The sequence below is a fragment of the Canis lupus genome, chromosome 13 (assembly GCF_011100685.1).
Source record: "Canis lupus familiaris isolate Mischka breed German Shepherd chromosome 13, alternate assembly UU_Cfam_GSD_1.0, whole genome shotgun sequence".
In the NCBI taxonomy this organism is placed as follows: domain Eukaryota; kingdom Metazoa; phylum Chordata; class Mammalia; order Carnivora; family Canidae; genus Canis; species Canis lupus.
Genome location: NC_049234.1, coordinates 28,108,000 through 28,180,088, shown reverse-complemented (window position 1 = coordinate 28,180,088; position 72,089 = coordinate 28,108,000). Strand labels below are relative to the sequence as shown.

The following is a 72,089-nucleotide window of genomic DNA, read 5'->3' as shown; positions in this document are numbered from 1 at the left end:
AGGGAACTATGGCAGCTTCTAGGACCTGAGATCAGCCCCAAGATGACAACCAGCAGGGAAGCAGGGACCTTATAAAAGAGACCCCAGAGAGTTCCCTCATCCCTTCCACCAGTGAGGACACAGGGGGAAGGGAGCCATCTGTGAACCAGGAAGTCATTCTCATCAGATACTGAATCTGCCATCACCTTATCTTAGTTTCCAGCCTCCAGAACTGTGAGAAATAAATTTCTGTTGTTCATCAGCCACTCAGTCTGTGGTATTTTGTTATAGAAGCCTGAACAAACTAAAATAAGCCCCAGACTTCAGAAAGGAATGTGATCCAGCTGACACCAATGTAGCCTTGAGAAATTCTGATCAGAAGACCCAGTTTCGCCTTTATGAGCAAGGAGCTCTCCATCATTAGAAGGATCCAAACAGATGGCAACTCCATGGTTGGCCTCCTTTATGGAACGGAGGTCTAACAGAGACAGTCCCTAAGGTCCTTTCCACCCCTAGGATGCTGAGACTCTTTGGTCTCTACCTTTGCTAGAGAGCCCAGCTGCTGTGCTCCCAAGAGCATCAGAGAAGGAGGATCTGTCTCAAGTCATTGCTCCATGATCCTGAACCTCAGCACTGAGATGCCAACATAAGCCCCACTTCTCTTTCTCGTGAGTCAATGTGGCTGATAGGACGTGGAGGTAAGTGTCATGGGCCAGACTTGAACAGACTGTTTTCCATGTGGTGGTATTTCACTGGGTTCCACATCCTCCTTGGAGAGTAAGGTAAGCAACTCCAAGCAGAGTGAGGGGAATCTTCTCCTGGCTTACCTGGAGGAGATAATAAGAGAACCAGCATGATGCTAAGCATATGGCAGAGGGTCATAGGAGAAGTATTTATCAGGCCTTAAAGCAAACCATATGCTGCATGTTCCTCTCGTACATCCTCACAGCAGACCTCTAGGGTAGTTGTCTTTCTCTTCTTTGGACTTGTTCAAACTCCCAGAGCTGGTGTCAAAATAGAGATTCAAATACTTACACACAGAGAGCTGCCTGGCCTGTCTTGCAACATGCCGAAGTGACCTTTTAAATTATGCCCTGGCTTGTTTCTGAAGTTAGATTCTGGATGTTAGAAAGAGGCCATGGAGGGAAGTGTTTGTCTGTGTTTCCCCAGCACCATCTCCCAGGATGAGACTCCAGGCCTTTAGACAGAGCTCACACAAGCACAAATGTAAATGGTGACCCTGTGGGATCATCCCTAATGTTAATGAGGGACACTCTGCTAGGCTAGGATCCCCTCCCATCTTCCTTTCTGGGGTTCATACTTCCATCTTAGCACATGTATATGCTCTGGTGAGAATCCTGTATCCCCAATTCAAAGATGTACAAATTCTTCCATACTGAAATGGAAATGTGTCTTAAAAGCCCTTGTATATTTAATACGGTGTTTCTTTTGTCCTCATAAACTAGAGTAACTAGATTAACAGTACATGTTAAGTCAGTAGCATCTTAGGACCAAGGAGATCCAAATATGCTGTTTCTTTCTTGGTCCACCTTCCAAGGTAAATGGAACCTTAGGGCAAAAATATATTCACTCTGTTATTCACAGTTCCTAGCACAGAACAGGTTCAAATGATTTGAGATGAATAAATAAATGTACAGATGAACAAAAATGTCTCTAAAGTAAGAAGGGAAATAAATTTTCCAATGGCCTGGTGCATAAGGCTTTCATAAATCTCTCTCTGTGTTTAATTTCACACCTCCTAAACATCCTTCTGATCATTGGTTCGGTCTCCAGAGATGACATTTCTCCAGGAGGAAGTGTTCCATGAACACTCATTGTGCCAATGCTCCAGTCATGGAGGACATTATGAATTTGGCATGTTGGTCCACCTGTCAGGCTCTTGACCATTGGAGGGTGTGGGGCAGGCCCTGCAACCGCTTCCACCTGGATGAACTAATAGAATCAAGGTCCCAGGCCTACAAAGGTGCTGCTCTGACCCTCGACAACCAACTATAATAGCTTTTGCCATTTCTCTGCCCTCCGCACCTCTCTGGCCTGGATGCATGCAATTAAAAATCAAAGAGTCTCATCCACATGCTAAGAAATCTCTGGACGTGAGAGTTCAGAAAAAAAAAACTACAGTGATGTCCCAAGATAACTGAAAAAAGTTAATTTCTGGCCCTCTCTCCCATCTATAAAATGAAGGTGTCTGGCTGCATCCTTTCAGACTAGTTAATCAAATATATCTGAAGATCTATTCTGTGGCAGGTGCTATGAAATGAGCTTCACAGGGCAATGATGAGGGAAGGAGTTCAAAGCCACCAAGATTTAGTCATTATGATTATGTGACATCTTTTGTATTCACTGCCTTGCAGTAACAATAATTACTTTAGAGAGATCTTTAGAATATACAATGCCCTTGGTTCAAAATTCAAAACAAACAATAATAATAATAAAATACATCAAAACAATTCACATGAAAAGATGCTCAACGTCACTAATCATCAGGAAAATGCAAATCGAAACTACCATGAGATATTACCTCATACCTGTTAGAATGACTGTCATCAAGAAGACAGGAGGAAGACTTGGCAAGGAGGTGGAGAAAAGGGACCCCTTGCTCACCATTGATGAGAATGTAAGTTGGTGCAACCACTATGGAAAACAGTATGACATTTCCTCAAAAAACAAAAACAGATCTATCGTATAATCCAGCAACTTCATTTCTGGATTTATACCCAAAGGAAACGAAAACAAGAGATTGAAAAGACATCTGACTCTCATGCTATTGCAGGATTATTCACAATAAACAAGATAGGAAAACCTGAATGTCTCTCAATGGATGAATGCCTAAAGAAGAACCTTGAAATTAGCCCCACGCTCCAAATGCATGACCACTCCTTGCAGATTTCAGGGACGCAACAGTATAAAAGTCTACTTGTTGGGGAAGGAAAGACAGGTGGATATTCTCTGCCTAGTGCCTCTTTTACTATTTCCCACCCCAGATCCCAGTCTATCTTTAAACTGTCCCTCCCGAGTGGTCTTCACAAAGAGGCAATGAGACAGGTTGAACATCTACTTCGTACCAGGTGTTGTACGTTTGTTGTCTGCAAAGAAGGTGTTGTCTACATTTTATTGCTGGCAATTGAAGCTCAGTCATTTTTAGCCACACAACCAGTAAACAAAGGGAAAACCATAAATTTGAACCCATGTCTGCTGGCCCTGCAGCCTGGGGCTCTTCCCCCCGGCCCGGCCCCCCCCCGCCCCCGACTCTGCAGTGGTTAAGAGCATGTGCTCTGGAGTCAGGGTGGCCTCAATTAGAAATCCTCACTTGGGAACTCTGTGACCTCGGGCAGGTCGTTAACCTCTCCAAGCCTCAGTGTTCTCCTCTACAAAATGAGGATATTAACAACACTGGCCACATAGACTTATTCCAGGGATTAGAAAAGAGAATATATCTAAAATATTTCCTGGAAACAGCTCAAATAATGTGAGCTGGTATTGCATAACAATGGCCCCCACTCCAACATTTAAGAAGGTCTGTAGCTATTTGGAGAGTCAGCTAGATTGAAACTGGGGTAGAACTTAGACGGGATCTAGTAAAATAAACCTCCCAATTTCAAAGGTCATATTTTTCCTTTAAATCCAATTATTTTGACATTTTTTCTTCAGTAAAATCTCAGAGGCAAGAGCATTCCTTCCTTTCTTGATATTTTCTTGTATCACGAAACATTTTTTAGTTTCCCCAGACCAGTCAGAGTGGGAAATTGTCACATTGCCTTTTCTTCTCAATTTCTGTCTGTGACCGCCTGCCTGGCTCATTAATGTCTGTTCCAGCCCAGGACTGGAAATAGCAGCCCTTAGTTAACAGCAGGAACCTAAAATATCACATTCCCTCGGTGAGATGATTTAGCCACTTTAGACCAGACCCTTCTTTGTCCTGATTTTCAAAAGCAATATTAAATGTAGGTTTTAGTCTTTATATGCTGATGAAATGTCCATATACAGATAAGGGAAGCATCACCCCTAGAACTCATTTTTTTTCTGTTCATGTATACAAATAATATGTATTAAGAGCACTGTATCAGTGTCGGGCATATGCAAGAATAAACAGGCCAGGGGCATGGTTTTTGCCTGCATAGACCTCTGGTCTAGCACAGAGATAGTAAATCAATATTTTTAAAAAATAATTACGCATTTGCAATTCTGCTAAGAGCTGAGAAAACACATTGAGGGGCTCTAAAAACATTGAACAGTTTGCTAAGGTAGTTTCTGAAAGATGATGCTCTCTCTTTCTTTCCTTGAGCTGAACTTAGAGAAGAGCCTGGTAGGCAGAGTAGCTTCAAGGGGAGATGCTGCCCCAGCAAAGTCACAAAGCAAAAGAAGTGGGAAGGAAGCCCCCTCAGGTCAACTATGTGAAGCGGGCACCATAAGCCCAGCTGGCTCAGCATCTGTCTCAGCTTCCTAAGGTCAGTTCTGGTAGTCCAGTGGCTGGAAATCTGAACACCACATTTCTCAGACTCCCTCGCAGCAAGGGTTCCAGGGGCGATTCGGGATCCCCCACACTCATACACCCAATGGTTTTGCTCATGCAGGATATAAGTCCTGAATGGAGTTAATGCGGGGAAAAGAGGAGGCAGTGGGGAAGTCATCGTTCTGCTGGGGCTGATCCAGAGGGGATGGCATAGCTCTGAGTCAATAGGGGCAGCAGTGTCTCACTGATCTCTAGCTCCAGACCAGTAGTAGTAGATCTAGGAAATGAGAGTTTGGAATCACGTGTTGAGAAAGAGACACTGATATCCCAAAGTAGCAGACATTGACTGTGCCCCATGCTATATCCCCTCAACCTAGCTGGTTTTAGCACAGCTCTGGTAGACAGTTCTGTGCCAGCTGTCCACATCCTATCTCCACCCCCCATGATGGCATGTCCCTGTTTCTCTGCCCATGGCTTTATCCAAAGTCATGGAAGGTTGCTCAGTCATAGAAGGCTGCTCAGCCCATAGAGATGCAACTGACCAGTTCTAAGGTGTTAACACCCTGGGGGTCCACCCGCAACCAACAGGAAACATGTGCCATGAGTAAATGCTCCAGCTGCTCACCTTAGGAGGGATCTTACCAAAGTTCCTTCTGCTTGCTTCCTTTTAGGATCCCCAGAGGAGTACCACCGTTGCCCACGGTGGTGACCCATCCACTAATGCACACTTTTGGCTTTCCCCTCTTTATTTTGTTCTCCCTGGTCCCTCATCCTAGTTTTCTGGAATAGCCTTCCAAGTAATCCACCAGTTTTATCTCAGATTCTGCTTTCCAGGAAGCCAAATTAAGACACCCAGCATGCAGAGCAAGCTGGATGTAGTTATTCCCTTTCCAGGTCACTTGTGCAGTATTTTTCTGAGGAGTCATTCTGGAGACCCAGCCCAGAGCCAGTTCCTCCAGCTCTACCAACAATTCTTTAAGCTGTAATTTCTTGCATCAAATCCTTTTCTAATCAAAGTCACTGAAGTGGTTTGTTGGATGTACTTGAACCCTGACTGCCACAGCATAGTTTCTATACCTGAAAGTCCCCCATCTGCCTGGTATTTGGGGAGGCAGAGTGGAGAGCTTCTAGTCAACTTTGCTTTGACACCAATGCCAAAGGAGCCCTTTCATCCTAGCAGATCAAGGACACTGCAGCTATGGCTTTATTCTTCCTCAGGTCAATATATTCTGCAATCATGCTAATTTGGAACTTTCTTTTGCCCAGATATCACACATTTGCTTGTTAAAACATCCCTTAATTCTCTCCTTTTGTCTTCTTTTTTTAAAAGATTTTATTTGTTTATTTATTTATTCATGAGAGACACCGAGAGAGAGAGGCAGAGACATAGGCTGAGGGAGAAGCAGGTTCCCTGTGGGAGCCCGATGAGGGATTCAATCCTAGGATCCCAGGATCATGACCTGAACCAAAGGCAGATGCTCAGTCACTGAACCATTCAGACGACCCCCCTCCTCTTGTCTTCTTTAGGAGCCAGGATAAGAACTTTGGACACGACTTACCAATAGAGTAATGTTTAAGACATGACTATACAATGGTTTGTTAATGTTTCATGAACACATCCAGTTTATGGCTTTCTCTAAGCAAACAAATGATTTCAGTGTTAAGACCAAATAATACCAGTGGTGAGGCATATGGCAAATGGGAGTGAGGCGAAGATTTCTTTTTGCAAGTTAAAATGTTGAAATACACAAAAATACAATGATTATTATAATAAGCACCCAGAATTAACAAATGATATCATGCTTACTTCCAGATTCAGTTACTTTTCTAAAAAAAGATACAAAAATATACAAATAAGTTGAAAGCCCTTATGTCACCCTCCTTATTCTAATTCTTTATCCTTCTTCCCCAAAAGCATCCACTATCATGAATTTCATGTGAAATCTTTCAGTCTATGTAGACATAATTTTGCTACAAGATCAATCCATAAATATATAGTTTGTTTTTCTAATTTATGTAAATAATACATTAATTCCTCTGTAATCTTATTTTACTCAACATTATTAAAATCTATCCATACAGATAATTCTATTTTATTCATTCTAACTGCTATGAATAATCTTATTCATTTCTCCACTCACCCATTAATGGACAAATAGATTGTTTCTAAGTTGACACCCTTAATAACTTTATTTCAACAACTCTTCTTATGTAACTTTCCTTGTAAACATATGTGAACCTTTCATTAAGGGATATACTTAGAAATGGTAATGCAAAGTATGTTCTCTAGGGTGTGCACCTATTCAATTTTTATAGATGTTATCAAACTGTTTTCTAAGGTGGTGGTTGCAATTTATAATCCCATCAGCAATATATGAAAGTTTTTGCTTCCTCCCACCTTTGGCAAAACTTTGTATTTTCTAAATTTTTAAAATTTTGCCAAGCTTATGAGTGTGAAATGGTGTCTTATTTTGTTTTTTAATTTGCATCTCTGTGATTTACTGGTAAGGGTGAACATCTTGTCTCATATTTATATGTGAATAGAAATTCTGGAATGCCTGTGCATCAGTTATGTGTTTGTTCCTATTGTGTTTATTATTGACTCAAAGAATGTGTGTGTATGTGTACACAAATGTAAACTTAAAATGGGGTAAAGATCTAAACGTGGGACCTAAAACAATAAAATTCCTAGAAGGAAACACAGGCAGTAATTTCTCTAACATCAGCCATAGCAACATTTTTCTAGATATGTTTCCTGAGGCAAGGGAAAAAACAGCAAAAGTAAACTACTGAGACTTCATTAAAATAAAAAGCTTTTGCACAGAGAAGGAACCATCAACAAAACAAAAAAGAAATCTACTGAATAGAAGAATATATTTGCAAATAATATATCTGATAAGGGAACAATATCCAAAATATATAAAGAACTCATACAACTCAACACCAAAAAAACAAACAAACAATACATTAAAAAATAAACAGAGGAGCTAAATAGACGTTTTTCCAAACCAGACATCCAGGTGGTGAACAGACATGAAAAGATGCTCAACATCATTAATCAGCAGGGAAATGCAAATCAAAACCACAATGAAATATCACTTTATACCTGTCAGAATGACTAAAATAAAAAAGATAAGAAATAAAATATGTTGGCTAGGATGTGGAGAAAAAGGAACTCTTATGCACTGTTGGTGGGAATGTAAGCTTGTATAGTCACTGTGGAAAACAGTAGGGAGCTTCCTCAAAATATTAAGAATAGAAATATCATATGATCCAACAATTCCACTCCTGGATATTTATCCAAAGAAAACATACACATTAATTCAAGAAGATACATGCACCCCTATGTTTATTGCAACATTGTTTATGATAACCAAGATATGGAAGCAACCTCAGTGTCCACCGGTAGATGAATGTATAAAGAAAATGTGGTGTGTGTATATGTACGTATGTGTATATATCCACATATATATGGATAAATAATATGTGGTGTATATATATGTCTACACACACACAGCAATATTATGCAGCCATAAAAAAGAATGAGATCCTGCCATTTGCAATGACATGGATGGACCTAGCAAGTATTACACTAAGAGAAACTAGTTAGATAGAGAAAGGCAAATACCATATGATTTCACTTACATGTGCTCTAAATGAATACATAAACTAACTACAAGCAGAATTAGACATTTAAATACAGAGAAAAAACTGATGGTTGCCAGAGGGACAGGAAGTGGGGAATGGGCAAAATGGTCGAAGGGGAGTAGAAGATACAGGCTTCCAGTTTTGGAAGGAATAAGTCATGGGGATAAAAGGTACAGCATAAGGACAATAGTCAATGATATTGGAATAGTGATACTGTATGGTGACAGGTGGCAGCTACACTTGTGAGCATAGCATAACATAAAGATGTTGAATCACTGTGTTGTACACCTGAAATTCATGTAACATTGTGTGTCAACCTTACTCAAATAAATTTTTTAATTCATCCACACACAAAAAAGAATGTGTGTGTATATGTGTACCCTGACCACCAAGTCTATAATATATGTTGCTTCTTCCAGTCTTAGCTTATATTTTAATTTTGTGTACACTGCCTTTCTCATTAAGAACTTTAACTTTTGACATAGTGAAGTATCTCAAAGTTTTCATTTATTCCAGATTTTTGTATCTTATTTAAGAAAATATTCTCTCTCTGGGACAGCCTTGCTGTTTACCAAAACTCATTCTGGGGCGCCTGGGTGGCTCAGTTGGTTAAGCTGCCTTCAGCTCAGATCATGATCCCAGGGTCCTGGGATCCAGCCCCACATTGGACTCCCTGCTCAGCAGGGTGCCTGCTACTCCCACTCCCTCTCCCTCTACTTGTGTTCTCTGGCTCTCTCTCTCTCTCTCTCTCTCTCTCTCTGTTAAATAAATAAATAAAATCTTAAGAAAAAAAAGAAAAGAAAAAAGAAATTTATATTTTCCTTGACAAATTTCCAGGTACCCCACCTCTGCCTTTGGCTACTGTGATGCCAGCAGAAGTGAGATGATGTCTCACTTTCAGGCCTGACCTCTAAAATTCCCATGCTCTTTTTATTTTGATTAATAAAGTAGATGCAGAAAAGCCAGAGAGGATCCCAAGGCCCTAGGGTATGATGGAGCCACTAGATAAAAAAATATCTGGGACCACTCACTGGAAGGCTGCCCAATGAACACCCAATTGAACGGTGGCAGGGGTAAGATACACTTGTTTTAGACCATTTGCATTAAACCATTAAATTTATTTGTAATCTCAATAGGCCCTAGCCTTCACTTACTAGACATCTACTGAATCTAAAACTTATTCTCCTATAACTTGCTTTTCAAGTTATAAAATTTTGCTTTTCTACAGTGAGAGTTTCAAGCCTTCTGGAATTTGTTTTCTTTAAATAGTGTGAAGAAGGAATCCATTTTTTCCTTCTGACAAGCTAATTCCATCAACTCTACATTTTAAACACTTATTAAATAGTCCTCTTCCCACTGTCATCTTCATCATATATCAAGTACTCAATTTTATGTGTAAATCTGTTTTTAGACTATTCATCCTGTTATGTCATTACAGTGTGTCTGAAAAATTACGAAACGTGAAATAAATTTATCTTTTTTTTTTTTTAAAGTAGACTCCATACTCAGCATGGAACCCAACACAGGGCTTGACTTCATGAGCCTAAGATGAAGACTTGAGTTGAGATCAAGAATCAGATGACTAACCTACCAAGATACCCAGGAACCCCCAAATAAACTTATTTTTAAATAACATATTCATTACATTCTTCAAATCATATGCTCAATTTATTTGTTATCAGCCTTCAGTTGATATCGGCTATTTTATATCTCTCTATATATAGCAACAAATCTAATTATCAATCTGAGAATAGTACAACAAATACACTATTTTCTGTTTGTTTCCAACATTTTTAGACACTGTACTATCTTTGTTTTCCAGAGAAATCCTTAATTTATTAAAGATAACAGAGTTTAGTCACATTTAATCTTACTTGAGATCTTTGCTTCAATCTGATTAGGTGTCTTTTACTGAAAAAAAAATTTTTGCTTATTAGTTTAGGATTAAAAACAAGAGAAACTAGAACATTCAACAGCCCAGAATGCAATAGATTAGCTTCATGACCAGAGGTTTGTTTTTATAGTTTTCCTTTAATTAAATCTAATTTTATTCATAGAGATTATAATTTCTGATTTCATATTTTTCTTCCCCAAAAAGCTATTTTATATTAATTCTTATCTAAAAATAAAAATTATTCGGGGGAATTTTATTAAAGCTGCTTTAGAGACATATATTAATATAATATTTCATTAGACAGTATTTTGTAACTTTCTCTTTTAAATATTTTGATATCATTTATTGATTTAATTCAAGTACCTTTATGCTATAATTATAAGTCTAAATTACATATTCCACTTTCTTTTATTTTTAAGATTTTTTATTTATTTATTTATGAGAGACATATTCCATTACATATTCCACTTTCTTTTATTTTTAAGATTTTTTATTTATTTATTTATGAGAGACACAGAGAAAAAGAGAGAGAGAGAGAGGCAGAGACACAGGCAGAGGGAGAAGCAGGCTCCATGAAGGGAGCCCGACATGGGACTCGATCCCAGGTCTCCAGGATCACACCCTGGGCTGAAGGCAGCGCTAAACTGCTGAGCCCCCCCTGGGCTGCCCCATATTCTACTTTCTATGCAGGTTTTAACTGGCTTTTTGCTAGGGTAGAGAAATACTATTAACTTTTGAATTTTAATCTAATTTATGTTGTTTCTTTGTGGTACCATCCAATTCATTTTTATAATTTGTCTGAAGACTTTGTTTCATTTTCTATGTAAGTGATCATATCATTGCAAATAAAATAAATCTGACTCTTTATCTCCAAAACTTAGATACCATTTCTGTTTTCTTACATTATTACATTGGTTTGACCTCCAGAAAAAATGCTGAATAGTTGATAATGGTGGATTTGTTGATTACCTCTCACATTTTTTCCAATTATTTGCTTTATATCATTTAAAGCTACATTACTGGGTGCATAAAAGTTCAGAGGTATTTCATTCCCTCAGATAATAAGCTTTTTATTATGACCTAGTAACCTCCTTTATCTCTATAATGAGAATTTTCATATCTGCAGGCTTCTCACATATAATTCTGGCTTTTAATTTATCTTCTTACTCTCATTGTGACTTCATTCTTTGTGGTTTATGACATCGTCTTTCTAGGGTTTTTTCTTTAATTGAGATATAGTTCACATATCCCTGACTTTTTAAATAAACACAATTCAACCTATAAATTTACTCTCAATGTATTAGTATGCTTCTCACATACTAATATGCAGCAATGTCTTAATGTTTTGTTCTAAAGTTATTTTTAATTCTTGTGTGGCTTATTTAAAGGCATATGTAATGAGGAATATTTTGGTTTTTTTAATCATTCTAAATGTGGGTTCATTCAAATTATATTTTATTTATAAATTTCTAATTTAATTGCATTTTGAACTGGAATCCAATCTCTAAGATGTCTTCAGATTTTGTCAAGACTTTCTTCATGCTTTAATATGTGGTCAGTGTTTTCTTAAGATTTTATTTATTTATGTATTTCAGAGAGAGAGAAAGAGAGAGCACAGAGGGTGAGTGAGAAGCACACTCCTCACTGAGCAGAGATCCCAACATGGGGCTCAATCCCAGGACCTGAGCCAAAGGCAGATACTTAACTGACTAAGCTACCCAGGAGCTCCAAAATGGTCAGTGTTTTCAAGTGTTCAATGTGTATTTGAAAAAAGTCTATATTCTCTATTTGTTAGATGTAGGAATATATATCATTTCAAACTTATTCTCAGTTTTCAAAATTTTCTATCTTCAACAAGTTGGTATCTCTGTGATCTATAATTTTCTAAAATAAATATATTTAAATCACCTCTGAATAGCATAGGTTTATCAATTCTTCTTATAACTGCATCTATTTTAGCTTTACATCTTTTGAGGTGGTATTGCAAGGTCAACATAACTTCATGTTTATTATATCTTCTTTGTAATTATTTCTGCTGTCTTATATATAGTATATCCACTAGCCATTGCTATTTAACTAACCAGTTAAAAACTCAATAGTTTAAAAGTGTAAATATTGGGGCAGCCCCGGTGACTCAGTGGTTTAGCGCCACCTGCAGCCCAGGGCCTGATCCTGGAGACGGGGGACCAAGTCCCATGTCGGGCTCCCTGCATGGAGCCTGCTTCTCCTTCTGCTTGTGTCTCTGCCTCTCTCTCTCTTTCTCTCTCTGTGTCTCTCATGAATAAATAAATAAAATCCTTAAAAAGTAAAATAAATAACAGTGTAAATATTTATTTTTGCTCACAAGTCTTTGGTTCAGTTGGGTAGTTGGCCTGGCAGGGCTCTGCTAATCTCAGTGGGGAATACTCATGCTTCTTGGTAGGATAGTGGATTGATAGGGAGATGGCTGCTCTAGGATGGCCTCCTCAGTCACATATCTGGTGTTGTATGGCTGTCAACAGTTGTGTGGATCTCTCATCACCCAGTAAGTTATCTCCAGCTTGTTCACATGGCACTCTCAGAGTTTCAGAATCACAAAGGCCACTTAAGACCTATGCTCAGGGGTGCTTTGGGGGCTTGGTCAGTTAAGCATCTGACTCCTGGTTTCCACTCAGGTCATGATCTCAGGGTCATGAGACTGAGCCCCACATAGGGATGGGCACACTGGGTATGGAGCCTGCTTAGGATTCTTTCTCTGCCTCTGCCCCTCCCCAGACTGCTGCTTATGTGCCTATGCACTGTCTCTTGCTAAAAAAAAAAAGAGAGAGAGAGAGATCTATGGTCAAAACTGGCCCAGTGTCATTTCCAGAACATTCTTTTGGTCAAAGAAAGTCACAAACTAGCTCAGATCCTCTTTAGGGGACAGCAAGATCACGTGTGAAGGGAAAACAAAGAATTTAGTACACCATTTATTTATTTTTGTTGAAATATAATTTATATACAATGTTATATTTGTTTCTGGTATATAACAGTGATGTGACAGTTATATACATTACAAAATATTGAGCACACTATTCAAATCAATCTGTCACATGCAATGTCTCTTCTTACCTCTAATAATCCTTAAATACTAACATACTTATTAATCTTGACCTAGTTATTTAATATTCCTTCATGTCTTCTCTGAAAAGTCCAAATTTATTGAGTATCTCTCTCCTACTTCCAGTAAGACAATAAATTTGACATGTGCTAAATCATTAGAACTGCCCTATTCCCTGGCTATATAAATCTATACAATGGAATATTACTCAGCCATAAAATCATGAAATCTTGACATTTGCAATGACGTGGATGGAGCTAGAGAGTACAATGCTAAGTGTAATAAGTCAGTCAGAGAGAGACTAATACCATATAATTTCACTCATATGTGGAATTTAAGAAACAAAACAAATGAACAAAGAAAAAAAGACAAAAAATAGACTCTTAAATATAAAGAACAAACTAGTCATTACCGGGGGGGGGGGTGGGGTTTGGGTGAAATAGGTGATGGAGATTAAGGAGGGTACTTGTGATGAGTGTAGGGTGTTGTATGGAAGAGTTAGAATATTATACACATGAAACTAATATAACACTGTGTGTTAACTACACTGAAATTAAAATGTTTAAAAAATTAGAAGAAAACCTGCCCCATTCTCATCTATCAAGTGGTTATTTCCAAAATTTTACTTCCATCATTTTAATACAAAAGGGTGTGTGTAGATTCTATTCTAAATGGTTAGTTACTTGCACATTTCACCAATTTCTTCATTCATGGCTGCTTCCTGAATCTTTTTCCTTCCATTTTCATTTTTCTTCTTGATGAATTTTATCATTTTGTATTCTTCTGCCAAATATGTATAACTTGTAATTTCTTCTACTTTTCATATGCCCGAAAATATCTTTAGTTTTGTTTTGCTCTTGAACACTTTGTTTGGTTTCCTGTATAATCCTAGGGTGACAGCTATTTTATCTATGTGCTTGGGGGAGGTGGAAGACAGAAAATCTATATACATTACTTCAAAGTCAGAATTTCAAATATATTATTCTTACAAAAAGGAAACTTTTAATAATGAATTGGTTTAAATGAGTAAGGCAAAAAAAAAAACTATATGATGCTACCGGAAAAATTTAAGTATGAGGAACACCTTTCTAAACAATCCTAAGTTTCCTTCTCCGTCACGCTCACACCAGCTAGCTGCCCCACAAGGCCTCTGTGGATAAGCGAATGTACTCTAAATTGCAAATCTGAAGAAAGCAAAGGTTCAGAATTTGTCTATTTCTACAGCCTTTTCCAGAATTTCCTGACATTTTGCAAAAATGCTACCTTTATCACTTTCAGTTTAGAGAAGCAATAAGTGCAGGATCCATTTTAAGTAGAAGAAACTGGAAATAGTTGGTCATTGAGGCATGAGAAAACATCTGAGATGTCTTCAAAATCCCTAAGAGAAGAATTCCCATTGAGAGGGGCAATTTAACCTTTGCTCCATCGATTTTGATTTTTAGAACTCCATTCCTCCTTTAACATCTGTTCCTCTATGGTTCAGATGCAACTCACAAGCTGCCCTCCTTAATGCTATCAAGTGAAGAAGTCAGTGAAAATTTGATACTACATCTCCCTTGACACAGCATGACACTAAGCTCGATACCCGCACATAAGCATTTCCTGTCAAATGTCCATATGCTCCCATGACCAGAGTGCATTTGTTTAGAGGAAAAGTCTAATTAATGCTCGGAAAATTGTACTGAGTCAATACTCAGTGGGCGATTGGTACTGCAGAGGGAACTGGCATCTCCACTCTCTTTGGGCTTGTTTTCCATTCATAAAGTCAGAAGAGCAAGAGAATTTATCTTCCAGCTTCCAGGTCTCAGGACTCCAGAAGAATGGTGATGGCCCTTCAAGCTTCATCAGCAATGGCAGAAGATTGGAAGGTATTTTTTTAAAATGAGAACATCCATTCTTGTTCAGTATAGAGGAAAATGAACACACTTCTATGTTGCTGAAAGAGTATAAATTTCCTTTCTAGAAAATAGTCTGGTAACATCTATTTAAGAATACACATGCTGGGGCACCTAGGTGGTGCAATTGGTTAAGCCTCCAACTCCTGGTTTCAGCTCAGGTTGTGATGATGTGTGTTGAGATTGAGCCCTGAGTCGGGCTCCATGCTCAATGGGGAGTCTGCTTGGGACTCTTTTTCCCCTCTCCCTCTGCCCCTCTCCCTCACTCTAAAATAAATAAACCTTCTAAAAAATAAAAGAATACACATGCTTTCTCTCTAGCATTTGCATTATTTTGAATGAATCTTGTGTATGAAGACAAATTTATATAGAGATATTTATCAGAGTTATTTGTAATGGCAAAGCAATGGCAACTTTAATACTCACCAATAGGGAATGGGTTGAAGATCCATGTTATGAAATATTACATAGCTCTTAAAGAGAAGCGAAGCGTCTGTGTTGAACTAGAGGAATTGTCCAGGATATGTTATTAAGTGGATAAAAAGTATTAAGTGGAAAAAAGCAAGTTACAGAGTATCTTGTAAAATATCAATCAATATTTCATTTAAAAAAAGAAAAATTGCATATACAATTATGTAAATTTACACATTAAAGGAGACACACACACATATATATATAAATCTGGAAGAATGCCCGCCCTACACACACACACACACACACACACACACACACACACAAACTGCTAACAATGGTTAGTCTGAGGGAAAGGGGATTATAGGAAAGAAAGGAACATTATTAAGTTTTTAAATATCTTTCTTGTTTTGTTTGACCTGTCAAAATAGTGTGGATTGTTTTTACAATGTAAAAATATAATAAAGCTATCATGCTTTGAGCACAAAGTATTCTGATCTTGTAATATCAATAGCTGAAATAACACCATCAAACTAGCATTCTTAAGTTGAGATCATCAATCTAACTGTTCACTAATTCACCTAAAGGGTGCTGGATGCAGTCAGTCTATATTTTGAGATGCCTGACTTACACCAGGCACTGTGCTGTTCTCTTTGGCCTGCAGCTGGGACCAAACAGAGATAGAATAGACACTGCCTTCACGGAACTTACAGCTACAAGGTGGAAGAGATAGCAAACCAACAAAGTATATAAACAAATTGTAGCAAGGACTGCAAAATGAAAATACAGGATACTTTGAAAAAGTCATAGGGTAGGTATGGGGCTACTCGGGCTGTGTGACCAAGGAAAGCCACTCTAAGGGGAGCACACATGCACTGAGACCCAAAGCTTGAAATTCTTGTTTGCCAAGAGTTTGCCAGGAGATAGGATGAGCATTCCTACCAACTCCACCATGGGAGACCAGATGTAAGAAGCACGTGCATCAGGAAGAGTTTGGTATGCAAGGAACTAGAAGAAAGCCAGAGTGTGGGGGGAGCCCCCAAGCAAGGGACGGTGGGATGAGATGAGGTCAGATAGAAGGGCTACATAAGTCATGGGATGGAGTTGGCTTTTGTTATGAAATGCACAGAAAAAGCTAATGCAGAGGACTGCCACCATAGGGTTTATAATATGAGGCAGACATTGTATCAATGTCAATCATGCCACCCCCAACTTTGAGGGTCCCAGTCAACTGGTGGAAACATTTAAATAAGTGGTGTGGTGTGATGCTATGACCAGGGTCTGCGGAAGCATAGAGGAGGGCATAACCAACTACCTCTGTCTGGGAGAATACAGGAAGGCTCCACCAAAGATATGATGTTTAATATGGGTCTTAAAGAACAATTAAGAATTCTCCAGGCAGGGCCCAAGATGGTGGGATGGGAGCCAAGCAGCACACTGCAGTCAGATGACGTAGTTTGCAAAGATATGGATGCTTAAGTAAGAAAAACTTTGAGGGGAAAAGATCTGCATTTCCATATAGCTCAAGAACCTGGCACAGAGGACCAGGGAAATGGGGATAGGGGCATAGGCAGGAAAATGGATTTTGAAGGCCTTCACATACAACCCTCCTTTTGGGAATTTATCCCCTAGGACATGTAATTTTTAAAACAGAAATGTGTAATGATCATTTTTAATAACCATAAGCTATATTTCAGTTCATCACTCTATGAACCTTCGATTGTGCCATAGATGTGATCATAATTTCTGAATTGAATTTGCTGTCATCTGGTAAAAGTATGTTTAACTCTATGAGGAACTGCCAAAAAAATTTTCAGAGTATTTGTACCATCTTTAACTCCCACCAGCAAAGTTTGAGAGTTCTATTGACTCCACTTCCTTGCCAACACTTGATATTGACATTCTTTCTAATTTTAGCCCTTCTGCTGGAACATGAAAGTATCTCATTATTATTGACATTGAGCATTTTTTCCATACACATTGCCCATTCAGCTGTTCAAGGCTCATACCCATTTTTAATTGGAAAGCTTGGGTATTTTTTTTTATTATTGATGCGCACAAGTCTTCATACATTCTGGACTCTTTTGCTTTACATCCAGCCTAATTCCAGGCAAAAGAACGGAAAGAAAAATGAAACTTGACAGAAAATGGAGAAGCAGAAGGAAATGAATATGTATAGACTAACTGGTACATGTCAGCCAATTTGCTGAGTAAACTACATTTGTTGTACAGCAGCCCTTGTACGTGAGGTGTCACTGATTTCACTGAATACATGAGGAAACTAGTTCTCAGAGGGGTTGAGAGATTGGTCAGGTAGGATGTGGCAAGATCCGTCAGACTAGAATCCATGTCTTGACCTTTTGGGTATAAAGAGGCTTCCTCTCCAGATGGACCTCAGCTCACTCAAAATCCTGGCGTCAGTCGATGGTGTTAACATAACCTCTTTGGGCCCCTCCCTAAAGAAAGCCATTTATTCTCAAATCCCAGCTTTAATTGGAGGATACTAATCTGCTAATGGCCCTTTCAACTGAAGCAAATGTCTAGCATCTTTCACCAAGGGACCATATCTGTCTGTACTGGCTTTTAAGGAGCTGCAAATCAATTCCTGCTATTCCATCTGCCTAATTCTCTGCCCTATAGCGGTGGTCTCCAGTGGATAAGCCAGCCCTGTGCATTGCCATTAGCAGTAATCGGTGTCTAATGATCACATCCAAGAAGGGAGTCACCCGATCTTATCCAACACAGAAGCCTCATGAGTGCTATGTGGGAGCTGGAAGGGAAAGACTCCAACCAGATGCCCCCTTGCCATCAGGATTAGACACTGAGATCCTTAGAGGAGAAAGGTGTCTCAGAGAATCTAATACAGCCCCTCATGTCACAGATGGGGAACTGATGATTAAGTCTTTCTCTTAAGACAGGAATCTGACATCATCCTCATGCTTAATGGTTTCTCACCAGCTTCAGAAAATAACCATAACAATAACAACAAAGAACATTGTATTTCATCTAATACAATCTGTCATCAGTTAGAAGTTGTGCCATTCCTGTTTACTCCTATAAAGAGAAACTATCTGCCACTTAAACAATGACGCAGAGTCCTGTGGGATGAAATGATCACACCAGCATCCCATTGCTTTGAAATGTTTTTCATCTATTTTGAGGAATTTGGAAATTTCTGTTGCCATCGGTTGCCATGCTTGGCGTTTGACAGGCTATCCTTTTGCGAACATTGTGGTAACAAAACATAACACAAAAGCAAGTGCCTCCTTCCTTAGGGCCTGTAAAAGATGCCTGGTTCTTGCTTTGCAATTAATAGAATTGTTATCCCAATGAATATTTACTTCACTAATTTGAAACCTACCTCCTGCTCCTCTGTTTGCATGCCTTTCTGCAGATAGAATGACTTCTCAATCTAATACCACATCATAGATATTCTTTATATACTTTGCATGGCAACTAAATTCAACACCCATCATATCAACAATGCACACTGTGCAGTTGAAGTCATGGCTATGCCCAAGTTCACACATGCAGAGGCAAAGATAATCCCTTCATGTCTGCTGCCTAATTGACCATGATTATAAAGTACCATTGGCTATAAGGCACATCCAAAGTTTAGAAAGGTTTTGCTACAGAAGAAGAAAAATGTGCATCTTGGAATCAGTGAAATATAGGACCAGCATTTATTGGGAACTTACTATATATACACCAGGCATTTTCCCAAGTCTTCTTCAAGTCTACTAATTTCATTTTCACTACCCAAGGTCACACAGCTAGTAAATCACAGAACTAGTTATCAAATAAGTTCTGGGAGGAGCCATCATGGTGAGTGTCTGGAAGAAAACAGTTTGTGAGCTGAGTCTTGGAAGGTGAGGGAAGGTGTCTGCTCGGTGCTTTTGGGATGCTGACAATTCTCTCACCAAGGGCATTTAGCATATTGCACTTTCCTCATCGCTTCACAGAGCTGGTAGCCAATCCCTATGTGCTGGTTAGGAGTCCTGATTAGATGGACCTTTGTGCTGGTGAGTCAGGATCCTCTAATAGCCAGTCATCAAATGGTGTGGATAGCACCACTGCCTTTCTGTCTCTCCTTCCTAATGAACATCCTTCATGTCCTCAGCACAGAGGCCCTACATATGGTGCAAAACTCAATAAATGACTATAAAAGAGAATTCCATTGAAATCTGCCACGGTCACGCCAGCAAGAAAGCACCGAATGGGTCTGCTCATCCAAGCTTGGGTATTGAGAGAACAATCTTGGCAAGATCTGTCCCATCTCCATTAGAGGGATTAGCATGAGGACAGGAGGAAAGGACAGGAAGAGCATGTCTGTCTATGAGAAACAATAGGTATCACGATGTCAGCCACAAAACAGAACCCAGGAGAGGAAAGGCCACGGCTCATTCAGTGAATGAGCCAGGAGGGCCTTTTAGCTTGATCTACCAATTTTAGGAGGGAGGAAAGTGTGGCCCAGGAGAGGTGGTCCCAGCCTAAGGCCTCTCTGCAGTTAAAGAAGTGCTGGGACCACTAGGTCCTCCTCCTTGTGGCATCCGCTCCACCTCTCAAACCAAGAAGGCTGGTTACTGAGCCCTTTCAAATTCAAAGGCAAGAATCACAGCAGGTGGATTCCTATAAGTAGATTAGGAATTATAAAAAGACCACTTTCTTCTTGGAAGACTTCTCCTTTGGCCAGGAGCTTGCTTGCTACATTTAGGAACAAGATGAATGAATCACCCTGAGTTAAAAATGACTTTGAGGGATGTGCACAAGGAAAGTGCTGATGGACCCTCTCTGGACATCTTCACCAGCCAACAATCTTAAAAATTCTGGCAGAAATCAATCATCCTTGCCATGAAGGGCAGGCGATGAATCTGAGCTAAAAAGGAGAGTGTTGGAACTGGAGGCAACACCAAATTCAAACAAAAAATGGCAGACAGCAGGAGCTAACCCCAAAGCACCTAGATTTCTAATCAATTAAAGAGAAAGAGTGGATGGATTCTGGACCTATAAGAAGAGAGACAAGAAGTCTCTGAAAGCACGATGGGTGGGGGAGGCTGTGGATAGTAACATTACTGAACCCCTGCTTTGTGTTGGGAACTTTACATGAATGACTTATTTATCCTTGCAGTCGTGCCAGAGTGGTTATGCCCATTTCACAGATGAGGGAACTGAGGTTCAAAGAAGCATAGTGTCTCACCTAAGTTCTCATAACCAGTCAGTAGTGCTATCAGTTAGGGGCTGGTCAGACAAACTACAAACAATCTAGGTATTTTAAACTGAAAAGGATGAGAGACACCTGAGAGTGCTCAGTGGTTGAGCATCTGCCTTTGGCTCAGGTCATGATCCTAGGATCCTGGGATTGAGTCCCTCATCTGGCTCCGAGCCTGCTTTTCCCTCTGCCTATGTCTCTGCCTTCTCTGTGTCTCTCATGACTAAATAAATAAAATCTTCAGAAAAAAATAATAGCATTTAAACTGAAAAGGTTGAGATGTGTTAATCCTAATACAAAACTTAAGGAACTCAAGAAGTGAAACTTGGGAGAGCAGTAGATGGAGCTGCCCATGGCTAGCTTTCAGGTTGCCATGCAGCTGGGAGATGAGGATTTCCCCCCAAAGATGAGGACAATGAAGGAAGACACTGTCAAGGCCATGCTTTCTCCAAAGCCCCAACCTGGAAAAAATTGCTGGGGAACAACAGACAGCACTGTGATGAATTTCACATCTGCCAATACTGCTACCAGCAAAACCAAAATGGCTTCTCTGTCCCTTCTTCCTTCCCTGTCTCGTGCACATGCATCTCACGGGAAGGATGCAAACCATGCAGGAGCCCTGATGGCAGGCAAATAAAGGAAACATAGTTCTCAGTCTTCCAACCCTCAATACAGGAAGGAGCAAAGAGAGAGGTGGGGTTGGTGCAGGGGGCCTAAGAGACCATTTCCAGAGCAACAGTGGAGCTGGAAACCTCTCAGGTCTGTCTGATTCCAAAATTTACACTTTTCCCTCCAGCTATCCTTCTAATGTGACATATAGGAAAAGAAGTACCAAAAGTTCAAGGTTATTATAGGATGATAAGAAGAATCTGTATATCCCTTTTTTTCTTTAAGATTTATTTATTTTTTATTTGAGAGAGGGAGAGCATGTGAGCAGGGGGAGGGCAGAGGGAGAGAGAAAGAGAGAATCTCAAGCAGACTGGCTCCATGCCCAGTGTGGAGCCCAACTCAGGGCTTGGTCTCACAACCCTGAGATCATGACCTGAGCCAAAACCAAGAGTCAGACACTTAACCAACTGTGCCACCTAGGCACTCCTGAATATTGCTTTTTGAAAGACTAAAAAGAAATAAAGAGTTAAATACTTCCTTCAACATTTAAATTTTGTAGTAGTAGGACTACTTTTTGCCTGGAAAGTTGATCTGAAATGAGCAAAGGATGCAGTTGAAGAGTTTATGGGTCATAATGATTTACTGATACAGGTATCTGCTCCAAAATCATTGAATCCTGTACTCATGGACATGGAGGAAAAAACAAAATCTTACAGTCCACTAACAACAACAAACTTGAATAGCTTCAAAGTTTACAAAATGTTTTTTTTTTTTTTCTGAACTGTTGAAGCAGATATTAACAGTGAATGCAGAACTCAGGTCTTAGAACACATGGTGTATATGAGTGAAGACAAAATATTTATGTTGGGTGGCTCAGTCGGTTAAGCATCTACCTTCAGCTCAGGTCATGATCCCAGGGTCCTGGGATGGAATTCTGTGCTAGGCTCCCTGCTCAATGGAGTCTGCTTCTCCCTTTCCCTCTACCCCTCCACCCCACTTCATGTTCTCAATCTCTCTCACTCTCTCTCTCACTCAAATATAGCAATAAAATCTTTTTAAAAAAGATATATTTATGTTTTTTCCACCAGACTTTTAAAAGTGCGTACCAATGACAAAAATGTTGCTTTTTGTCTTTTTCTTTTTCAAAATTGTTTTTTGAATTAAGGGAAATATTTCAGCAGGTTAGCAAGGAAATAAATGGTAAGATAGTGCATAGTAGGTTACAAAACTGGAAACTTGACCAAGTTCCATAAAAGAAAGAGTCAGAGATTAGTCACTGGAACTGGACCTTAGACCATCGCTTTATAACACAGACCACAGTGGTGGTTTTGGGGGAAGTGCTTCCCAGCCAAAGTTCATGAAGTGATTTTACCTGCATTATCACAATAGAAATTCACGACAACCCCACAAAGGGTAAGAGTATCTATTATTCCCACTCCAGGTCACAGGATAACTGAAGCTGGAACTGGTGCTGGGGGTTCCACAGGGTTCCCTGCTGACAACAGACAAGTCCTCCTGACTCACAGCCAGCTCCCACCTTCTTCACAGAGTGATCTTGGTGAGACACTGACATGTTTATCTGACAATATTGTAGTGAGGACCATCCATGGCAACACATCAATTAAACATCTATTCAGCACTATGTGCTGAATTAACTTAAAATTATGTTTGTGAGGAAGAAACTTGGATAAAGTTAGAAGAGCCTCACGAATGCAGACAATTAGCATATCAACTTATTTTCTTGGCATTTGCCTCGTTCTAATAAAAGCCAAATGTAGGGGGAAATTTGGCTTGTTCCAATTTACTTAATTCTTGTCAACTAAAACGGTAGAAGAGAGAGGTATCTGCCATGAAGAACCTGAAAATATGATGGAAAAGGTAAAACATGAGCAGACGGGTCTCATCTGGCCGCCTTTCCCCCAGACTCTCCAGGGCCCAGAGTAGATGCATTAGTCAGTATTTTCCAGAGAAACAGCACCAGTAGGATACACACATGGGGAGAAATTTATTCTCAGGAACTGGCTCATACAATTATGAAAGCTGAGAAGGCCCCCAGTCCACCACCTGCAGAGACCCCGAAAAGCCAGTGGTATCGTTCAGCCTAAGTCTGAACAGAGAACCAGGAGCGACAACAGCAGGAGAGGATGGGTGTCCCAGTTCAAGCAACCAGGCAGGAAAGATTGAATTCCTTCTCCCTCTGTCTTTTTGTTCTATTCAGGCCCTCAACAGATTGGATGATGCCCACCCACACTGAAGAGGCCAGTTTGCTTTCCTGGATCCACAGATTCAGATGCTAATTTCATCCAGAAACTCACTTACAGACACACCCAGAAATCACATTTAATCAAATACCTCGGTACTCCATGATCCAGGCAGGTGGCTACATCAAATTAATCATCACAATGGGTTTCGTGCAGTGTAGAATATAATGAAATAATGTCATTTTTTTTTTTTTTTTTTAGCTACTATTTCATGGGAGTTTAATGATTGTAGAATTTTTGTTTGGGGGAATAATAAAGTTTTGGAACTAGTGGTGATGATTGAATAACATTGTGAATGCCATTGTATTGCACAATTAAAATGGCTTACATGGAAATTTACATACATGGAAACTTACATATATATTATATATATACAATATTGTATATATTAATTACATACATAAACTTATGTGTATGTATATATATACATGTATATATATATACACAATAAAAATTAATTTTTAAAAAGAGAATTGCTATAGATGGGGGACATTGGGTTTAAGGCTGGGATCCTTAGGCCAGTATCCAGTATGACTCAAATCTTGCCTTCCACCCATTCCTGTGAGGTCCCTAAATTGGAAGCGACACAAAAAGGAGAAACAAGGTAAAGGAGTATTCATTACCAAGCTAACTGGCTGCTTACTATTCACAGAAGATAACAACAGAAAAATGTCATAGGTCCTCCGGGGAAATAAAGATGACAATGTGGAGAGGAGCCCGGTGACCACAGACCAGTGGAGCGCGTACCAAGAGCTAGCAAAGAGTACAAGACAGATCTGGCCACTGATTGGGTGTCGTTCCAGAGGCTTGTGATGGAGTAGGCCTAAGAAAGAGCAAGTGTGCCTGGCCTTGGCGAAAGATTGGAGAGGTCACCCAGTGAGGCAACCGCATAAAAGGACTTTATGGTCCCAATAAGGAGTCATAATCTTGGACCATGATAAATCCCCACACATTAGTGCTAGTCTAAAAATTATTTGTACCTTTACTCTTCAGCATAGGAGAGACTTAAGTCACAGCCACTACCTGACTCCCAGCCCCCTGCCCTTCGCCATTTTGAGTCAAGCACCATGCCCAGGCTGTCCAACTATTGCCGTTTATTCATGAGATTCCTTCATTCCTGATATTTCTCATAGGACGCAATGACTTACAGTTTGAAACCATCAATGTGAGACTAGATTTTTATTAAAGAGTGGATCTTTCTTTTACTTTTATACCGCTGCCAACCATTTTTCTAGTCTTCTGAAATCTAGCAGTTGTTACAGCCAAAGACCAAAGGGCCAGAACAAACAATTAGCAAATGCATGAATCTGGGCTCTGTTTATTCTTCTTTGTGAAAGATAATCATGTGTTGGTTGAAGTGAGACCGTATGAGTCAATTATGTGTTGTCTGAGCAAAACCACTGTTATGGAATTCAGAAGTTACAGTTGAAACATGTTTAAAAATTCAAATATGGTATCATTTACTCCTGAGATTAATGATTACTGTGGGGAATAACCATTTCATACAAAGGTAATCACCATGTTCCCTTCAGCAATAAGTAATAGATTGGATGCATAGGGGTGACCCACATCCAGGTTTGCCAAAAACAGAGGCTCCCTGGCCATGGTGCTTTCAGTGTAAAAACAAAAAGTCCCAACTAACTGGGACAAGTTGGTCAGCCCATGTATGTACTCACCATTGGCTGGGCACCAAGAGGAAGCATAGAGAGAAGGGAAATACGATCCTTTCCCTTAAACACATTACAATAACAGCAAAGGTATTTTTTTAAAGATTTTATTTATTTATTCATGACAGACAGACACACACACACACACACACACAGAGAGGGAGAGGCAGAGACACAGGCAGAGGGAGAAGCAGGCTCCATGCAGGGAGTCCCATGTGGGACTTGATCCCGAGTCTCCAGGATCACACCCCGGGCTGAAGGAGGCGTTAAACCGCTGGGCCACCGGGGCTGCCCAGCAAAGGTATTTTTAATGCTATCCTGCCTTCATCTTTGCATTTCCACATACGTGGATGGCCTTCTCTTTCATTGGCCACAGCCATCCGTTGGTCTTGGCAAAGAAGTAAAGGAACGTGTGTGATGAGAACTCTTAGATCAGAGATGCAAAGATAAAGAAAGTACATTTGGAATTCAGTTTTTGGAGACTAAAACAGAATATTCAAGATAGTATTTTGAAACTCATCCTTTATCAAGATACGTAGTCTCTATTTCCTAAGTGTCAATTCACATACCAAGAACCAGACGTGCTGAATGTGAACATGGGGTTTTTCTAAGGGAAGCATGGAGAATACTTGGGAGATGACATGGTGGAAGCCCAACTGACAGGAAATGGTTATCTTTCTGACCCAGGGAACAAAGGAAAATAGGAGCAAGCAGTTAGGGAGCAAGCAGTTAGAAATGTGTACACTAGCTTCTACCTCCAGAATTTTAAGATAGAAGGTGAGATAGTTTGAAGACATCCCTGGTGTCTCGGCCACCCCCCAACAAGGGATGGCCACACAGATTGCATTGGTGATTTAGCACAGTTAAGCAGAAAAACAGCCAAAATGAGCACTCCTGCATCTTCTCAGCCCTGCCCTACCCCCAGTGGGGAAAGGACCAGAAGTCTCTGCATTCCACACAAGGAGCTTGAGAGGTAACTACACTGAGAGCCCCAGCTGGACTCACAGGGTCAAGAGGTAAAGTGGCAGTGCCACGTGGAACACAGGAGTGGGCAGCCCACCAGGGGCGGGAGACAGGGCCTGCAACACATCTGTGTCAGAGAAAGACAAAGGGAGACAAAGAAAGAAAACAAATCCCTCATTCCCCAGCCACATGTCAGTGTCACCCATGCAAATGACCTGGAAACCATTCTAAACCACCCAGAGATCACCTAAGTCACCATCCGCCCACAGACCCAAGACCTTTTCCAGAGCCACAAAGGCACCTCAGTCCTTCTCCCTACCAGACACTATCTTTGGGAAAAGAGGGGGTGGGTGGTGAACTCTAAATGAGCATTTACCAGAATGAACTGCTGGAAAGTAAAAGAGAAGTTTTAACTAGGAACACTTAGAATTTACTGGCAAATAAAATTCTTTCTATCCCACCCCTTCCTCTCTCTCCCAACCTTCTACCCTGTATGGCAGGAGTTCAAGAAGATCTCATCTGTTAAAGCAAATAAGGAAGCTTCTTTTTTTTTCTTTTTTCTTTTTTCTTTTTTTTTTTCCTTTGGCACCTTTAAAAAATGGTATGAAATTCTTGTGACCCTTCCCCACAATTTGTAGGCCAAAAAAGATGACAAAGAGGATATGTGTACAATTTGAAAAGGAAAAGGAATTATTTAAAGATAGATCATTTCATTGTTTGTTGGGTATGCCTCAAAAATAAAGGCATGGGGCAGGCACATTTTAAGTGACTAAGACTTTATAAATTCTTCATCTTATTACTTCAGAGGCTGGTTGTGTTGCAGTGACAAATGACCCCCAAATCTCAGTGGTTCAGCTCCACAGATGTTTATTTCTTGCTCTGGTCACATGACTTGTGTGGGTTGGTGGGTCTGTGTTCACCATGCTGCTTTGGGGACTCAAGCTAATGGAATGGTCACCATCAGGAACTTTGTCAATTACTGTGCAAAGAGCTCAAAGTGGTCTCAAGCCTGCAATTTGATGCATCGGCAACCACTTCTCACAACTCATTGGCTGGTGCTAAACCCATGGTTCGTCTCAAGCACAAGGGGACCAGGAAGCTTAACACTGCCGTATGCCTAGAAATAGTCAGCAAACCACATGGAAAGTGAGACTTTGTTAATTCCTTAATATCATGCTCTTCAACATCATATAACTCAAAGTCAAATTGACTGTGTGTACAAATTTATTAATTCACTAAAGTTTTAATCTGCAGCAGACAGTAAAGTGTAATATTAGTCACAATATGAGACTAAATTCTCTGAGGTCATAATCTATCTCACATTTGCCTCTTTAATCTTCAGTGGATTGTGTTTATCAATGAAGATTCTTTACTACAAGTAATATTAAATCCTGTTCAAACTGGTTTTTAAAAAAGGAAATTGATTGGCTTACAAGGCAGAAAAGATATGGGTTTCAGGTAAGGCTGTATCTGGGGCTCAAATAATGTAATCAAGAGAGTCTCTTTGTTTTTCAACTCTGCCTTCATTCTCAGGCAGCTCCCCCCGTGAGGTCCCAAGATGTCTTTCTGGCAGTTCCTAGAGCTGCATAATTCCTTCTTTAGGTTGGAGGAGGACAATCTGCTTTCTTATATTTCAAAGAAAAGTCCTCAAATTGAATTACATGCTCATTTTTTAATCAATCACAGTAGCCAGGTATATGGATTATGTGGAATGGCTTACAACAACCACTCCAAAAAATGGATGTCAATAAAAATGGGTAACTTTTCTTGAACAGTTAGTAAGTACCAAGTTGCCCAACCGCCCTACATACTCACTTAATCCTGACAACAGTCCTATTAAACAAGGAAGAAGGGGTAAGGCTGTGGGTAAGGAGGCATCAATATGTCACATTGCACAGCATGGCTACTGCTACAGAGGCTCCACGAGAATGAGGATACTATGTCAAGGCCCTTTGCCTGGTCACAGTAGCTCCCAGTCATTTCGCCAGGACTTTTGCCACCACCAGGCACTTCTCCTTTATCACTCTCCCTTGTCACCCTGGGCACCTATTTCCACAAGAGGCATCCACGTGAAAGCCCTACACCTTTCAAGGTACCAGAGCTTCTCCAAGTAGCTAACACAAATTGCTCATTTAGTGTGTTCCTGGCACCATGGTCATGTACTAACCCTTACAACACAATGACCAGAAGAAACTGATTATCCACATTGTTTTTAAAGATTTTATTTACTTATTTATGAGAGACACAGAGAGAGGCAGAGACAGGAGAACTAGGTTCCATACAAAGAGCCCGATATGGGACTCAATCCCTGGACTCCAGGATCACGCCCTGAGCTGAAGGCAGATGCTCAACCACTGAGCCACCCAGGCGAACCTGATTATCTGTATTTTATAGGAGAAGAAGCTTGGCTGTAGGAGGTGAAGTAAATTACTCAGGATCATGGACTAAACAGTGGCAGCACATGGATTTGAAGCCACGCCTATTAAATTCTGATTCTTATTCTTAACTACCATTTACCCTCCCTGGGCCATTTTGCATAGATGCAGAGGGCAAAAAAACACTCCTTTTGCATTTCTCTGGTAGGTGAGCAACAAAGCAGCACTCTCTAGGGCTCAGATGTCTCAGAGTGTTAGCAAAAACAATTTTCCCACTTCGTAACTTACACAATTTCTTCCCTTGCAGCCTCCCCAAAGAGTCCTCAGATATGAGACAATGAAGTCAAGCCCAGAAATCAAAGCCCAGACACGGGCGCCATATTGGTTTCCAAGCCAGCCCTCTCCTCCACTGCCTAGGAGACCAAGATTTCCCCGTTTCCTCCACCTTTCTGTTTCTGTTCCTATCAGAATGACTTCTCCATGAAGCTACTTAGCCTCTCATGCCATAACCCCACCTACCCTACCCCACTCCCATCAGTGTGAGCTGCCTAAACACGTCAGAATTCTCCACAGTGGACATTGCTTAGGCTCAAACTAGTTCTTATTAATTAATTCTTATTATTCTATTTGATAATAGTAACACAATGCCTTACATTATTTTTTTCTAAAGTACTATATAAACTGCATCATGGCCAGACATGGGAAGGAAAAAGCCACATAAAAATAACATTCTGGAAGATACTTCTATGGTTTTCTTTACTTTTTCCCCCTTTTTTTTTCTTTTCTTTTTTCTTAAACACAAAATCTAGAAATTTTCAGAGAGGGCCTATCCAGCCTGTAACTTGGAGGGATCTGTAACTTAAGATGTTATTAGTAACCCAGTAACCCTGCTGTAACAAAATACCACAGACATTCATTGCTCACAGTTCTGGAGGCTGGGAAGTCGGAGATCAGGGTGACGGTGTGGTCAGTTTCTGGTGACAGCTCCTTCCTGGCTTGCAAGCAACTACCTCCTTGCTGTGTCCTCATATGGCCTCTGCTCGCAGCCTGCATGTCTGGGCCAGAGACACATCCTCTGCCTCCTACAAATAACCTACTTTCGCCAAAGAATTGGCTGTCGTGCCACTTCACCACAAGGTGGCAGTATCTGAGACCTTTGGGGCTTCCTTCCCCATCGAAAGCAGCGCAGAAAAATAGCACAATCTTGAAACGCAGCCAGCAAATGATAACCAGCTTCCAGTGCTTAATCATGATAAATGTTTTCTCATAAAGCAGAACCTGCCAGAAGTACCTGACTTGCTCTATAGCCAGGTATTACATGATAAAGTGGACTGAACTGCTTGCTAATCCCAGAGCAGAGTTCTCAGGGACAATGGAAGAAATGATTTTATTTATGTAGAAAACAAAAACCAAGGGCAAGAATAAAGATGATACTGTAAGGGAGGTAACACTTAGGATAAAAGATGTTTCATTCAAAGCCCCTCTGAACAAAAGGAAAAGTTGAGAATCAAAAACCTAATACCAACCAGTGTGTTTGGGAATCAACCTGAAATAAAGCCCAGTATAAAAATACCTCTGTACTATATGGAGTCAGATATGTGTCGACTGTTTCTTGTGGTTTAAGTTGGCAAGTATGTACCAAGCGTCTCCCCTGTACCATGCCCAGGGTTAAGAAAGGGAACCCTCTTGCACTGTTGGTGGGAACGTGAACTGGTGCAGCCACTCTGGAAAACTGTGTGGAGGTTCCTCAAAGAGTTAAAAATAGACCTGCCCTACCACCCAGCAATTGCACTGTTGGGGATTTACCCCAAAGATGCAGATGCAATGAAACGCCGGGACACCTGCACCCCTGATGTTTCTAGCAGCAATGTCCACGATAGCCAAACTGTGGAAGGAGCCTCGGTGTCCATCGAAAGATGAGTGGATAAAGAAGATGTGGTTTATGTATACAATGGAATATTACTCAGCCATTAGAAATGACAAATACCCACCATTTGCTTCAACGTGGATGGAACTGGAGGGTATTATGCGGAGTGAAATAAGTCAATCGGAGAAGGACAAACATTATATGGTCTCATTCATTTGGGGAATATAAATAATAGTGAAAGGGAATAGAAGGAAAGGGAGAAGAAATGGGTAGGAAATATCAGAAAGGGAGACAGAACATGAGAGACTCCTAACTCTGGGAAACAAACTAGGGGTGGTGTAAGGGGAGGAGGGCAGGGGGTGGGGGTGAATGGGTGACGGGCACTGAGGGGGGCACTTGATGGGATGAGCACTGGGTGTTATTCTGTATGTTGGCAAATTGAACACCAATAAAAAATAAATTTATTATTAAAAAAAAAAAGAAACTCTATGGTTCAATGTAGAAAGAATCGTAGGATTGTTCCTAGCACCAATAAGCATTTAGGGTGGCTCACTGGAGCCTTCTCCAGGGGTGACATTTTACTGGAGCTCAGGGAAAGTTAGTGTGTCTCAGCAGACAGTGGGTGGTGGAGCACAAGACAGGGGACATTTAGAGATATTGAGGGACACAGGAGAATTATCCATATGAACGGAGCAAATCCCGAGGGGTATGGATAACTATATTTGAACAACATCTTATTCAGAAGACAGAAGAAGGAGCAGCCAAGAAGGTGGCCAGAAAACTAAGCAAAGCCATGTTTGTCAAGAGAGCTTGAACGTTATGGGTAACAGAAATCACCAAAGGCTTTTAAGCGAAGAATAAGACCAGTTGGTGCTGATCAGAAAGGTCCCTCTGGGAACACTCAGAGAGGCCAGTTAAGAGGAGTTTGTCCCAGCATAAGTGACCCACGGTGACCTAAACCATGGCCATGACAGTGAGGATGAAGAGGAGGTGCAGATGGCAGAGATACTCAGGAGGCCAGAAGACACAAAAGAGAGAAGATTCCAGAATAAGTCGGTCTGCTAGCTGGGGAAGAAGAGAAAGAAAGAGAAAACAGAGGAAGGGAAAGACACCAACCCAGATTGTTAAGAACATAGAAACAGGCCCAAATGAGGCAGAGTTGGTGGGTGGAGCATTGCGGATTTGACCAGGATAAGGATAAAGGTTGCACAAGAAAGGATTTACTTGCCAAGAAGGGTTTGACCCTTGCCCCAATCTGGAAGTAAACCACTAAGCCCTTGGAATGTCTGTCCTGCCTAGAAAGAGTTCTGGCCCACAGTTGATGTTCCATGCGAACACTGTGGTTTGGGATGGACCACATGGTGTCTACTTGACCTCTGGAGAGGCTGGAAATGAAGGTCCACTACATGGCTGTCCACTGGGAGATGGCAACTAAAATCCCACGCCTAGAATGCTCCTGGCCCCTGCCCTGTGTGCCTCTTCTCTTTGCTCATTCTGACCAGTATCCTTTCACTTTAACAAAGCATTACTGAGTATTCCAACTTTTCTGAGTTCCAAGTTCTGTGGGTCCTTCTAGAGAATCACTGAACTTGAGAGTGATCTTAAGACTTTCCAAACTGCAGTGGTGAAGAAACACAATGCTAACTACCAACCAGAAACCCAGTTGGAATGATGATAATCATAATACCTACACTACCAATAGCTTACCAGACATATCTTATAATCTTCAAAATAATCCCCCAAATAGGAATAATTACTTCCATTTTATAGACAAGAGACTATGGATGAGGTTCAGATGTGTGTCTCAAATGACAAATCAAGTACCCGGTAATGAGGGTTTGAACCAGGTCACCTGACTTCAAAGCAGAGGCTTCCAACATCAGGCATATAATGCAGCAGAAGGATTAATATTGTGAAATATTAGCATGGTTTGGTTTGGTTTGGTTTGGTTCCATGGTCTTGTAACTCTGCGTTTAAGCCACAGGTAGACCATTCAATGTTCATTGGCTCAGGGAAGAAATGACCCAGAAAAATGTAGACAGAACAAAGGACGCAGTTGGGAGTGTTCAGTTTTTAAAGCCAAAACCCTCCAGCTCCTGGACCAAGAGAGAAGAACGCAAGGTCAGGATGGAGTAGGCTCTGGTCTTCCTGAGATGAAACCTGGTCAGGCTTGCCTGGGCTCAGGCAAGGACAGAGGAGTAAGGAAGGGACCTTGGGCACCCCTGGCAAGTCCAGGGAAGGTGGGAGGCAACCAAATCCCCTGAGAGGTTTAGAGAATCCAACAGCAAGAGGAGCTCAAGTGTGGGCCAGCGTGGGAACAGAAGAAATATTTGCGTGGCAGACCTAGATGCACCCGGGAGGCAGCCACACAGAGCCCTGAAGCCTTCGTGGTCCAGGAGGACAGATGAGCCCAAGAAACGGTGTGTCCTTTGAGGCAGAGTGAGGCAGCACTCTGTTGTAGGGTGTTCGACCTTCACAGAGACCCGGGAGGCGAACGGAGACTCGTGCTCAGGCACGCGAGGGGACAGAGCAATGGACTAGTGGCTGATGCCCAGACAGGATGGTCACACGCGGCGATGCCACACCGAGCTCCAGTGCTCCCTCCACCCAGTTCCCTGGAGGTCAGCAAACCTCCCAGAGCTCCATCACACATACAGGCAAAGATGCCCAAGGAATGGAACGGTGTTTCCACCACCTAACCCTAATGGATGCTCGAAACCCAAACAAGGGACATCTGGGTGGCTCAGTAGTTGAGCGTCTGCCGTTAGCTCAGGGCATGATCCTGGGGTCTGGGATCGAGTTCCGTGTTGGGCTCCCCACAAGGAGCCTGCTTCTCCCTCTACCTGTGTCTCTGTCTGTCTCTGTGTGTCTCCCATGAATAAATAAATAAAATTTAAAAAAAGGAAAGAAAAGAAAGAAAGAAAGAAAGAAAGAAGAAAGAAAGAAAGAAAGAAAGAAAGAAAGAAAGAAAGAAAGAAAGAAAGAAAGAAAGAAAGAAAGAAAGAAAGAAAGAAAGAAAGAAAGCCAAACCACATACCCTTGTAGAAACCAACAAAGCGGTTTTGGGCACACCTGAGGTCTTGAACCCAGACACACACCTGCGGCCTTGCTGTCTAAACGTTCAGGGGGGGCAGATGGATGGTCTGCCCTGGGATTCCAGCACAAAAAAATCGACAAGGGCTGCATGGTGCTCCCTGAAACTCTTTCTCAGCTGCTCTGTGCACCGCGGGTAACAACCCATTGGTCACACTCTCCAGTTAGTCTGCCAAGTTCCCGAGACAGTTCATTCCTGCCTCCTCAGAAGTGGCTCACGGTGACTTCTCCAGTGGAACACCTGAGAGGACACCTGCCGGGCCCAGCGACGGCACCATTCAGGGTTAGGATGGATGGACAGAGCTTCCATGAGGGGGCTCCAGGTTTCGGAAGGACAGGGGCCAGAGGCTCCCGTCCAAGCTCTGCCATAATGAACAGTGACCTTGGGCATGAAAGTCAATCTCTCTGAACTTCCATGTCTTAAAATAGAGGTGGCGAGCGCTTCCCTGCTTAGTCACCAGAGCAAAGTGAGAAGGGAATGAGGTCAGGAGCCGGAGCACTGCACTGGGCCCCGAGAACAGCTTGCCATCGGCCCACCGTCCTTGGCCTCCTTCCTTCTGAGCCTCACCTTCCAAGGGCCCAGGGCTGCGTCTTTCTTCTTGGGATGTGCGCCCACCTCAGCCATGAGAGAATGGAGTGAGATGAAGTCCCAGCCCTCAAGAGCCCTCTGGCCTACCACCCCTTGCTCCGAGCCTTCTGCGGCCTTCCTGCCAGACTCAGAGCAAGTTCCAGACTCCTTCCCGGGTCTACACCATGCCCTGTGGGACCCCACCTGGTGCCTCTCCCCAGCATCCTCACCCAGGATGTCACTGCTCCTCGGGCTCCCCCCACACCACACTCCTGCTGCTCTCAAATGCTCAAAGTCAGTTCCAACCTCAAGGTTGTCGTCCTTGATGCTCTCTCTGCCAAGGATGCCCTTCTCTGGGGTCTTTTCACACCTGCTCATGCACTTTCTTTGGTTCTCTGAGCAACATCAGTGCCAGAAGCTTCCTCCACTCTGTTCTCTTGCTTGGCCAAAAGCTCATCTCTGGGTTTTTGGCTTGAACGTTGGTCACATCCATACGTGCCCATCCTGTCTCCCCTCCCCTCCCCTCACCCTTACACACACACACACACACACACACACACCCTACCCTACCCCAACCACCACCTTTATTTGAAGGCCCAGTCTTTATAACTCAAGCCCCATGGTCTACAGAAGAGTTTTAGACTTTGGGAAACAGCAGGCAAAACTTCTCTGTGCCACTGTCTCTCTACCTGTAATCCCCTTTTAATTGTTCCCTGCTCACAGCTTGCTTGGGGAATTTAAACACTTTTAAAGGTAAGTTTAAAAAGAGCAATGGTAGGGGGGCTTGGGTGGCTCAGTGGTTGAGTGTCTGCCTTCAGCTCAGCTCATGATCCTGGGGTCCTGGGATCGAGTCCCACTTCGGGCTCCCTGCGGAGAGCCTGCTTCTCCCTCTGCCTGTGTCTCTGCCTCTCTGTGTGTGTGTCTCACGAATAAATAAATAAAAATCTTTTAAAAATAAATAAAATAAAAAGAGCAATGGTAACTAGTAGGCTCCCAGATGTCTCAGGGAAACAAAAGGGTTTCCTCAGTTGCCAGCCCAGCTGTGTGGACTAGCTCTGCAAATCACATTCATTCGCTGCACTTCCATCTTCTCACCTGTAAGAACCAAAGGCTTTTATCTACAGCATCCCTAAAAATTCTCCCAGTTCTGACAATTCCTTTGTAATCAGACCACAGCCACATATTTAGCTGCTTCACTTACAATATCTCCTGCCCGTCCCCCCCCATTCCACTTAGGATCCAGCAGATCTGAAGTCGTGTGTACATTTTATACGCTCAAGACCTACAAAGGAAAACAGGCAATGAATGCAGGGAGACAACCGCCCGAGGTTACTCAAGAATCTCTGCCTGGGGGACACCTGAGTGGCTCAGGGGTTGAGTATCTGCCTTTGGCTTAGGTCATGATCCCGGGGTCCTGGGATCCAGTCCCACATTGGGCTCCCCACAGAGAACCTTCTCCCTCTGCCTATGTCTCTGTCTCTCTCTGTGTGTCTTTCAGGAATAAATAAATAAAATCTTTAAAAAATAATAATAATAATCTCTGCCTGGTACTGCCTTCCCAACCCTATGACCAAAGGCCATTTCTCTGGCCTGGTGATTTTCTTTGCCTCCAGCTTCAGAGAAACAAAAGAATTTTCTTTAGGCTAAGGAAGTTAGAATGGGGCTGGGATTCTAGACAGATCTGCACACATGTGGCTCCATTTGAAAGACTTTCCTATTGTTTTTGGAAGCCCTAAGAAAATTAAGCATCTGTTCAACTTTTTTTTTAAAAAATTCTCGTGAAAATGAGTCCGTTTATAGTGTGTTTTGAGCTGAGTTTTACATTCCTGTGGGCTCGTAGCTCTTGAAATTGGCTAAACCCTACCTCCAGAGGAGTTGATTAACTCGAAAAACTCTGACGCCAATTTCTAAAAACCAGAAACCCAAGTCTCACGGTCTCGAGGTGTTTCCATCCCCACTGACCTGGTGACCTCAGGTAAACCTGGCCTCCTCGGCACAAAGCTGCACACTTACAGGCCCTATGTCCGTGAACACTCTCCTTGTGACAGTACCGTGGCTGCATCACCAACCACCCCCAGGATCAAGTGGCCTCAGAGAAGGACATTCATGTGCTGCAGAATCTGTAGTACAGAGCAGGGTTCAGGGGGGATACTTGTCTGCTCCGCTGAGCATCTGCTGGCACAGTCTGAAGGCTGGGCAGTGGAATCATCTGAAGGCTCCTTCACTCACTTGTCTCCTGAGCTGGAAAGACTCCAGCAGCTGGAATGGAATAGCTATGGGGTCTCTCCACATGTTCGGTCTAACATGCCCTCCAGAACATCCTACAAGTCAACTCAGGGCTGCCAAGAGAGAGTTCCAGGTAGAAGCTCTATTGCCTTTTATGAGCCAGCTTCAAGTGCCATGAGGAGTCAGTTCTGCCGTAGTCTGTCGGTCAAGGCAGTCCCAAAGATCTGGCAAAGTTCAAGGGAAGGAAACATAGACATCTGCCCCAACCCCACCCGGGGCCCAGTGGAGGCACGTCAAATCCACATCATAGAAATAGCATGTGGGAGAGGAGATGTATTGGTGTTGCCATCTTTGAAAAATAAAAACCTGCATCCCCCTGCAAACCTGTCAGGTAGACATCAATGCCCCCAGTTATGGATAAAGTGAATGAGCCTGATGAAAAATGACTTACGTGAGGGCCACATGGTGAATAGAGACAGGTCCAGGATTCAGAGGATAGGGAGCCTGGAGCATGGAAGTTTTGGGGATCGGGGTAAGAAGCTCCCCAGCCATCCCTGAGTCACTGCAAAGGGAAAGGACAGACCAGGCAGTGCCAGGAAGCTTTGCCTCATGTCCCAAGATGAGAAAAAGGCCCACAGGGACAGAAACTGTCTTACTCATCATCTTACGCCAGCAGAGTTTGGCACAGCGGAGACACTGTGGTAAGGTGGGGAAAGCTCACATACTAAAATTGGCTCTAGGTTGAAGCTGTGTGATCTTGGTCAAGGCTCCTAACCACTCTGAGCTTCAACTGCCTCTTCTGTTAAATGATAAGAACGATATCTCCAAATTAGGCTTTATGGATGCTTCTGTGTAAAGTTCTTGGTGTATAGCAGGGAAACCAGCTCATGGTCACTACCATTATATACAGATGTTTGCAAAACCAGACAGGTTCTGGGAGTCAGTGTTAGTACTTGGACGGCCTCAGGAGAATCGTCTGCCAGGACCTCTGAGGCATGTGGGTTGAGGAGGAGAAGAACAAAGCTGAGTCTGAGCTGAAACAGTGTAAGGGTGAAAGGGTGTGCATATGGAAGAGGTAAAGTGAGCACCACTACATGGGTGCGAATGCTGGAACCAGACGACTCTGTTTGAACTTGATCAAGCTGCTCAATCTCTCAAACGATTTGTTTCCTCCTCTGTAAAAAATGATGTAAATGTTCTGACCTGATGATATTGGTATATAAATGAAATAATCAATGGAAACACCTGGCAAACTGCCCGCCATATAGTAAAATTTCAATAAGTATTAGTTCTCTCACTCTTTTAATGTCTGAGGAAGAATAGCATTTTGTTCAGAATTATATTTTCATATCCAATAAAGCTATTGAGTTGAATACATATGTTCATCCCAGTGGACCGGTCTGGATCACATAGCCATGCATTCAACATATGTTTATTGAGCACCTACCATGGGCCAGACGCAGCGCTGGCTGCCCAATATACAACTGAGAAACCAAAACACAGTCATGGCCTTTGAGTTGCTTATAGTCTGGAAGGGAAGATTTCACAGGAACTTTCCAGTTACAGGATAGAAACAAGCACTTGCATTGACACCTTATCAACTCTGTTAAAGTCTGGTTCTTACACATTAACTCCATAATCCCCATGAATGTGTGCCCATGCGTGTGATGGCAGGTAGGCTAGAAGGCATTGCTCACGCAGGCCAAAGCTCAGGATGGCTGTAGGCAACAAGTCCTGCTCTGCCTCCCTGGCCTCTCCAGCAACCCTCCTGGGTTCCAGGATGTGTGGAGGCAGAACCAGTTGAAAGGAGACAGGGGAAGTGGATTGAGGCCTGCCAGCATGCCTGCTGCCTCCTCCATCTGTGGTCCCCCCGTTCTGTGGTACCTCTGTCTGTCACCTTCTACTTTATGGTACAAACACCTCTGTGTTTTTGCTTCTACCCATACCAAAAATCTGCTCTCCACAAGCAATGGGTTCACATTTTATATGTAACTTTCTCTAATGGCATAACAACTCTGCTGGTTAAATTGCATTGTCTTTTCTTTACATAAGGCTCAGAGAGGCCAGGTCGGTTGGGGAGTTGGTTTTTTGGAGGGCGGGAGAGGAAGGAGGAACAGAGGGAGAGGGTGAGAGAGAGAATCCTAAGCAGGTTCCATATCCATCACAGAGCCCCATCTCACCACCCTGAGATCATGACCTGAGCCAAAATCAAGAATAAGACATTTAAACTGACAGCCACCCAGGCACCCCAGAGAGGTCAGGCATTTAAAGGGTCAAGCCAGCAAGCGGTAGAGCTGGATCCGAATGCGGGGTGGCCAGGTCTCGCTATCAGTCCAGTTCTGTTCGACAAGCATTTCACACACACCTGCCTTATGCCAACCACCAGGGAAACAGTGATGAACAAGGCATGGTTGCTGTTCCCCAGGGACCCACACACTAGCGGGGAAGACAGGCACTCCAGGAGGAATGTAAATTTAAGGTAAATGGAGATAATGCACAGAAAATGCTTGTCATGCTACCTGGCACCTAGAAAGCTCTTAGTCAAGGTCAGCCAGCTATTGTTACTACATAAGTGACAAGGGAAAGGAAAACTAAGGATGCCATGAAGCGCCAGTAAAGATAGACAGCCCACATGTGGCTGCACCACATGTTCTCCACCAGACTTATCTACACTTGAGCTTATTTTATATTCAGTTTAGAGCACCATTTAGGAGAGATGCAGGGGAAGACTGGAACAGCTCCAGGTAGGATGTCTAGGGGTGAGAGGACCTGAATTCTATCAAGGAGGCCTCTAAGGGAACGAAGAATGCTGAGCCTGAGGCAGAGAAGATGAAGGACCTATTAAGATTTTCATTTACCTGAACTATAAAAATGATCAGAAATTATATTATTTTCTTTCTTTTTTTTTTAAATCTCAGTGAAAGAAGACTAAAACAAAGGATAACAGTTCTATAAACATTAGGGACCCAAGCTCCTTACATCTTTCTGTTCTGTCAAGGAGTGGCTGGCCTCTTTTCCTCAAAGTGGCCTCATATTCCACAATGACTTCCAGAGTTCCACCCATCGTGCCACCATTCTGGTCAGAAGGGGGAAGAAACCACAAGGGGGGCATGAGGAAGGAAAAAATACCAGATATCTCTTAGGCCAGAATTTAGTGACATTGCACCAGCTAACAGCGAGGGAGATGGGGAAATGCAGACTTTGATTAAGAACATGGCACTCCTGAATAAAATTAAGTCCTGTTCTAAGGAAGAGGGTGAGAATAGATATTGGGTAGACAACCAGGAGAGTCTGCGGCAAGGGATACAGCACTGTCTCTATGCGCTTATAAGAAGCATCTGGAAGGAGAGGAATGAGTGTATTTCATGGGGGAACAGAATGAAAAGTCAGATTTCAGCCTAATCCAAGGAAGAACATCTTCCTTTCCATAGTTCAGCAAACCGTGGAATGGGCTGCCTCTTGTGGCAGTAAGAATCCTCCTGTATTGGAATATTCCAGGAAAGCCTAACTGGAAGAGTGAGGGAATGCTGTGGCAGGGGTTTGGGGCATCCAGAATAGGACTGGGTTTAAGGAGAGCTGAAATCCTCTTTCTAATCATGAAATGGACAATCCATCCCTTAGTTAAAGTATTCCATCTAGGAGAAGAGGTATTTCGGGAGAGAGGGGTGCCCTCCCCAAGCACCTGGGGGAGTCCCTCTGTAGGCAGCTACCATTCCCCCGAACACCAGCCAGAGGGGCAGCCATGTGAACCATCTGCCTATTTCTTAAATGATATTTAAAGGTAAAAGATATAAAATTTATCAAAGAAGAATTGGGACGTGCCAGCAGAGAGAAAGAAGGAAAATAAAATCCATTTATGATTCCAGCTCTGATGAAAGAGAATGATCTTGAGGTCAAGTCCTCCTCAATTCAAGTGCAGTTTACACCAGCCACTAGGCTCTATAGGCCTGAGAAATCATTCAACTTCTCCGAGCCTCCGATTCCTCATCTGTAAAACCTCAACAATAGCAAGAACCTTGACGAGTCATAGTGACAATGATACTTTTTGACAAAAGCATTTAAGGAACATAACACACATGTACTTAATACATCATCAAGAAATATTAGTTTTCTTCTTTCCCACTTTCTGTCTAAACCACTATAAACATTTGGAGTATTTTATTCTAATCTTTATTTTGTTATTCGTTTGCTATGATTGCCAATGCATTTCTGTAGTCTGCATTTTATCCAGTGCATGTCATAATTGTTTTATTACAACTGATTCTCCAGAAACATCCTTTTCATGGCTGGATAATGCTCCAGCTTGCAGATACATCATAACTGATTTGCTGTTAGTAATATATTTCACCTATATTTACATAGAGAGAATTTTGTGAATAAGGCCTTTTTTTTTTCATTTTGGATCATTTCCTTAGGATATATTTTCAAAAGAGAAATCATTGCACCAAAGAGTAAAAATGATTTAAGGCCTTTGACACAGATTGCCAGATTCTTTTCCGACTTTTAATTTTTGTACATGCGCTGGTTTCATAATTAAATTTTTGTCCATTACTCCTCATAAATTGTGGATAAAATCCTCATAAATTCAGGATAGAAGCTATATCTTTTCATCCTGGAAACTGGTCCCCTATTACAGGGTATATTTAAATAAATATTTACTTAATGAATGAAAAGAATCGGGTCTGTTCGCAGTTCTATTAGTGCAATAATGCCTCAGGTTTCATTGCATCCGCATTATAACGGGATATACTGAGATGGGGGAGAGTGGGCAGTGGATCCAGAGGACGAATTCCTAATATAAGACTTTGTTACATTTCCAGAGAGGCCTGGGCTATTTCAAAACTTACAAAAGCTGACAGAGGCCGAGTTTCTGACTTCTTCAATACACTTCCCTAGCTTGTATGAACACCCAGCAAAAATTCATATTTCGGAGCTCTCTTTGACTACTAACAAAGGCCATGAGCTTTCCACAAAATGTTTCTGTTATTCTCTATTGCTCTGTAACAAACCAAAACCTCATAACTTTAAAAAGCAATCATTTATTTAGTTCATGATTCTTCAAGTCAATAATACTTAGGCTAGGCTCGGTTGTGCAGCTCATCTGGTCTTGACCAAGCTAACTCACAAATCTTTGAATGAAGACCTGGTCAGCTCCCAGCTTGGATGGAGGCTGGCTGATGGAGGCTGTCTTCTCTTCCTTTCCAGCAAGCTAGCCCAACCTTGTTTCCTTGGACTCTGGAAGGGGTTCCAAGAAAGAGAAGATGAGAAGCATGCATTGCCTCTTGAGGCCTTAGTTCAGAACTGGTGCACCATCACTGCATTCTAGCCACCGGACCATGTCACAAGGCCAGCCCAGATTCCAGGGGTGAGGGAATAGAACCCACCTCTTAGGTAAAGGTGCTGCAAAGCCCCATTGCACAGGACATGAACCCAGGAAAGGAATGAACAAAGAATTCAGCCTTTTTCTTTTTCTTTTCGTTTTCTTTTCTTTTAAAAAAATTTTTTTTCAACTGACCAGTGTTTCCCCAAGTGATAGAATGAATTAGTCTACTGGGTGGAGTTGCTTAGTCTTGTCCAATTGGAACTTGAAGATTAATTATCTCCAATAATTTTAATAGTGCCTCAGATATTTAAAATACTGGAAACAATGTTACCTTGGCTAGGTTTTGTGTAACCCACGCTTTAGGCACCTTGGACAGAAGCCATCAATTTTTAGACAGAAGATGAACCTCAAGGAAGCTGAGCTGATGGAGAAGCTTTTCCATCCTACCATTCCTCAAGCCTCTCCTGCTCTGTGTCCCCAGCACAGGGGAAGTCTTGTCTCTTTGCTTTCAGGAACCAGAAGCCAGAATTCCATTCATTGCTAAACTGTACTGTATTGTTCAGATGTATTTTAGGGATTGGGGTCGGGTAAAACTAGAACAGAAGCTGTCATGAGTCCATTGTCACCTACCCTGGTTCTAGCAATGGTGTTTTGAGTCAGGCTTGTGGCGACATTAATAAGCTGGATTTGTGCCAAAAACTCTTAGAACTTTCCAACGGGCTCACCGTAACTTAGGATCTATGAGATATGATTTCAGGAAGTATCACCCCACAAATCCTGCTTGCTTAAAAGTCCCCTAATGGAATACCAAGCCACTCCTTTCCCAGTGAGAAATCTGTGTTAAAGTACAAACACTACTAGGACATTCATTATTATTATAACAATCATATAATACATTATATAATTATACACCTACACATAATATGTATATTCCTTTAATGAAAGACCAGTTATTCCTTTCACAATGAGAAATTTTCTTTTTAATGTACCACCAGGACTTTATTGTTAATTTATTATCATCATTGTTGTACTGATTTTATAATACATTATAGAATTGTGTGTTTTGTATAGAGTGTATTTTGCACATGTATTATATGTGTTATATACTATTGTATAAAATGGGGGATCCCGGGGTGGCTCAGCGGTTTGGCACCTGCCTTCGGCCCAGGGCGTGATCCTGAAGACCAGCCCACATCGGGCTCCCGGCATGGAGCCTGCTTCTCCCTCTGCCTGTGTCTCTGCCTCTCGCTCTCTCTCTCTCTCTATCTCTATCTCTCTGTCTTTCATGAACGAATAAATAAAAAAATAAAATCTTAAAAAATATATATTGTATAAAATGTTATATAATTATAACACATACATAATTATGATAAAATAACTTGACCATAATGAATATTTTAATGGGCGAAATATAGAAAACTGACCACCAGCCAAAGCAGGACAGTTATCCTTGAGAGATAAGAAACAAATGGGGTAACCCTCGCAAAGCCCCAAGATATTGACTTGGCCATGGAAAGGCCCATGTGGAAAGTCAGTGGGGTCGCACAGAGCCCACCATGCACTGACCCATTGGTTTCGCAATACCATCAGAATTTAAGGAGGCCGCCAGCTGTATGCACACACCCATTCTGCGGACTCCCTGGGCCCTGTCATTCTGTGCTGGATTAGTGAAGCCTGACCTGGGCTCACGGAGCGCCAATAACAGCCCTGGGCCATAAATATATTGCCCATTCCTGTAGGACTGTGAAACTCTGGCCTTTCCATACCTTATTCTCCTACCCTTTTCCTGATTCTGACTCTATGTTCATACTACTTTATCTTGGCACCAAGCAATAGGCTTGCGCTGCAACATTTACTCCTCATAACCGTCCAGTACATGAGTTAACAAGCTTTCACCTTCGGGTAACAGAAACCGTGGTTCAAAAATGGCTTAAACTAGAAAGGGACTTTATCTTCTCAAAGATATTAAAATGCCCGGAAGTTAGACAGTTTCACGATTTGTTAATTCACTTCCTCAATGACATCATCAAGGACTTAGGATTTTCCTGTCTTTCTCTAATGTCACCCTCTGCTGATCAGCCTCATACCTCATGGTCCACGCTGGCTGCCACATGTCCAGACGCTACAGGTGGACACACCACGTTCCCCAAAAGTGATACCTTGTCCTGTGGTCTTTTCTACATCATTGTGGCTCCAAAATAGCAGAGCATCTCCTCAAACCTGCTCTGACTTCAGAGCAGGAGCTTTTTTTTTTTTTTTTTAAATTCCAAGCCAACTTTCTGATGATCCTGCCTTGGTTATGGCTAATGACCTAGGTGATTTGTTGACTCATTTTCTGCAGGGAATTTAAAATAGTAATTACCAGGTTTGATATCTCCCAAAGAGGAAGTTTAAATTTAGCTTATACCTGCAGTCCTCCTCTGTGACTTTGAAGCAAATCTATTCAACATCACACAGAAAATACCAAACATGTCACATAGTTTGGGGATAAACTAATTACCTGTTATTGCTGCTGCAAATGCTAGAACATACCTAATGATAGGGCCTGAGGAATACATACTTTGTTTATGACCACAACGAGAGCCCAGGCTGGTGGGACTGGTCTTTGAGCTAGCTGCCCCCGGCAAGGGAGACACAGCCACCCTTGTTTAAGCTGGCAGTTTTCACTGAAGACAAACTAGTGTCCCCAGCTATAATATAAAACCAAGCAAAAACCAAAACCAAGCAATGAATTAAATGATTAAATGCCTATCAGGACCCTTGTGCCAGAGCTACTGCTTCAGGGAGATGTGATAGATGATAAGAGCTTAGTGGTCAGGGACACAGACTCTGGCACCTTGTCAGCTGGGCTTGAACCCTAATTCTGGCCTTCTTCTTTTTTTTTTTTTAAGATTTTATTTATTTATTCATGACACAGAGAGAGAGAGAGAGAGAGAGAGAGAGAGAGATGCAGAGATCTAGGCAGAGGGAGAAGCAGGCTCCATGTGAGGCACCCAACGTAGGCCTTAATCCCGGGACTCCAGGATCACACCCTGGGCCGAAGTCAGGCGCTAAACCACTAAGCCACCCAGGGATCCCCTATTTCTGGCCTTATTAGTTGTATCATCTTGGCCAGGTGGTCTAATTTCTCTGTGCCTCACTGTCCTCATCTGTGAAATGGGAATAACAATAATATCTATCTGACGACGTATGTAAAGGGCTCAGAGCGGCCTAGGGCACACAGTAAGTGCTACATATCACTGTTTCATCTCCTTATCACACGTATCTGAAAGTTCCTAACGGCCCCCTGCTCCATGATGCATGGAATTGGAATACTAGTAACTGTCTCCTGGAGCTGTTACAAGGGCAAGAAGGGATCCATTATTGGGGAAGTACTCCATTAATGGTTCCAAAAACCAGTCCCCCACAAGGAGACAGAGGCCAAATGTCTAAGTGACTTAGCAAGTCAGCCAGGCGAGTTAGCCCTCCAGCTCCACATCCACCCCTCCCTGGACACACTGCTTCCTTCCCCCATCACCTCTATTCTGAGCTAACTCCTCTGCTCACCTCTGTCAAGCATGGCCCATCACGCAGAGAATCAAGGCAGGCTCTGGGCAGTTTACAAAGGCCCTGGCTGTGTGACCTCCCTCATCTCATCTCTGGTCCAGCACAGACAGCCTTCTTTCTCCTTTCTACATAGCAAGTTCATCCCATCTTATGGACCTTTGCCCTGGCCGTTCTCCCCCAAAACTCTAGATCTTTTAATGACTGACTCCCTCCTGCATTCAGAATTCCAGTTAAATGTCACCTCTTAAAGGATGCCTTTGCTGGCCACACTAAAATGCCCATTCTTCACTGGTCACTGCTTACTGGATAGCTTTGCTTTTAAGTACAATGTGGATGTACTTAATACCACTAAACGAGATACTTAAAAATGGTTAAAACAGTAAATATCATAAGTATTTTACCACAATAAAATTTTTAATAAGACAATGACTTTTGGGGCACCTGGGTAGCTCAGTGCTTCTCCCTCTGCCTATGTCTCTGCCTCTATCTCTGTGTCTTTCATGAATAAATAAATAAAATCTTAAAAAAAAAAAACAAAAATACAGTGACTTTTGCCCCTTGTACCCTCTCTCTTTCCCTCTGGCTCACTTGCTGGGATGAAGCCAGCCACCATGTTTGAGGCTGCCCCATGGGGATTCCGAACTTGAGGTCGTAGACTCCTGACTACAGAAACTTTGAGATAAGGAATCTTAGCAGCTTTTATGCCACTAAGTTTTCAGGGTGGGGTTGGGGCGGTGCAGATTTGTTACATGGCAATAGGTGATTAATACGCTATTATTTAATTCATTTATGGGTAAAACAATGGAGATGGAGCACCCTAACCCAGGCAAGAGGTTTGACACTTTAGAAAGCCCCAATCTCTTCTTCTGCTCCAAATACATCCTCCCCAGTAGATAAGGGGCCAGATATGCCCACCCTGTACACAAGGTACAGAAGACTCCAGAGTCCCCTGTCCAGATATCCCTGGGCCTGCCTCCAGAGTCTAAGGGGGAGACAGACCTATTCTGAGGATAGACTATTCCATTATGAGCACATCTTATGGCCCAGGGATAGCTATTGAGGTTAGGGGTTGAGGATTGGACTGAGCCGGATATGTGGGTAGGGTGCTGACTGTGTGTCATGACTGTCTCCTTTTACATAAACATACAGCTTAGTGTCTCTGTTAGCACTCTTGTCACTGACCCTACACATCTTAGAGGCAGCCCAAGTGGAGGTAATCATATCTGAGGAACCAACTGGGACCATGTATGTGTAAGTACCTATTGCAGAGCATAATGCTCAGTAAGTGACCAACAAATCACAGCCTTGCTCCTGCTTCCAGCACTCCTGTGATGGAAAAGTGCAGAAAAGCTGGATTTGTCACAGGAATCAACTCAATTCCCAAAGCATTCCTCGTTGACAGTTCTGGGCCTCCCCGGGTGAAAGTCATTTCTGGCCCTAGGCAAATTCACAGCTCTGCTCTGGGAGGCTCCCTTGAGCAGCCAGGAACACATATTTCCCGTTGGTTTCAGAAAGAAGAAACAAGGCTGTTCGTGCCCCTCAAGGCCTCATGGGAATTTTGGCAGTAGTATTACCATTTCTTCCTACCAGGGGGCAAGAAGAAGGAGAAATCCCTGAGTTCCTTGGGAGATGAAAATGTGCTACTTTATCTTCAAGTTGTTATTCACTCAGCAAATACTTTTTGAGATCTATGGCAGAAGGAATAAGAGTTATTTCTTTCTATCCAGCTCGTCTGAGAAAAATCTAGGCTAGGGATTTGCCTCTCACTAGCTGTCGGGCAAGTTACAAAATCTTTCTAAGCCTCAGTGTCTTCATCTGTAAAATGATAGTTAAAAATAGTCTCAGTTGCCTAGGGCTGAGTGAAGAACAAAGGATAATCATGAGCAGTGAACAGGACAGCTCATGCTCCTCATCTGAAAATGGGGATTGAAAATTGCACTGACTTCTAGGTTTGTCATGCAAACTGTGAGGTCATATAGCCTTCCTCTGGCACCTGCCATATACAAAGGGCTCACAGTGGTTGAATAGTGGCCCCGCAAAAGACACATCAACCTAGAATGTAGGAATATGGCATTATATGGGAAAAGAGTTATTCCAAATGTAATTAAGGATTTCAAGATAAGATCTTCCTGAATTAGGGTGTGCCCCATATCCAATGCCAGGTGTCCTTCTAAGAAAAGAGAAAGGCAGGAGATACATGGAGGAGAAAACCTCATGAAAATCAGAGGCAGGGATCCCTGGGTGGCGCAGCGGTTTAGCGCGCCTGCCTTTGGCCCAGGGAGCGATCCTGGAGACCCGGGATCGAATCCCACATCGGGCTCCCGGTGCATGGAGCCTGCTTCTCCCTCTGCCTATGTCTCTGCCTCTCTCTCTCTCTCTCTCTCTCTCTATGTGTGACTATCATAAATAAATAAAAATTAAAAAAAAAAAAAAGAAAATCAGAGGCAAAGACTGAAATGATGCAGCCCCAGGCCACGGGACATCTGGAGCACCAGTAGCTGGACAACACGAGGAAGATTCTTCCCTAGAACCTTCAGAGGGAACTTGGTTCTGCCAACTTCTTGATTTCAGACTTCTGCCTACAGAACTGTGAGAGAATAAATTGTTATTGTTTTAAGCCACCAGCTTTGGGGTAATTGGTTACAGCATCCTTAGGAAAATAATAAAGGGCATAATATGTGTACACTATTGCTATTGGCTGTTGCTTCTCTTTGTCTCACTTTGCTCTGTTTCCCACAGAAGGAGGGCGCACCTCTGTGAGGTGCCCGAGCTGGGTCACAAAAGCAAAGACCCACCTGGAGGAAGATGGGTTACTGCTCCTGCCCTGCCCCCAGCCCCTCCTGCTGGGCAGGGCCCCGCCTCTGGTTGCCTTCGTGCCAGGGCCCCTGAGGCTGGCAGCACACCCCCAGCCAAGAGATTCCAAGTCGCGGCATGAAGGGAATAATTGTCAGTGAGATCCCAGATTGTTTTGTCACATACATTTTGCAATATGACAAGTAGGCGTCCAAAATATGCTCCAGGAGGGGGGAGCAAGACATTTTCCAAAAGCCTACTTGGCAGCCCAAGTCACTGTGCTGAATCAAAGTGCCCGTCTAGCTCTTGGCTTCGCTCCTCCTGCCATGTGATGCTGTGTCACTCAGGCTGGGTTGTGCCAACTGAGCACCATCAGGGGAGGGGGGAGAAAAGCCTACTCCCAGCGGGGTTGGAAGCATCAGCTGGACTCCATTGGCTGCTTTGGGATTTTTCTAGATGATGTCATAATAATAGCTCTCTTTCTATGATCAGAAAAATAACAGCCATCGATAGCCATTAGGTACAGCCCCTGCGTGAGGTGCTGCGCCAAGGCATCTATATGCAATCCCTTTTTATCTTCACAGTGATTGTATGAGGTGGGAATTATTATTATCTCTCTGTGACAGAGCAGCAGACTGAGGAAGAAAGGAAGTTAAAGACAATTTGCCTAAAGTTCCATTTCTAGGACATGGTAGAGGGAAGATTCTAGCTCTCTGTAAAGCTGGAGGTGTGAGCGCTGAACAGCCACTTTGTATATCATATCCTACAGATGGGTGGAGTCCGGATCCTAGTTCCCTCACCCCCACAGGCAGAGATTGCTTGTGTGTAGAGCACTCCGTCAGACTGGTGGTTCCAGGTAGGGGGCGAGTGGGTAAGGCCGTTCAAGTGTAGAAAACTTCCGTAGCTTAAACAGAATCATTTAAGAAGGGCAGATCAAATTTTTCTCTCCCTGCCATCTCTTCTGGAGCCCAGAAATGTTTGCAATAGGTTGGTGTTTGTAATTGAAAGGTTTAATGGAGGCCAGATTATTTTAAGAATCTCTTCCTTCCCCTTTCTACTCAGAAGACCTCACTATAGATTGTCCAACTTATATTCATTCCTGTCCTCTTGGTTTCTTAACCCAACTCAGGCATTGTTCTGTCTGTCCAACATTAGACTAAGTGGCTGTTGACCTGACTCCCAGCTCCAGGGCTGGACTCGATGACCTAAGAGTAATCCTGCTCTCTCTGCTGGTGACTGGTTCAGGGATACTCCCAATTCTTTCCCTGGAAACATGACAAGTCCTCTGAAGTGAGTGGTGGCTTGGTGGCTTCTGGAGAAAATGTCTTTGCTTCTAGGAAAGAGCCTCAGAAAAAAGGAGACCACCTCTTCCTCTAGATCTTGTCATATCTGGAGAGGATGCTCGGAACTACTGCCACTAGCTTGTCACCAGCCTGAGAAAGAATCCAACTGAGGATGGCACAGCAGAGAGAAAGAGAGAAACTCTTCTTGAATGCCATTGTTGAATGGCTAATTCAACGAGCTTTGGACCCGCCCTGCCCTGGGCATTCCTGATATGTGAGATAATCAATTCCCTATTGTTTAAGCAAGCTTGAGTCAGGGTTTTGTTTCTGCCACCAAAAGCATCCTGACTAATACAGGATTCAAAGCAGACTCTCCGCCCCCACCTCCCCCACCCTGCAGCTGAACTGAATGCCACTGAGAATTGCCAACAACCCATTGCAGAGGCTGCACACAAGAGGAGGAGGGATTTGGAGGGCGGTGGTGATGGAATCAAGAGATTTAAAGGACTGAGGAGTTGTTGGGGAAATAGGGACAAAAAAAACAAGGAGCAGGGGAAAGGAACCCTCTATGCCACCTGAGTGGGGTAGAAACATGTGCTCAGGAGTCTATGACTAAGGTTCCCTACCCACAGGCAAGGTGAACACACTAGAGCTGCTCCTACTGAATCTCCACTCAAAATGTGTTGGACTGTAATGTTTGAGCCCAGAGCAAAAAAACAACTGAATATAAATCATGGATTTATTTGGTGCTTCCCTGGCAACAGTTAACCATCCTTTGGGTGGCCATATCACCCTTTCTTCCATGAAATACAGTGTACTGCTGGAATTAGAGATTGTTGACCCCAGTGGTCTTAAAAGGCCAACTAATCTGAGCCCTCTTATTTTGTGAATGGAGATCCAAGGCCTGGGATGGCAAGTGATTTCCCTGAGGCAGTGCCAAGTGAGTTTGTGGTAGGGCTGACACAGAAAGGCAGGTCTCCTATCTCCCAAACCAGGGCTTTCCCCTACTACACCACCATTTCCCTAAGTGTGAACCTAGAAACTGTCAATAGATTTTAATAGCCAGAACAGTTTTTGATGGTCAAATAAACTTGAAAAATGCTGCATTAAATAAATCACATTAAGGATTTTTCTAACTTAGAGGACTCCTCATCATTTTTTGGTTTTGTATGTTTTTTGCCAGTAATGCTTTGAGAATCACTAAAACTGAAATGTAGCATACACTCTTTTTCAAGCCTGTTGGACCATGGAACCTTTCTTCCTCCCAAAGCATCTTACAGGAAGAGTGTTCTACAAACTATATTTCAGCAAATACACAACAAGGACCTGCCTCCATAGGAAGCGAATGAGGTCAAAACATGACGAGAAGCAGGGGTGAAAAAATGGATAGAAGAATAGACAGATGAATGGACCCATGAAGAAAAGCAATATAATTTGAGCCCCTGACTAAAGCAAACTTGTAACATGAACCAATACATTTTTTCCTCTTAACTCACTTGGGTTGTACAATAGTTGAGTTTGGGGTTGTCGTTATGACTATGATAATAATGCTTAACAAACAATCCCCAAGCTACTGTTTCAGTAACTCACTACCACAAATATTTACATTACACTGTTGGATCAGCTAGACCAGGCTGGACCCCAGCTTCTGGTTATGGGTAAGCCTTCTACATTTATCTTCATTCCAGGCCCCAGACTGGAACATAAGGTACCTGGTACATGTTCTTCTCCTAGTAGTAAGAAGAAGATCCAGAAAACTGGACCGAAATTTGCCTTTTAAATCTCAGCTTGAAAATGGCAGCTTGAAGCTGTCATTTCCAGCCACAGTTCATTGCCCAAAGCAAGTCTTATTGTCAAAGCCCAAAATCAACAGAAGAAAATTATACTCTGCTCATAGGGAAACCAAGACAAGAGCAGGGAAGGAAAGAAGAATTGTGGACAAATAAGAAAACACTAGAAATTAGGTCTTTTATCACTTACAACTCAGAGTCCTGAAAAATTCAATTAGCTGGTTAATTTGTGGGTTCCTACTTGGTAAAGTGCCTCTAAGCTACAGAATACTTTGTATCCAGATAAAATTGGACCACTTTACTCTCTTTGACTATTCCTTCACTCCCACGACATCCTGCCTTCTCTGCTCATTCTTATTTCATCCTTCTCTTTGGATTTGTCATAAATTATTGTTTCCCTTTTGTGTGCTTAATAGACTTCTGTAATCATGTTATAGATGAATAATTCTAGCCATTACATGGTGGAGCAGCCTGAGAGCTAACCACTCAATGTTGGCAGAGTTGCCCTATTTGTACAGAAAGTTTGTTTGTTCAATAATTTGACTGTTTCCATTGCACTCACTATTTCTAAAAAAGGAATTACATTAGAAAAAATTACAGTACTGATCTTAGCAATAAGAAGCACAGATCTCATCAACTTAAGACATTTGCCACAGAGATGGAAGTCATTAGGCATACTTTGAGTTGGGACTTTTGAGCCACAGGAGGATCAAACTGTATATTTAATTATGAAAGAAACAAAATCAAAGAATATGTCTATGGTGTTGAAAATGTATTGTTGAATAATATACTGTAAAAGTGGGGTATAATTGGGGATTTAATTATATTTTGTAGTCTATGGTGATATAGACCCCTTGGAGATATATAAGGATATGATTTGACTTTCAAACTTTGATTTTCCAACATATTCTCCTAGGAAGACCCTGAAGAGGAAGAAAAGGGATTTACTACCTGTATTTAGAAAATACCAACATGAACATGACCCCCCACCAAATCTGTGAGCATGATTTGAGAGAATGCCTGAATCAAGGGAGTGGGGCATGATGAATTGCCTACAGAGACCCAGTTCAAAGTTCCAGTTCTAGAATTTTTAGGCAGATTACTTAACCTCCGTTTCCCCAACTGTAGTATGGGGCACAGCACTAAAGACATCTCAGGGTTGTTGAGAAGTTAAAATGAAATAATACTAATTAGTTAAAGCTTCCTGTTATACACCAGGCATTGCTCAAATACTTTATATAGGTTAGCACATTACTTAAAAAACACTTTATGAGTGGTTATCTGTCTTTTACAGAGGAGAAAGTTGAGGCATAAAGAATCCAAATGAGTTATCCCAGGCCACATAGCAAGCTGGTGGTAGAGCTGGGATGCAAGCCCAGGCCAGCTAGCTTCACAGTCTATATTCCTGACGACTCACTATAGACCGAATTTTTTTGTCCCCTCAAAATTCATAGGTTAAAACCTAATCCCCAGTGGGATGGTATTTGGAGATGGGGCTTTTGGAAGGTGAGTAGGTCATGTGGGTGGAGCCCTCATGAATGGGGTTATGTTCTTATAAAAGAGACCCCAGGGAGCCCCCCACTCTCAGTTCTGCTTCCATGTGATGACACAGAGAGAGAATGGACATTTGCGAACTGGGAAGAGACTCACCAGACACGGAATTTGCCAATGCTTTGATCCCAGATTTCCTACTCTCTAAAATTGTGAAAAATCAATGTATGTTGTTCAAGCTGCCCGGTCTAGGCTGTTAGACTGTCCAGACTAACTCAACATTATCACATCTCTCCAACAAAGTAAGTAGATGAAATTTAACAGACCACAGATTCATATGAAGTGTGTGTTTCCCCTCTTTCACCTCAATGAAGACTAGTCAACGAGGACTAGTAGAGGCACTGAAACAATTGCTTGGGACCCCATGTGTGTGTTTTGCAGGTCTCATGTATCTACTTGATGACATGAGAGTGTATGGGACAAATCTGAGGTGGCTCTGCTTCCTTCTAGCTCTGTGACCTTTGGCAAATCATCAAGCTCCTTCACCCTCTACTTTCTCACCTAGAAAATGGGGGCTGAAAATATTTTTCCCTAATAATTGTACAGAAATCTTGTGAGCTCTATAGAGATAGCCAAATGCTGAAAGTCCCTTGAAATTTTAAGTCCTCTGCAAATTATAATCTAATGAGGCTGATCTTTTAAGATAACATGCCAGAACTTACCCTCCAAATGAGAACTGGCCCTTCCAAAGCATTCTCCTGCTCTCCTACCAAGCTGTGGGTTTATTCAAATGATGCCATTTTTGCTCAAGATGTGCTTGGAATGTTTCTTTGGAAATTACCTTTACAGCTGGTTCCCAAGCCAAGTGAGAAAATCAGTTTCATTAACTTACAGGCCTCCATTTCATTTGGGGAGCCAAAAATAGTATTTCTGAGCTGTTCTCTCATCTTCTTTATAAGAGGCAGGTCTGAATGATTTATGTCTATTAAAAATAATGAATCCACCCTCTGGGGACGGGGGATTTCTGGAGGTCATGAAAGGAGCTTGCCTTAGGACCCTGAGAGGAGTTATTAGTCACCTGACCTTTTACACTCCTGGCCCTGTTGTACCAACCAGGTCTGTGAGCGAGGACTTCACCTGTTGAAATATCAGGAAATTCATCCCTAGTATTATCTGTGGACTGAAAAGAACCTTAGAAGTTATGTTACATCTGAATCACTGCGTTCATATAGTCCTTCAAAGAAGCACCCTCAGAGCCTTTTCCCCACACATGCATATGAAGATGCAAAAGAGAAGAGAGAGGATGGTGCTCTCAGGACATCCACCCTGCATGAGAGGACCACACAGGTCAACACCCAAGTGCAGGGAGTGGGCTGTGGCCTCTGCTAGAGGCCTAGAGCTGTCATGAGAAGGAGGGCTCTCTGAAGGCCATGATGAGGGAGTTCCCTGGTGGAAAGGCAGTGAGCTGAGTTTAGAAGGACCAACTGGAGGTAGCGGGGTGAGTAAGGGGCGAGGCATCTAAGGAGAAGGATGCACATGTCCCCAGGCCTCAGGAGGAGAAAACACATGATGCCTTCGGACTACAGCGCCACTAGGGAGCCCAAAGATGAAGCTGGCCCAAGACTAGTAGGCACGGGCCATGGTGCAGGCCTGCATCCCAAATGCTGAACTGCAGGTCGATATTTCAAACTCAGCGTAAGGAGATAGGGATTCTTACCAAAATGTTTTAGCCATGCTAGCTTTCCTAGAAGAGGTGAGAAAAATACATGTGCATTTCTCTAGCGAATGAGCTGGCGGGCTAAGAAGTTCCTGCCCTGTGGTACTGGGGGCCCACTCAACCTCCTCAGTCTGAGTTTTTCTTTGACACGAGGATTTGCAGCAGGAGAGGAGGTAATCACATCTGCATGGGGGAAAGATGATTTCTTGGGCAGCCAAGAGAGGGAATGAATGCAGTGAGGGAGCCCAGAGTGGGGCAGCAGTTAGGCCCCCACAGGCACGAAGAGGGCCCACACCAGGGAAGCGCGTAGGTGGTGGTGCTCGGCTCCTGCGGTATTTAGGCTGAGGCAGCCACATGCCTTGGCACCAGAGAATAACATGAGAATAACAGAGAATAACAGAGAATAACATGGCTCAAACCAGGTTTGAGGCTTGAAACCTAATGAGGGTCTTTTTCCCACCAACTGTGCTACCCCAAATCAAGAAAATGAAAGTATTATGTTCTGAAGCCAAATATAATCCATGCAGGGGGAAAGAAAAAAAGCCAGTTTCTTGAGAACACTTTAGTTGATTTGGGTGGTCAGGAGAGAGTTTGGATTTCCCACAATCGCCAGTTCAATTCTGCACACTTGGGTGGAGCTAAAGCACAGACAGGAGCTTGAGGACAGAGAAGAGGGACATAGAGTGGCCCAAAAAAGTCACCCCAGCATTTCAGGCAGGCCAAGGCTTCACTGTGTGGGACTGTCCTGTGCATTATGGGGCATCTAACATTCCAGGTCTCCGGTATTAGATGCCGAAAGGACTGCACCCCATCATAGCAACAGTCAAAATGTGCTCCCCCACATTTTCAAGCGGACCCTTGGGAAGTGCTACCGCCTTGCTTGAGAGCCACTAGGCTACAGAAGTAAGGGTGAGGACACCCTGCCCCCACCTGTGGGAGTCACGCCCACAGCCCTGTGGTCATGCTCTGTTATGAATAATCGAACGCTAACCACAGACTCTTCCCAGAACATGCTCCCTGTGATGGCCTCTGGGCCTTTATCCTGTTCTCTCTTCCTTGGGCACACTCCCCTCCCACGCTGATTTTGCCTGGCAAACTCTTTGTGTCTGGCACGCGGTCAGGACTCAGCAAACATTAGCCACGACCTATATCTGCTCTTGCAAGACTGTTCCTCTTCACTGGGGAGAATAAAGCCCGCTTTCCATGTCCACTTTGCTTTATGCTTTTCTCCATTAAGACAATGACTGAACTGAATTGTGATCATTTATTTCCAAAGAGAACATGAACTTCGAATAGATACTCAAAAATACGTGTGAAGTCAATGACTAAATCATATCTTCATTTGCCCAGTGTTCTGGAGTAACTCTCAATGACCCCAAGGGGAGACAAGTAAGGTAGGATTTCCATTTTGCTGAGAAGAAAACTACAAGTCCCTTTCTCCCCCAAAAATCCACCATATAGCGGATGCTTAACTGGCGTTGGGCAGCATCCTGTCACTGCAGTTTAAATACTCTGTATCATTTAATAGTGAGTAAAGCTAAGTGGCTCTCCCAAGGTCAAGGGCAAACAGCCAGGGACGGAAGGGCTGAGCTGCACACAGAGGTCTTCATCTGTGGGGCTCGTGGGAGTCAGAACAGAGAAGCAGGACACAATGCAAACCCCAAATCCACACGTCAGTACTTAAAAAGAGGGCTAAAGGGTTAGAATTCTCTTTACAAAAGGACTTCAGCATGATACCTTGAAAAACAAAAGCTCTCCTATTAATTTTTAAATTTTTTGACCCAGTCCTGCAGAAAGTCACCAGTTGCATGAGGCACACCTACCTGGGTTCCTGGGAACCCAGACATCCCAGATGGTGCCAGGAAGACAGTGAGGGTCCTCAGCCCAGAGAGCACCATCTGGATCCCCTCCAGGCGCTGCAACTCCCCCACCGGCGTGTGTGACCAGGTTCTTGGTCCTACTTGCCTGGAGCTCACCTGGGAGGGACCCCAGCACTGAGGAGGCCACATGCTTGGCTCCAACAGGCACCGCTTTGGGGCTGAGGTCGGGGGCTGCATTTTGCATTTGCCTCAACGCTTGGGTGGTCTTCAGTGCGGGTGCCAAAGAGCACATATTGTAGCAATTTACTGAGAGACCACAGAAGTGGGTAAAGCAGCAGAGCCTGGAGTGGGCTTGGAGCTGGGCTCCACACCACCCCCACATCTGCCAACCACCCCTTGCCACCCACCGGGAGAAGCAGCGCTTCTGGCCACGCACAGAGCTCCTTCCAGAGACTCGCTCTCTTGCTGAACAACCCATTACCCGTCACTCCTCTTTCTGGACCTCTGTTTTACTCTGATATAAAAATAGGGCTGGGGGGATCCCTGGGTGGCGCAGCGGTTTGGCGCCTGCCTTTGGCCCAGGGCGCGATCCTGGAGACCCAGGATCGAATCCCACATCGGGCTCCCGGTGCATGGAGCCTGCTTCTCCCTCGGCCTGTGTCTCTGCCTCTCTCTCTCTCTCTCTCTGTGACTATCATAAATAAATAATAAAAATTGAAAAAAAAAATAGGGCTGGGATGCCTGGGTGGCTCAGCGGTTGAGCGTCTGCCGTTGGCTCAGGGTGTGATCCCAGGTCCAGGGATCAAGTCCTGCATCAGGCTCCCTGAGAGAAGCCTGCTTCTCCCTCGGCCTGTGTCTCTGCCTCTTTCTCTCTGTGTCTCTCATGAATGAATGAATAAATAAAATCTTTTAAAAATAAATAAATAAATAAATAAATAAATAAATAAATAAATAAAAATAGGGCTAACTGGGGCACTGGGAGAGGTGGAGTGGGGGGGCTCAGTCATTTAAGCATCTAACTTGATCTCAGCTTGGATCTTGATCTCAGGGTCATGAGTTCAAACCCCATGATGGGCTCCATGCTAGGCTGGAGCCTACTTTAAAAAAAAAAATATATATATATATATATATATCTATATCTATATCTATATCTATATATATATATATATATATATATATATATATATCACCAACAATGTCCACCACTTAGGTCTGAAGTGAGGGCAAGATGGGGCCTGTTCAAGTGCTCATGGTAGTGGAGGGCATGGTAGAGGGGGAAACCTCTTTGACCCACAAGGCTGAGAGGGTGCCCAGTGCAGATCTGAAGCTGTGTACATTGAGTAGATGCACCATTCCAGACCCTCCTGGAGAAGCAGAGATGGAAAAGATACAGCCCCAGCTGTCCCAGCCCTAACATGAGGCCTGGGTTTTATTTTCTTTCAACCTGGAATGACCAAGGGGACAGCACCTGGGATGTGAGGGCACACTGAGCACCCGGGGGCATGGAACAGAGGCTGAAGGAGCCTCTGACCCAGGTCGGATGGGACTCCCTGAAGCTTTGCCTGTCCAGCCCCATGCCACTGCACATGGCCACGTGTCATCAGATGGTCTATGAGGTCATCGTGGGGAGGATGCAGGTTATCGTCAGCCCCACAAAGCAGGCATCGTTCACCCTATTTGGAGACAAGGACAGGCCACGGATGAAAGCACCTGACCCGAGCAGTTGTGTGACCTCCATGGGCTTCCATGTTTTCATCTGCAACATGGAAAGCATGATGGGCTCCCACTCGGGTTCCTTTAAGAAAGGGAATATCCCCTTAACCGCTTGGCATGCACAGTGTCTGGCTCATCAGCTGTGGGCTACCATGAAATCATACCCAGATATTCAAGTCACTTCCAGGTATTCTAGGTACTCAAGGTCATGCTAGATATTTAAGATAATATCCAGGTATCCAAAATACTGTGGATGCTCCATGAACGTTAGCTTTCTGGCCAGCACCCCCACCCAGCCCAGCCAATCTGAGCCTGGCCTTCCCAGCACTTGGCACGCAGTAAGCACCCTGGAAGCACGGCCTGAAAACATGAGGTGGTAGAGTGAGGGCTTGGAGCTGGCAGGTGCCCCATGGATCAGTGATTTTATCACAGTGAGCTGTAGCATCCTCTCGGGAACATGAGCATGTCCCTCCCCCTGATCCACACACATGCACCACTAACATCTCAGGGATCTTCTGGTTCCAGGAGGGGATCTGATTCCAGATGCACCGAAGCCCACTACTCCTTGGCCCCAGTGCTCGCCAAGACTATTCTTCAGAAGAGCTGAACCCTGACAGCTGGAGCCAGCGCTCTCCTGGCCGCCCCCCGGAGCCCCAAGCCCGGTCTCCTTCACCTGAGGGCACCCGGCTGAGCGGGGCCCTGCTGACCCTGGCCTCGCTTCGCTGCTTTCCCAGCCAAAGCAGCCTCACTCCAGGGAGTTGAAAGGATCACAGGAAGACCTCTAACCTGAACATGAACATCTCCAAGAATGTTTTTAATGGACTCGTGCTTTTCATATGGCAGCGGCACAAAACACAAAACAGAAATAGTTACTGCAAAATATTTCCCTTTGAGCTCCCCTGTCCAAGATGTTTATCTGCATCAAAAACGCATTTGTTTCACAAAAAGATAATAGCACAGGCTCAGGTCAGGCCCTTCCTCCTGGGGTGGGTGTGTGTGTCTACTACCAGTGGCCGGCTGAGCTGGGGGGTGCGGGTACAGCACCCAGACCACCTCCATCCACACACATGGAACCAGACACCCCCAACCGGGAGTGATCCTCCCCCTCTGGAAGGAAACCAGCTGCTCACTCTCCTTATATTTCCCCCTTTCAAGAGACAGATTTGCTATCCTGCAGGTCTGGAACTAACAGACTAATGTTGTTGCCAGACAATGGGATTCTTTTCCCTCGCTGGTTGGAACCAGGGTCTTGTTTCAATATAGCACATTGAGTTTTCATTAAATTAAATTCAACAAACATGTACCAAGAGCCAGCTGCAGGCCAGGTACGTGAGCGAGATGCTTGGGCAGCAGGGATGCAGCCTCACTGTCCCTCCCAGCACACCTGACACAGGGGCGAGCCCTGTGTAGCCCGTGGCCTTCTCAAACTCCTTCTCGAAATCCTGGACTGGGTTTAAGGCACTGTTTACCCAGCTGCCTTCTCTTGGACCCAGGCACTTACCTCCAACCCCTCGGTCTCCTTCAGCAACAGCTTCAGACAATTCTGACTACTACAGGACCTCATCCTTCGTTCTCCATGGGCCTCTTGTTGCTACCACCCTGTTCGCCTTTTATGATTTCTACCATGACTGGTTCTAGAACCCCATTCTTGGATCTCTCAGTGTCTCCACTTCTAAGCCACCTTCACTCTGCATCTGGAACCTTCTTTCTCCAACACAGTCTCACCCGATGCTACTGAAGCATGTTTGATGGCCACTCACTCCCTCTCCTAGGTAATTCTTGCTTCTAATTCCCCAAGGCCCTTCTTGAGCTTGGCTCCCTTCTTGTCTGCCACTACTCCTCCACCCCAACCATATTCCTGCAGGGGCTCAACCACAAGGAAGCTCTAGAAGCTGCCTTAAGGTGGCATCTGACTCACTGTCCATCATCTACTGTCAGGCTTCAGGAATGAGCTGGGCACCACCATCTTGCTTCAGTGGGTCATTTGAAACCAACCTCCTGGTTGCACCTTGACCATGGTATCTTCACGTCAGCCTCTCTGCTCAAGGAGACCATGTACTCGCTGCTGAAGGGGGCTTGTGTGCCGCAGGGATGTTGGAGGGGATGAGGCCACTCTCAGATTAGGCGCTGAGTCAAGAGGGCTAAGCCAAGTGTCTGGGGCACAGAACAGTATCAGCACTAGCTGGCAATGGGATGGCCATTGCACACTAGAGATCCTCACAGAACTCCTCCACACCGCCCAGGCTCCATAGACCCTGACTGAATTCTTTATGGATGATCCACCCTTCCCCGTCTGCGCTGGGCCATCACCTTCCACCAGCCCTGGAGTACATCTGCTGACTGGCTTCACCTCTGGGTACAAGTGCACGAATTCAGTGCATACTGGAGAGCAAGGTCTAGGGTGGAGAATAACTCACCAGTTAATCCTAAAATAAAACCCACTGCCTGAATGCTGCTTCTCCCAGGGTGGCTTCCACCGCTTTCTTTAACCAGTAAAGTCCCTCATGTGCAAGACCAAGTTCAGAGGCCACCTCCTCTGTAAATCTCTCCATGCCGGGCCCAGGCAGATTTCTCTGTGACCTCAGCTGTGTTTCCAGGACATAGTTTTCATACCAGTGTCATGAGTGACAATTGCTTATCTACATGTCTTTTTTTGCCACTGGACAATGAGCTCTGAAGGGTCGGGGGTGGGAGGTGTTTCCTTTATCTTTGGGACCCAATGACTAGCATTGGTGCTGAATCTATATGCGTGTTGACTTTGCAAGTGGTCCCGTGGTTCCTCCCACACACCAGCCACTGGACAAGGCCCTGTGGATACGAAGACACACAGACCACTAGGTGTGGGAGGCGTTCTGTGACCTAGCTCTGTTTCCCATTCAGGAAGCTTCGCTCTCTTTCCCTCCTGCCTGGCAGGAGTGGAAAGTCATCCATTTCCTTTATGAGCCACATCGTGCATCAGAATGCAGTCTGCTTCATGGCCTAAATTATTTTCCAGAAGGCCGTTAAGGGATCATTAAAAAATGCCTACTAGCCAAAATTCTATTTTGAGTGAAGAGGAGAAGGCCATTTCATCTTTGCCATGATTGTCTCTTTCCAGCCACCAGGCTCCTCAAAGGCTGAGCCTCCCATGCCACATTGGCATGTACCTCTGTTCCCAGCTGTGTCTGTGTCACCAGGAACAATCCAGACATCTCACGAGGCTGGGGTGGCGGGGGGGTATTTTTACTGCCAGTCTGTTGCAATATTTAGCAAGGAGGCAGCGGGGGGTGGGGAGTTATTCTATTATGTGGCTTTAATATTATAATAGTAACTGACATTAACTAGCTTGCACAGAGGGCTTAGATGTGCCACATGAGCCTTTGAGCAATGCCCTTTACATACATTTGCCTGACTGCTCTTCAAAACAGCTCTACAGTATGCACAATTTTATCACGCCTCTTTTATGGACAAGAACACTGTGGTGCACCAGGTTTGGGCAATTGGCCTAACGTCAGAAGGCTAGCAAACAGTAGACACAGGACCAGGATCAGATGAGTGTGTGTGTGTCTTCAAAGCCTATACCCTAGGCCCAACCAAGTGCCTGATGGCCTGAACTGCTCGTACTGGCTCCAGAGATGGCTGACCACACGGGTCTTTTCCCAACCCCTAGGTCAGTGACGTCACATCAGTAGCCAGGACCTGGCCACAGTTGGAACACTTAGACCCCAGAAACTGGCAAGCGCTACAAACCAGGGCTGCTTCTTTTCTTCTGGAGATGCAGCTGTCAAACATTTACCAGCACAACGGCTGAATGTGTGGCCTCTTAACTGGGAGGAAGAAAAAGAAGGAAGAAGAGGAAAGGAGAAAGAATTTCTGCTGTTTTCTGAGGCTTTGAGTATACTGACCCCCTTAGCGAGACCATCCTGGAATATAGTCAGCCTCGAAGAGGAACTTAAAAAGTCTCTACATTTCAATCCCTCTAACATTCTCTGGGTCCCACTCCTGAGGGTTCTTCCTCCCCTACATCAGGAGCCTGCTGCGTGCCAGACCCTGTTCTTGGGACCTGAGAGCTAGGGGCTGAAATCTTTATATTGAGCTTCTGTTCTTCCAGCTGGAGCTGTGGGACATGCGGGTCTGGGAGTCAGGCTCCGGGCAGCATCTGGGAAAGGAGGAACAGCAGGAGAAGATCTGGGAATCATCTGGGTTGGGGAAGCCTCCTCCTCCCAGGCTTTCCACCAGGGCAGCCAGCAGAGGTTGGGCTCCAGGAACACCTGAGACATGGTGCTTCGGTCCTGGCCTGCAGGGTCTGGGTCACACGCCAGAAGAAGTGGGCTGGGCTCCGGGGTGTGGCCCCAAGCTGGGGCAGCAGCCAGGTAAAGATGGAAGGACACCTAGCTTGCAGCTAATTTCTTCTTAGCTAGATGACAACTAGCTTATCTATTAACTTTACAGTTCAGGGCTGAGAGAGGACAGTCGTGGTCATGGGGGTAGCCCCTAGAATCAGTGTGTTGAGGTCCAAATCTTGAAAGTTCCACAGCTTTTAGCTATGGGGTATTAGGTAAGTGGCTTCATGTCCCTTGGGCCTCAGATGCCTGTTTAAAAAAAAAAACAATTTATATATATATATATATATATATATATATATATATATATATGCTCACACTTGGACAATTCTATGTACCAGGCATTTGCATTATTTCAATTCATTGAACCCTCACAGCAATCCAACCTTATCATCATTATCCCCATTTTTCAGATAGGAAAACTATCTGAAAGACACAGAGCAGTTAAGCCACTTGCCCAAGTTCACACAGCTTGAATAACAGAGCAAGAATGAAAATCCAGGCAGTCTGGCTCCAGACTCCATGAACATAATAATCGCTATGCTACTGCCCATCTTCTGTTTGTTTGTTTTTAATATTTTATTTACATTCAATTTGCCAACATATAGTATTACATCCAATGGTCATCCCATTAAGTGCCCTCCTCGGTGCCCTGTCACCCAGTCACCCCATCCCTCTCTCCTTCTGCAACCCTCTGTTTTTTTCCCAGAGTGAGGAGTCTCTCAGGATTTGTCTTCCTCTATTGCCCATCCTGATAATAAAGGACAATAACTGTGTCTATCTCCTAAAGGTATCATGAGGATTAAGAGAATTAACATATGTATGGTACTAAGAAAAGCATCTGATCTTTATTCCCTCCTTCCTCAGTGAGGACAGACAGCCAGACAATTCCCTGGCCAGATTTGGTTATTAATTAGCAAATGTTTATTGAGGGCCTACACTATTCAGAGCCCTGAGACAGGTGCTGAGAAAACTGAGAAGCATTAGACAGAACCTGGCTTCTAGAAGTTCACCATCCATTGTACAAAGAAGACAGGCAAGGGGGAGATCACAGTGGAATGAAGCTCATGCAACGTGGGCAGAAGCTCAGGGCCTGGGAGCACAGGTGAGATGGACCAGCTGTTAATGAGGATGGGGCCAGTGGCAAACTCACTACAGAGGTGACCCCTGAGCAGTCCTTGACCAGAACCCACCAGGGGTGAAGGTGGATGAAGAGCCGTAAGCCCAGACAGCAGGACTGGCCTGTGCTGGCAAAGTCAGTCAAATGAAACAATTAGTGACGCACATGTTTTGGGAAGTGTGGCAGCCTGCTGTGCCTGGAGCAGAGTGTGCTTTGAGGTCGGGTCTGGGCACGGTGAAGGGGGCTGGTGAGCACATGAGCTGGTCAGGTCGAGTCTGGTTGCCTTATTTTCCATGCCAAGCAGATTGAACTTCTTTCTGACGGCAAAGAGAGGCTTCTGAAGCTCTTAAGCTAGTTTATGGCACAACAGGATTAGTATGTTAGGGACGTCCCGTAGGTGGGCCTAAGGGGACAGCCGGGGATGCTCTCAAAAGAGGAGTGGAAGAAGGGATTCAGGGGTGCTTGTGTGTGTGGCATTCAGACCATGCAGGGACACAGTGTGGGAGAGTGCAAACCCTGTCCCCTGACCTCACTTATTTATGTGTGTGTGGATGTATTCCAGTAACTTCAAATAAGAGAGTGTGTATTAATATACCTAAAGATCAGATGTGTCTGTGGCTCATGGAGACTCGCAGTCCTGGGATTTTTTTTTTTTAAGATTTTATTTATTTATTCATGAGAGACACACAGAGAGAGGCAGAGGCATATGCAGAGGGAGAAGCAGATTCTCTGCGGGGAGCCTGATGCAGGACTCGATCCCAGGACCCCGGGATCACGCCCTGAGCCAAAGGCAGATCCTCAACCACTGAGCCACCCAGTTGCCCCAGGTCCTGGGATTAGAGATGTGCAGGCATGTGGAAAATAGCAAGATCCCCAGACTAGGGCTCAGAGCCCTTGGGTTCTGAGCAGGACTTTGCCTCCTACTGATTGTGTGTAATTGAAGAAGTTTCTTCTCCATTCTGGTCCTCTTGAGGTTCAATCGGAGGGTGTCTGAGATGGACCTTTCTCATTTTCCCAGTCAACATCCTACACACACTTCTCCTGGTAACTCCATGTCTGTTTTCTCTTGGAAAAACCCCCTTGCCCACCTCTAAAGAATCTGAGAGGAGGTAGGTTCGGCCCTCAGCTCCAGGAGTGGATTCTAGGGTCAGACCTGGCTGACCAGGATGCCAAAATCCTACTATCCCTGCAACTGGCCCTGTGGTCTCCCCACGTGATTTTGCAACAAGGTCTCTTCAGCAGAGTAGACAATTTTCTTTTTATACTGCATCTAATGCAAAAAGAGAATTTCCTTCTATTGTTAATGCACTGCAAGTTTATATCATGAATGTATGGTAAATTTTGCACAATATGTTTTCTTCATCCATTGTGATAATCATATGGTATACGGACCAAATATCTGCATCCTCCTCATATCCTGTATGTTGACGCCCTAACTCCCAGGGTGGTTTTATTTGGAGATAGAGTCTCTAAGGATATGATTAAAGTTGAATGAGGTCATGAGAGTGGGGCCGTGATCCAATGAGATTAGTGTCCCTATGAAAAGAGACACAGGAGAGCCCCCCCGCCACGTGCACACACCAAGGGGAGGCCATATGAGGACATATGAGAAAGTTGCCATCTGAAAGCCACAACAAAATACCATGAATCTATTTGCTAACTTTCATTAAGGATCCTTGCATTTATGTCCACAAGGGATATTGATCTGTAGTTTCCTCTGTTTGTAATGACATTGTCTTATTTGGGTATCAGGGTAATTAATACCTAATAAAATGGAGAAGTATTTTTTCCTCTTCTATTTTCTGAATTATCTTATATCAAAGGAGTATTATTTCTTCTTTAAATGTGAGTAGAGTGTCCCACAAAATTCTCTGGACCTGAGGTTTCCTTTGTGGGAAGATTTTATTCCCTCCCAGAGAATAAGGACTTTCTGAATCACAGCAGTAGTAGTGGTCAGAGAACCAGCATGTTCTTGAGCCAGTTTCTTGAACAACACACAGCAATACAAAGAATGTCAGGTGGCACTTGCATTACAAAAGAAGAACCCAGGGCTTAGGGAACTCACTTCTTTTATTTATTTATTTTTTTTATTTATTCATGAGAGACACAGAGAGAGAGAGGCAAGAGACACAGGCAGAGAGAGAAGCAGGCTCCCTGCAGGGAGCCCGATGCGGGACTCGATCCCGGATCTCCGGGATCACGCCCTGGGCCGAAGGCAGGCACCCACGGCTGAGCCACCCAGGTGTCCCAACTCACTTCTTTTAAAATGGGCAGAAAAGACACCTGTTCTCTGCTCCAGAGAAAGATATTATCTGGATCATCTAAAACTATAAATACATTGTCTTTTGCTCTAGAAAGATATGCTTGCTCTATCTTCCAAGTCTGTTTTAAAAACATCCTTGAGGGGGATCCCTGGGTGGCTCAGCAGTTTGGTACCTGCCTTGGGCTCAGGGCATGGTCCTGGAGTCTCGGGATGAAGTCCCAGGATGGAGATCAAGTCCCACATCAGGCTCCCTGCATGGAGTCTGCTTCTCCCTCTGCCAATGTATCTGCCTCTCTCTCTGTCTCTCTCTCTCTCTTTCTCTCTTTCTCTGTGTGTGTGTGTGTATGTTGAATAAATAAATAGAATCTTTAAAAATAAAAAAATAAAAAATAAAAACATCCTTGAAAAAATAGTCCAGTATAAAAGCAATGAGTGCCTCTGCTTGCAAGACATGCAGAAACATGAGAGACCCATGGAGAACTGTCTTCCAACAAACTGTTAGAAGTTACAGTCCTTAAAAAAAAAAAATTACAGTCCTTGTCATATCACTGCAGATTCATTGGGTGACATTTTAGAGGAAAAAGAGCATGCATCACTTTTTTTCATTATTGACATTATCTGTTAGGTTGGTTAATATTCTGTAATATAAATTATTCAAAATTATTCAAATTTTAATATGACAGTAGTAACTAGTCTTAGCAATACTGGAGGCACCTGGGTGGCTCAGTCACTTAAGCATCTGACTCTTGATTTCGGCTCAGGTCATGATCTCAGGGTCATGGGATCAAGCCCCATGTCAGATCCCACCCTCAGCATGGAGTCTGCTTGTCCCTCTCCCTCTGTTCCTCATCTCTCACTCTCTCTCTCTTTCTCTCTCTCTCTAGCTCTTTTTCTCTCCCTCAAATAAATAAATTAAATGTTTTTCAAAAATAAAAAATAATTATTAGCAATACTGAAGTTTGAACAATATACCAACTGCAAAGCTATTGAGCCACAGCAGTCCTTATCGGGATGAATCACCATAAAGCTGTGGCAAATAAATGTTGAAACAGGGAGCAGAGAAGCTGAAATAAAGCCCTCCCTGATGCGTTGAAAAACTGACAGACAAACCTTAAAGGATACAGTCAATCCCAGAAAGAAATCTGCAAGACCAGCTAAACCCTCTGGGGTTTCATCTTATACATGCATACATCAGTGTTCAGCCAGAGACTGAAGGGAACTCTTAGAAAGATTTCTGGAACTCGTTCTTTTCATAGGCTTCTCCTCTCCAGAAACATGTCCCACAGATTCTCGCTGACTTGGCATCCTCAAGCTCCAACTCCAGTGTTCTCCACTCAGCAGGATTCCCAGCCTCTCTTTGAGTTCCTTTTTTCTGTATTATGTCCTGGAAACTGCTTTTTGCCTACAATCTGGACCAACCATGGGGCTCACTTCTGTTGCCTGCTGTCTCTTAAAGATCGCATTCCCGCACTGCCTGAATATAATGTCTGGAAACAGTTGCTTTCTGTATTTTATCTGAATTTATAGTCATTTACAGTGGAAAGTCAGTTCCTATAGAAGCTAATTGTTTATGATTTGAAAGAAAGCCTCAACATATTGTTGAATAAATGACTGAAGGAATGAATAGTTATGACTCAGTCATCACTCATCACTGAAGTGATCAGTGTAGCAGGGGAAATACAAAATTTTGATTGAAGGGCCTAAGGTCATGTGACCACTGCAGGGGCTGGTATAGATTCAACTCCATCTAAACTATACCTGAAACACATTAGCTGGGAATATTTCCCAAAATTAGCTGAGTACTTCCCAAAGGAAAATCTTAAGATGATTATCAAGAGAAGGGTGAAGGATATTAGGGAGAAAAAAAACAGCATACCTATTATAGATATCCAGCCAACTTCCCTGAAACAACCCAATGGTCGTCCAAAATCTTATTGGAGTTCTGCAGTGATGGGGAGCTCAGCACTTCCAGCGGCAACCCACTCCATCCATGGTCAGTCTCCATCCTTACAAAGTTCCTCCTCATGTTGAACCAGGATGCCTCTTTTTCCTATATTCCCCCCATTATCCTAATTTTGCCATCTTGAGCCACAACAAGTCCACATCACCTTTCCACATAATAGTTCTTGATTCAAATATTTGGATCACGTAGAACAACGGATGATGATGCACAAGAATGCAATTAAATTAGACCTTAAAGACCAGAGTAGAGTCTATCAATCAATGGTTTGAGAGAGTTGTTTGGCTATGCCAACGTTAGATGGATACGAGTGGGCATTTAATTCACCATTCCAATGAGGACACATTGGTCATGAACACCGACTTTGAACTGGAAGTCCAATCCTGGTTCTGTCATTTCTAGGCTGAGCATCATTGGCAAATTTACTGCTATTTTAGCTTCTTTGTTTGTATAATAGAAGCAATGGCTTTCTACTTACAAGGATTCAGTAAGATATTATTAGGTGCATATTTTAGGGCCTATTAAACAATAAACGTTTGTGAAATGGTAGCTGTTATGATAACAGTTAGCCTGAAAAATTAGTCAATTAATTTAGGGATCCCTGGATGGCGCAGCGGTTTGGCGCCTGCGTTTGGCCCAGGGCACGATCCTGGAGGACCCGGGATCGAATCCCACATCGGGCTCCCAGTGCATGGAGCCTGCTTCTCCCTCTGCCTGTGTCTCTGCCTCTCTCTCTCTCTCTCTCTCTGTGACTATCATAAATAAATAAAAAATTAAAAAATTAATAAAAATTAAAAAATTAATTTAGCTTAGGCCCTACGCTGGGAACTAGAGTGAGGGATGGATAAGGTGTCTCATTGCCCTTTAGGACCACCAACATTAACATGATGTGCCAAATATGAGACCTGAAATGACAACAATATGCTAAGGAAGCAGAGACAAGAACTGGGCCTTGAAGAATCAGTAGTTTTCTAGGTGGCCAGGTAGGGGTAGAAGTGAAGGAACATTAAAGCCAGAAGGAATTATAAGAGTAAATTCACAGAGCTGCTATCGCCATCCTAAAACAGAGACCCCAAATTCTTTGTCACACCTCCCGTGTAGAGACAGAGTCTGAGTTCTGTGACCGCATAAGTGACAACACAGTAGAAGTGACACTAGGCTGTTCCAAGTCCAGGCTTCTCTTTTTGTGTCTTTGAACATTCACCCTGGGAACCTACTTGGCATGCTGTGAAGAAACCAAGCAACCACATGGAGAGTGCTCCAACTGTCAGCTCCTAGAGTGAGCCATCCTGGAAGCAGATCCTCTAGGGGAACCCAGTGGAGGCTGCATGGAACAGAGGTGAGTCTTTGCCTCTGCTCCCTGACCAAACTGCAGATTCATGAGCTACATAAAAGATGGTTGCTGTTTTAAGCCATCAGGCTCTGCAATGGTTTCTCACATGGCGATACAAAACCAGAACCATCGAGAAAGTTGACAAAACGTGTTTATCAACTGGCGGATACTCTGATCTTGCAAAAAGCATAAGATGGGAAGTGGAGGGTAGCAGGAGAGGCGTTTGAGATATTCCACGTGGAAGAAGATAAGAACTTTCTGCTGGTTGGAGGCATATGTATGCATGGCCATGAAGACCAAGTGTGAAGTAGCAATTCCAGACAATCCCAGGTCATTACTGTCCATACAATAGTCCTTGAAGAAAATACTCTATGATCACGTAAGTTCTATGATCCCAAACAGAACATATTAACACATGGAAGACTCCTTCCAAATAAATATATTTTGCTGCCCATGTATGCTTGGTTTCTGTGGGACCTATTAACATAGCGTCATAGTTGTGTTCTACGGGACCCCCATTTGGAAATTCTGCTCTGTCCCCTCTCTCTAAGTGAGTGGAAGGTTTCAGAACTCATCTCATCTTCACTACTGCAGGGAAGTCCTAATTGCTCCAAAGGGTTAATGTACAACCCGCAGAAAAGTAGTCCCCCTCCCAGCCTATTTTGCCTTGGGAGAATCTGATTCAGAGGCACCAGGCACAGTCATATACCAGGGCTCAGGGAAAAAAGGGCTTATGTTTTCCAAGAATTAAATCCACACCAGCAACACTTTGACTTCAAAACTTCCACACCTTTCATGACGACTTGTCAAGCACAATCTGTTTACTGGCTGGTGTGTCCCAGGCTAAATAATCCCTATAAATACGTGTGCTTCATCTGTTTCTCTTATTTGGGCCAGGTGGGTTTTCCAAAATTTCTGCATAACAGATGTCTACTAATTTCCTATAGGTTCTGGACATACCAAATCTTGTCTGCAACTCTGGCAAAGGTCACTTTGAATGGACACCATGTAAGGGGCAAGGGGACAGTCACATATGATTCCCATTTATTCAATAAATTGTCATTGTGTATGGGTTTGGCACAAAGCACAAAGCAGGAAACAAGACAGACGAAAGCCCTGGCCTGATGAGGCTTATAGTCTGTGGCCAAAGACAGAAAAAATGAAAGGAAGACAGAGTTACATGCAATAATCATAGACTGTGGCAAATGCTCCGAAGGAAACCAACAAGTTGCCAAAATGGAGACAATGGGGCAGCTGGGGTCTATCTTAGACCTTGTGGTCAGAGAAGATGAATCTTTAGGGGTGATTGTTGAAGATAAGGAAGGGAAAGAACATTCTAGATAGCAACAGATTTAAAATCTATAGATTCATCTATAGGTTCATCAGGTCGGCTATCCAAATCTTACAAGGTCCTACTGCAGGTTCATTTGAATTAATGCTCTTGGTAGGTAGCTAACCATCCATTGCTGAGAACCACGTTTCCAGTGCTAGTTTAGCATTGTCATAGGTTGGATTCCCCAGAAGTGGACCCTGGTGCAAAGGTTCACATGAATGGGATTTGCCAGGAAGAGTTTCCAGGAAAAATCAATGGGGATAGGTGGTGTGGGAAGGAAAGAGAAGAAAGCCAAGCAAAGACTCAATACCAAGCAAAGTCTTGCAGAGAGTGACTTGCAGTCAATCCCATGGGATTGGGGGAAGATCCTTAAAGACAGTATAGGTCACACCAGTGTCCCAGTCAGGGGATGAGGGCACTAGAGTATTTATCCCCCTGCATCCTTCAGCACTGGCCAGAAACCACCCCCCAGCAGGTGTAAACTCCCAGGCTCTCCTGGTCTTTGCAGGACACAGGCCAGGCGGGCTCCAGCAGCCTGAAGCCACCTTGCTGACAAAGAGACAACAGCTGGCTGATGGGGCTGAGATGACCCTGTCTTCAGCGTGTCACAGACATCTTCTGCAACCAGTGTATTTATCTATTTGTTTCAACTACGCTGTCCGTATTTATTGCAGTCACTCCTGCCTCCTGGGAGGTGATCAATACCTGGTTGAACCTCCGGGTATCGTGTTCCTAACCTCACCCAATACTGTCTCCGAATCACAGTCATTATGAAAGCACTGAACATTCTTAGCTTGAGCTAAGGAATGATCATCGTCTTCAGAGCTGTAAACAGACCCGAAGCAATATTATGGCTAATGCAGCAGAAGATTGTTTATCTGGGAGTCCACATTCAAGAAGAATCCTAATGATATAACTAGTCTACATAGAATTTGTAAAATCGTGCTAGCGGGATCACTGAAGAACAATTGCACGGCATGGGGGCTGCAAATGCTGAATACGTATCCAGCAGGTGATCAGAGCAATTGGAGGGTGTCAGGGAGGTTGGAGAAATATGATCATGGATTAGACACACGTCTCCCTCTGATCATGGTTCTTGGTGATTGTTCTCAGTCCTTTATTTATCTCTTTTGGCAACTTCAATGTCTACCATTAAGCTTTTCAGGAGTTAAGATAGCTCTTAACTCTAGAAATATCATTAATCCAGAAATAAATTAGGTAAATTCTCTTCTACCAAAGTTAATTCCGGCGGTGAATCTCAACGCAATATGGTTTTCATCCCAAACTAGAGAGTAAATCCTTTTCTGTAACAAAATGCTCTAGGATTTGCAGGTGTGTAAGGCCTCGTGGGTGGGGTACAGAGGGGAGATTAGATTTACAGAATAAGTATGAAACAAGACAGTCTACTGTGCCCATTACTGAGCTAGGCAGTGACAGCAAAGAGGAGGGGTAAATTCAGCAAGAGCCATACCCCACAGACCTCAGCCTAGGAAGAAGACAAGTATCTAAAAAAACAGTAACAATAAAGTGCAGTGCATTTTGCACAAAATGGAAGATCTGGGGAGCAGGTGGCAGAGGCTTTTTTCCTCTTCTAGGGAGAAGGGCCAAGGAGAAAAGTCTGATCACGAGTAACAGTTAGCCAAGGGAGCAGAGCAGGATCAGTGCTTCCATCCAAGGGAACAGCAAAATGAAGGCCAGCTGTCAAGAGACTGAGATGGTGGGGGAGGGCAGCTTGAGAACTGGTCACCTGTGGCCAGAGAAGAGAATACATGTGGTGGAAGGAGGTGGGAACAGATGACACCAGAAGGTAGGCAGAGGCCCCTGATGGAATTTGGGATACATTCTGGGGGTAATAAGGAGCCTTTGAAGAGTTCATTTTTTAAATTTATTTATTTATTTATTCATTCATTCATTCATTTTTCCAAGATTTTATTTATTTATTTGACAGAGAGTGAGCACAAGCAGGGGGAACAGCAGGCAGAGGGAGAGGGAGAAGCAGGCTCCCCACAGAGCAGGGAGCCTGCCTGATGTGGGACTCCATCCCAGGACCCTAGGATCATGACC

The 72,089-nt window shown here is 43.5% G+C and overlaps 1 long non-coding RNA gene across 1 annotated transcript; it reads right to left on the bottom strand.

The window, feature by feature from the left end:
• Positions 1 to 41,237: 41,237 nt before the first annotated feature.
• LOC111098451 lies at positions 41,238 to 59,317 on the bottom strand. Its single transcript, XR_005368316.1, has 2 exons — positions 59,196 to 59,317; positions 41,238 to 41,453 (listed from the first exon to the last, which is right to left on the bottom strand). It is a non-coding gene; the product is annotated as an uncharacterized LOC111098451 (long non-coding RNA).
• Between the last annotated feature and the right edge of the window lie 12,772 nt (positions 59,318 to 72,089).